Here is a 67,520-nt window from a genome sequence, read left to right as displayed (position 1 = left end):
GCCCGGCCCCATCCTCACCTCCTTCCCACAGAACACCGCCGTGGGATCCTCCACCTCCGCTGCTGTTGGCAGCATCCTCAGCTCTCAGGGAGTGCCCATCAACTCCGGGGGCTTTGGCCTCTCTGGCTTGGGCAGTGGCTTCTGTGGCACGAGGAGGTGTTTCCCCTGCTAAAGCTGCTGGTGATGGCCCTGGGGAAGGCCCCCAGGGAGCCACAAGATGGTACCAGACTGAGGATGGAGCACTGGGGTGTTGGTTTCAGAGGGGCTGAGCAACCTCAACATGTCTTGCAAAATGACGGGGCCAGCCTGGGCTCTCAGAACGCATGGCCCATGCTGCCTTTCTCCTCTCCCAGTGTTTCCCGTTCCTCTTGTGTCCTTGTTCTCTTGTGCTCTCCTAGGCTGTGAGCCCCACAAAGCCAGCGTAGGGAGGACCTGCTGGCCCTGCTCCCTCTGTGGGACAGGCAGATGGACACCTGGCTGGATCTGCACCACAGCTACAGGGAGCAGACTCTCATCTCCTCTGGTGCTCCTTTCACCAGGATCTCCACTCAGAGCAACCTTGTTTCCATCTTTTCACTCTGTTAAAATTCTTCTGCATCACAGCTCAAGCCTCTGTGTCATCCTTTTCCCTGCAGACACTATCCCAAGATGCCTGAGAAGAGAAGTGTTCCTCACGGTGATTCTGGGAAGGGGTCCTTGGCATTTGTTGGGTAGTGGCTGTTAACAAAACGATGGTTAAATGAACAACTGTGGCCAGTCTTTTCAAAGGAGCCCTTCTTCCGAGGCTGGTGAGGCATCACAGAATCACAGATTGTCAGGGATTGGAAGGGACCTTGAAAGCTCATCCAGTTCAATCCCCCCACCGGAGCAGGAACACCTAGATGAGGTTACACAGGAAGGTGTCCAGGCGGGTTGGAATGTCTGCAGAGAAGGAGACTCCGCAACCTCCCTGGGCAGCCTGGGCCAGGCTCTGGCACCCTCACTGGGAAGAAGTTTCTTCTCAAATTTAAATGGAACCTCCTGTGTTCCAGTTTATACCCATTGCCCCTTGTCTTATCATTGGTTGTCACAGAGAAGAGCCTGGCTCCATCCTCCTGACACTCCCCCTTTCCATATTGATCCCCATGAATGAGTCACCCCTCAGTCTCCTCTTCTTCAAGCTCAAGAGCCCCAGCTCCTCAGCCTTTCCTCACACGGGAGATGCTCCACTCCCTTCAGCATCTTCGTGGCTGCGCTGGACTCTCTCCAGCAGTTCCCTGTCCTTCTGGAACTGAGAGGCCCAGAACTGGACACAATATTCCAGATGCGGCCTCACCAGGGCAGAGTAGAGAGGAAGGAGAACCTCTCTCAACCTACTAACCACCCCGCTTCTGATCCCTCCCAGGGGAGGGCCCAGTGCTGGCTCATGGTCACCCTGCTGTCCCCCAGGACCCCCAGGTCCCTTTCCCCTACACTACTCTCCAACAGCTTATTCCCCAACTTATACTGGTACCTGGCGTTGTTCCTGCCCAGATGCAAGACTCTACACTTGCCCTTGTTATATTTCATTAAATTTTTCCCCGCCCAGCTCTCCAGCCTGTCCAGGTCTCTTTGGATGGCAGCACAGCCTTCTGGTGTGTCAGCCACTCCTCCCAGTTTGGTGCCATCAGCAAACTTGCTGACAGTGCATTCTTTTCCCTCATCCAAGTCGTTGAATATATTGAATAATACTGGTCCCAGTACCGACCCTTGAGGGACTCCACTAGATACAGGCCTCTAACTTGACTCTGTCCCATTGACCATGACTCTCTGGCTTCTTTCCTTCAGCCAGTTCCCAGTCCACCTCACTACTTGATCATCCAGTCCACACTTCTTCAGTTTAGCAGCGAGGATGCTGTGGGAGACTGTGTCAAATGCTTTACTGAAATCAAGATAGACCACATCCACCTCTTTGCCATCATCTAGCCACCTGGTTATGAGGTTGGTCAGGCACTACTTCCCCTTGGTGAAGCCATACTGACTGCCCCTGATGACACTCTTATCCTTGATATGCCTTGAGATGGCACCGAGGATAGGTTGTTCCATCACCTTCCCAGGGATGGAGGTGAGGCTGACCAGTCTATAGTTACCCAGGTCCTCCTTCTCACCTGTTTTGAAGATTGGGGTGACATTTGCTTTCCTCCAGTCCTCAGGCACCTCTCCCATTTCCCACGACTTACCAAAGATGATGGGTATTGGCCTAGCAATGACTTCAGCCTGCTCCCTCAGCACCCGCGGGTGCACCCCATCTGGACCCATGAATTTATGGATGTCCAGATTGCTTAATTACTCCCTAACCCAGTCCTCGTCAACCAAGGCAGACTCCTCCGTTGTCCTGCCTTCATCTGGGGCATCAGGGGTAAGGGGCACCTCATGACAGCCTCCGGCAGAGTAGACAGAGACAAAGAAGGCATTCAGTAACTCTGCCTTCTCTGTATCTTCTGTCACCAGGGCACCCACCTCATTCATCAGTGGGCCTACGTTGCCTCTGGTGTTAGTTTTATCTGCCATCTATTTGAAGAAACTCTTTCTGTTGTCCTTGACCCCTCTCGCAAGATTTAATTCTAAGGAGGCCTTAGCTTTCCTAGTTGCCACCCTACATCCTCTGACAAGAGCCTTATATTCTTCCCAAGTGGCCAGCCCTTCCTTCCATGATCTGTAGACTCTCCTTTTCCACTTGAGCTTGCCCAGCAGTTCCCTGTTTAACCACGCAGGTCTCCTGGCTCCCTTCCTTGACTTCCTATGTGTCAGGATGCTCTGATCTCGAGCATGGAAGAAGCAGTCCCTGAATGCTAACCAACTATCTTGGGCCCCTTTACCTTCAAGCAGCCTTGCCCACGGGATTTCCCCCAGCGATTGTTTGAAAAGGCCAAAGCTGGCCCTACTGAAGTCCAGGATTGCAATTCTGCTTGGTATTCTGATCCTGCCACACAAGATCCTGAACTCCACCATCTCATGGTCGCTGCAACCAAGGCAGCCCTCAACCTTTACTGCTTCAACCAGACCATCCTTGTTAGTGAGGATGAGATCCAGCAGTGCTCCTCTCCTGGTTGGCTCATCCACCATTTGCATGAGGAAGTTCTCATCAATGCACTGGAGGAACCTCCTGGACTCTGGCTGGCTGGCTGAGTAGTCCTTCCAGCAAACATCAACATAGTTGAAATCCCCCACAACAACCAGGGCCTGTGACTGTGAGGCCGCTCTCAGCTGCCTGTAGAGGCCTCATCAACTTCCTCATCCTGATCTGGTGGCCTGTAATAGACACCCACAACAGTATGACCCCTGCCAGCCTGCCCCTGAATTCTCACCCATAGACTCTCAACTCACTCCTCATCCACCTCTGGACAGTACTCTATACATTGTAGTTGCTCTCTCACATAAAGAGCAACTCCACCACCTCGCGTTACTGGCCTGTCTTTCCTGAAAAGGACATAGCCATCCATGACCACATTCCAGTCATGTGAGCTGGCCCACCATGTCTCTGTAATTGCCACTGATCATGATCTGCTGACCGAACACAGGTTTCTAACTCCTGCTTATTCCCCGTGCTGCGTACGTTGGTGTACGAGCATTTCAGGGAGCGAGCTGAGTACACTGATTTCACCCTAGGGAGGTGGGAGGCCTCCCAGTCTTTATCAATTCTAGAGTGCTGCCCCACTGGTGCAAGCCCAGCTACAATCCCATCCCCCTTCAAAGCTAGTTTAAAGCCCTGCAAATGAGCCCTGATAATTCCTGTCCCAGCATCCTTTTGCCCCTGTGAGATAAAACTTTCCCACGTATCACTGTCCAGACTGGTGACTTATAAAAACAGCCATTATCAAAGAATCCAAAGCCCTGCTTGTAGCACCAGTCCTGTAGCCAATCATTTATGGACTGAATTTTTCTATTCCATCCCACGTTGTCACCTGAAAATGGAAGGAGGGAAGAGAAAATAACTTGCTCCCCAGACTCTTTCACCAACCGTCCCAAGGCCTTGAAATCTTTCTTCATTCTCCTCAGACTACGGGATGCAGCTTCCTCCCCATCTGTCTGGAAGATCAGCAGTGGGTAGTAGTCCATTGGGTGCACCAGGTTGGGAAACGCCCTGGTGATATCCCTGATCCGGGCTCCCGGTAGACTACATACTTCCCTATGATGGGAGTCAACTCTGCATGTTGGGCCCTCTGTCCCTCTCAGAAGGGAATCGCCTACTACAATTACCCTTCTTTCTTTCTTATTGGAGGCAGTCTTGAGGTGACCTATGTGACCTTGTAGGCGGCCCTTGCACCACATCCTCACCTACCTCTCCTTCAAGATCCAGGGCCTCCTACCTATTACGGAGGGGCACCTGGGGAAGAAAAGCAGGTAGAGAGGGGGGTTGGCTGTGACACCGAACTGGAACTCGCTTCCAGCCCTCGTTATCTTTTTGGTCCCCTGCCTCTGCCCGACTGTGACAGGGCAGGGGCTGTCTCAGGTCTCCTCCCTCTGCCTGACAGAGCGCGGGGTCCATCACCTTTTGGAGGGTATCTCCCTGGGACCTTTGTGACTGGCACGCCAGGGAGTTACTCCACCAGTCGATCTCCTTTTCACACTCCCTGATGGTCCTCAGTCTCTCAACCTCCTCCTTAAGTTTCACCACCATGCTGAGCAGATCCCCCACCTGCTCACACCTCACGCAGGTGGAATGCCGGCCTCCCTCCCCCGGCAGCAGCAGGCTCTGGCACTCCCTGCAGCCGGAGACTGAACAGCCACGGTTCGGGGCAGGTTCTCCATCTGGGTCGCCACAGTCTTTTTGTGACAAGCTCTCTGTCTGCAGGAGACCATAGTCAGATGCAGTCTGGGACACTGCCAATAGGTGAGATAGTCTAACAAGCAAGGACTGACAACCTCTGCGCCCTGCTGCATGAGCTACCCCACCCGCTGCTGCAGCACGCTGTGGGTGGCACTCAGTCGCTTCACAATCTGGTTGCCTCTCCCAGCCGCTGGTGGAAAGCGATGCGTTGCTGCCCTCTCTGAGACTTTTACAAAGCGAGGGGCGGAGGTGTAATCGCTGTCACTGTGGTAACGCCCACGCCACATCAGCTGCTCTCGCAAGGGCTGCCGGGGGCTTCCAGGTTGCAAAATCAAACCCCAAAAACCGCTCTGTACCCACGTGATCTGCCGATCTGCAGCTCCAGCTGAGCTGGCTCCGATCAGCTGACCTCGGGGACTGATCTGCTGGTGAGAGGTGGTGGGTGATTGTGTTTGCATCACTTGTTATTTCTGTTTTTTTTCCCTTTTTTTGCCTTCCCCTGTTAGAGTGTCTTAATCTTGACCCAAGGATATTTTGCTCTCTTCCTCTTCCAATTCTCCCCCCATACCATTGGGACATTGCATTGAGAGAACAGCTGCTAGGTGCTTAGTTCTGACTGGGTTCCACACACCGCACAGACCAACAGGCTGATGCCAAAAATCAGAAATTAGTAATAAAGTTAATAAGAATAAGGTTCATAGATGTTAGGCACTTAATAAGAATAATGTTCACAGATGTTACTTGTTAGGCACTTATTAGGTGTTAGGTTACAAGAATGGTATTAGTTAAGATAAGCAAGAGAAGGCTAGGAGACCATGGGCTTGCTCTTAGAAGATAAGGAGATGAGACCAGAGCAGGAAACGGTTCAGACTGTCTTTGCAGTTATAAGATGAAAAACAAAGGAACCGTGCTCGCCCAAGACCTCAGTTCAACCCAGGACAGCGTGACAAAGGCTACTTTCTTCCTCCCAAGACCCTCAGAGACCCCGACTCATTGAAGTGTGCTTGCGCAGAGGACGTTTACATATGCTAAGTGGTTCCAAGAAATGTAATGCATATGTAAAGCTTTTCCTGGTAGTATAATGAATATGTATGATCTGTGTGGTTATAACCTTTGTCTGGAACTGTTTTGGAGCCCTCACTAGGTGGGGGTCCCTGTGAGTGCCTGGCACCAATAAATAATGCTGCTTGTAAAATCTTAAACTCTGGTTTTAGAAGTTTCTTCATTTTGCTGATTTTATGGTATTGAGGCAGTGCATGTGTGTTGGCAGTTGCACTTTCCTCCCCCACACGTCCTGAGAACTGATGTGGCAGTTGCACCGGTAGCTGCCCATCCCCCTCTCAGAACTGGGGCCTTCAATGGGGCAGCTAATGGCTCTTTGTGGAGACCCAGAGTCGGTGGGCAGGCTCATCAGCAGAGGAGGGGCCAAGAGCGCCCACAGCCCAGAGAAGCTGAGAAGCTTCTCAAAGGCCCACACTTGGGGGGCGGGGTGTAGAGAAGCCGAGAAGCTTCTGGAATGCCCACAGCCCAATCTGAGCAGACTATAAATGGGGTTCCCGCCGGTGACTCCCCTTTGTGTGGTCTCCTCGGAGCTGCGGGCCTGCCATGCTGCCGGAGTCCCTCCCCTTAGATGGAGAAGCCATCTAAGGTAACCTCCCGGGATTGAGAGCGCCTCACCTCTGCATGTGGATGAGTGATAAATTACTGAATATATACTTTAATAAGTCCTTGCCTGGTAGGCAAGTGTACCTTCCTCATCTGGGACAGACGATTGTACCTTCCTCGTCTGGGGCAGACAAGTGTAAGTCCTGGCCGCAGTAGGCTAGTGTTTATCTTTTATGGGCAAAACGGGTCAGAGAGGGCTCTGGTTTGTTTTTCTTGTGAGTGTGTATATGCACGCTGTGGATCCTCATTCTTATTTCGCTGCACCCCAGATAATTTCCTAACCTAATATCCGAACCTTTATCTTATGTTATTGGAGTGCTAGTCCGCCTAAACTTATATTTGGGATGCCTCCATGACAGCATGTCATCGTCATCTTGCACCTTCCCTGTCTGTGCCCAGAGCTTCCTGGGAACGTTTCTGGAGGGAGGGAGCAGGGAGAGGCATTGGCAGGAAGAGAGGCAGCAGGTGCAGGATGAGTGTCTCCAAGGGCTGTCCAGAATGTCTCCAAAGCAGTGGGGTGAGCAGGAGCAAACGCTGCAGAGAGGCTTGCAGATGAGGAAGGGGAGCTGCTGAACTGCTGTAGGACACAGCTGGGCAAGATGACGCATGTCCAGATAGAGCCAGTACTGTTTTCCCATGAATCCCTCCAGAACTGTTCCTGGGAACCAAGGACATTCATCAGCATCCTGGCCAAGGTGAGCAGAACCTCAGATAGGAGACACAGGGTAGTGACTATCCCACTCTGCTCGGCACTCACCTAAAAGAACCTACAACACTGCTGTAATGCAAGAAACACCTTGGCCAAGTGGAGTGTGTTCAGCAGAAGGTGTTCCAGGATGGTGAGGAGCTGGAGCACTTGTGAGGGGAGCAGTGGCTGAGGGCACGGGGCTTGCTGAGCATGAAGACAACACTTTGGTGGGAGAATGAAGAGCAGCTTTGGAGTCGCAATGGTGAGGTCCCGCAGAAGACCAAAGTGATGGTAGTGACTGAACTACCTTGTGTTGTTCTACCCCAGTATACCCCACATAGGCAGAGATGTTTAGAAACCAGAAGCTACACCCATGTCTTGCGTAAGTATAGTCAATACTAAACTACTTGACAATCACTGCACAAGCTTCCCCAACAACCCCATCCCAGAACGTGAGCAACATCTCTCTCCCTGGACATCTTGGGAGAGCATCTGCAGGGGAAAGGATGAGAGAAAGGCATGGGCTGGGATGCAGAAGAACTTTAATGAGTCAAAAAGAATACAAGGTGGCTCTGAGGGGAAGCTCCAGTACCCAGAGCACCAGTGGCAGACAGGAGTCTGTGACCCATGGCTGTGGTGGAGACCCTGCCAGGTGTCCATCTGCCAGCCCCATAGAGGGAGCAGGGCCAGCAGGTCCTCCCTAGGCCGGCTTTGTGGGGCTCACAGCCCAGGGGAGCAGAAAAGAATAAGGACACAGGAGGGAGAGGAGACACCGGAAGAGGGCAAAGGCAGCATGGGCCACACTTTCTGAGAGCCCAGGCTGGTCCGGTATTTTTGCAAAGGGTGGTGGGGTTGCTCAGCCCCTCTGACACCAACAGCTTGATGCTCTGTCCCCAGTCCGGCCTTATCTGGTGGGTTCCTGGATTCCTTCCCCAGGGCCATCACCAGCAGCTTTAGCAGGGGAAACACCTCCTCGTGCCGCAGATGCCGCTGCCCAAGCCAGAGAGGCCAAAGCCCCCGGAGTTGATGGGCACTCCCTGAGAGCTGAGGATGCTGCCAACAGCAGCGGAGGTGGAAGATCCCACGGCGGTGTTCTGCGGGAAGGAGGTGAGGATGGGGCCGGGCAGGGTCACCACCACAGCTGGGGGCTCGATGACAACTCTGGAGTCCTGGCACTGCTGGACACAGGGCTCATTGCAGCTGTTGGCCAGTGGGGTCGGGCCACAGGGCTGGCAGGGCAGGCACGGGTTGTAGCAGGACATGTCTTGTGGCTGGAGCTGCACCTGGGAGAGAGGACAGGGGGATGCAGAGCATGAGGGGTTGCATAGTATCGGCCTTTCTCCCAATCATGAAAGAGCCAAGGAACGAACTGGAGATGAGAGCTGGAGGCTGTGTAGGTGACCCACAGGATTTTCCCTCAGAAGAGCCCAGCAAAGAGTGACCCGGGAGATCCCCACCTAGCCAATAGCTCAGGAGACACTTCAGCCAGACCCCAGAGTCTCTCCATGTCACATGTTCTGCCCCCTTCCCTCTCCCAGGAAAAGCAGCCTCAAGACCCTGCATGGGACTTAGAGGCAGTTACACCCTGATAAATCCCAGAGGAGGAGGAAGAGAAGGAGAATGGGTATCTGACTCACCTCAGTCCCAAGGAGATCGAGGTGAGAGGAGTGGATGAGAGAGTGACGGGGAGGACCCACTTTTATACTGCTCCTGCACTGCCCCAGGCCCACAGTCACTGCACACAGGCAGTAATTTTCCAACAGACTCACTTCCAAAGCAAAATATCTTAATTAACGCCATAGGTTGTGTTTTCGTTTCTGTCAACGCTCTCATTTCATTTCCTCATTTCTGCCATGCCCTCTAGGCCACGGACGCTCATTTCAAGTACCATATGAGAAGCTCAAGGATTTCCTGTGCAAGAAAACATCAGTGCTTTTCCTGCCAACCTACCTGGAAGAAGACCATCTTCCTGACCTCCATGTGCTGTGCCTGACTCAGCACCAGGTGATTTGTGGCTTTCCTGACCCCAACCCTGCATTCTCAGCCTGGAAAATGTTCTCCCCACAGCAAAGGTCTTAGAATCATAGAGTCATTTTGGTTGGAAGAGACCCTGAGGATCATTGAGTCCAACCATAACCTAACTCAAGCATTAAGCCATGTCCCAAGAACTTCTTCTATATGCCTTTTAATCACCTCCAGCGATGGCGACTCTACCACTTCCCTGGGCAGCCTGTTCCAATGCCTGACAACCATTTCCATTAAGAACTTTTTCCTAATATCCAATCTAAACCTCCCCTGGTGCAACTTGAGGCCGTTTCCTCTCGTCCTATCACTTGCTACTTGGGAGAAGAGACCAACACCCTCCATGTTGCAACCTCCTTTCAGGTAGTTGTAGACAGTGATAAGGTCTCCTCTCAGCCTCCTTTCCTCCAGGCTAAACAGCCCCAGTTCCCTCAACCGGCCCTTATCACACTTGTGCTCCAGGCCCCTTCACCAGCTTCGCTGCCTCCTCTGCACTCTCTCTAGTACCTCAAGGTCTTTCTTATGATGAGGGACACAAAACTGAACACAGGACTCAAGGTGGGGCCTCACCAGCGCTGAGTACAGTGGCACAATCACTTCTCTAGTCCTGCTGGCCACACTATTCCTGATACAAGCCAGGATGCTGTTGGCCTTTTTGGCCACCTGGGCACATGCTGGCTCGTGTTCAGCTGCTGTCACCAACACCCCCAGATCCCTCTCTGCCAGGCACTTTCCACCCGCTCTTCCCCGAGCCCGGAGCGTTCATGGGGTTGTTGTGACCCAAGTGCAGGACCCGGCACTTGCCCTTGTTAAATCTCAGACAATTGGCCTCAGCCCAACAATCCAGCTGGTCCAGATCCCTCTGCATGACCTTCCTACCCTCCAGTAGACCAACACTCCCACCCAACTTGGTGTCATCTGCAAACTTACTGAGGGTACACTCAGTACCCTCATCCTGACAATTGGTAAAGAGGTTAAACAGAGCTGGCCCAAATACTGAGCCCTGCGGAACACCACTCCAGACTGGCCACCAACTAGATTTGATTCCGTTTGCCACAACTTATTTGGCCTGGCCAGCCAGCCAGCTCACTAATCAGCGAAGAGTAGACCCACCCAAGCCATGAGCAGCCACTCTTTCCAGGAGAATGCTGTGGGATATGGTGTCAAAGGCTTTACTGAAGTCTAAGTACACAACATCTACAGCCTTTCCCTCATCTAACAGGTGGATCACCTTGTCGTAGAAGGGGATCAGGTTGGTCAAACAGGACCTGCCTTTCATCAAGTGGTCATCAAGAGCAAGACAGCTGAAACCACTGGCACAGCCCAGCTGACCAGGGTGAGTGAACTCTGAAGCGAGCTGAGAGAGGGAGGAGAGAGAAGCACATGGCACATCTTTAAAAAGAGGAGTCTGTGGGTGCTCTGTGAACATGTGCAGCGCAGGGCAGAACTGGGCCTATTCCTGCAAATGGAGTTGCAAAAAGATCACACTTCACTGCCCCGACCATGGGGATGTCTGTCCCACCAGAACCTGGGGCTCATCTTCTGGCCAAAATGAAATGATTCTGATTAGGATATCCTTTTGCATCTCATCCCAGCACATGAAAGAAGCCTGCATGGCAGAGGAGGTGTGTCAGAAATGAGGAAATGAAATACCAGCATTGATGGGTGCCAAAATAGAACGTTGATGATACTTTACTTTGGAAGTGAGTCTGCTGGAAAATTACTGCTTGCTTGCAGTGACTGTGGGCCTGGGACAGTGCAGGAGCAGTATAAAAGCGGGTCATTCTCCTCACTCTCTCATCCACTCCTCTTGCCTCCATCTCCTTGGGATCAAGGTGAGTAGGAAGCCCTATCTCCACCTCCTTCTCTTTCTCCTCCTCCTTTAAGATTTCTCATTGCATTCCTGCACCTTAGTCCCATGCAGAGTCTTGAGGATGTTTGTAATGTGAGAGGAAATTGGTCAGAAAGTGTGACATGGTGGTGTCTTGTTTGAGGTGTCTCCTTGAGCTGTGGGCGAGGTGGGGAACCTCCTGGGCTTCATCGCTCATGGCAGGGCTTGCCTGAGGGGAAGGAGAAGTTTGTGTGTCCCCTACACATTGTCCAGCTCTGGTCTCCAGGCCATACCTTGTCTTGCTCATGCTGGAGTGACATGCTGCTCTTCACCCATCTCCCCTGCTTTGCTTCCCCCTGTCCTCTCTCCCAGGTGCAGCTCCAGCCACAAAACATGTCCTGCTACAACCCGTGCCTGCCCTGCCAGCCCTGCGGCCCAACCCCGCTGGCCAACAGCTGCAATGAGCCCTGTGTCCAGCAGTGCCAGGACTCCAGAGTTGTCATCGAGCCCCCAGCTGTGGTGGTGACCCTGCCCGGCCCCATCCTCACCTCCTTCCCGCAGAACACCGCCGTGGGATCCTCCACCTCCGCTGCTGTTGGCAGCATCCTCAGCTCTCAGGGAGTGCCCATCAACTCCGGGGGCTTTGGCCTCTCTGGCTTGGGCAGCGGCATCTGCGGCACGAGGAGGTGTTTCCCCTGCTAAAGCTGCTGGTGATGGCCCTGGGGGAGGAATCCAGGGACCCACAAGATGGTACCGGACTGGAGACAGAGCATCGGATTGTTGCTTCCAGAGGGGCTGAGCAACCACAGCACCCCTTGCAAAAGGACGTGGCCAGCCTGGGCTCTCAGAAAGCACGGCCCATGCCGCCTTTCCCCTCCTCCAGTGTTACCTGTTCGTCTTGTGTCCTTGTTCTCTTGTGCTGACCTGAGCTTCGAGCCCCGCAAAGCCAGCGTAGGGAGGACCTGCTGGCCCTGCTCCCTCTGTGGGGCTGGCAGATTGACACCTGGTTGAATCTCTTCCACAGCCATGAGTCGCAGACTCCTGTCTGCCCCTGGTGCTTCCTGCTCCCGGATCTCCACTCAGATTGACCTCTTTGCCTCTTTTGCCTCATTAAAGTTCTTCTGCACCTGAGCTCATGTCTCTGTGTCATCTTTTCCTCTGCAGATGCTTTCCCAAGGCGCCCAGGGAGAAGGATGGTCTTTAAGAATTATTCCGGGAAGGCTGTCTTCAGGATGGTGGTGCGATGTTTTTTGGCACAATTGTGTTGAGTCTGACTGGGATGGAATTCCCTTTCCCCATAGCAGCCTTCAGAGTGCTGTGCTTTGCAGTTGTAACCAGAACAGTTCTGATGACAGCACATCTATGTTTTGGCTTTTGCTGAGCAGTGCTCGCACAGCAGCAAGGCTGTCTCTCCAGCCACACTCCCAAAGGCCAGTAGGCTGGGGTTAGGCAAGAGCCTGGGAGGGGACATAGGCATGGACATCTGCAGGACAGCTGGCTCAGAGTGACCAAAGGGACATTCCATACCATATGACATTGTGCTCAGCAAGAAATGTAAGACAAATAAGGAGGAGGTGGAGGGGCTATTCGATATTTATCCATTAATTTTCCAAAGCAACCACTACACATACCTTCTGGTCCTGCTTTGCAGGAATTGGCTGAAAATCACCTCCTGATGGAAAGCAGAGAAGAAATCTTTTTGCTTTGCTTTGCTCCTGCACATGGCCTCTGCATTTCTTCCTTAAACTGCATGTATCTCAACCTAGAGCTCTGTAATCTTCTTTTCTCCCTGTCTTGCTCAAGGAGGTGGAAGTGATAGAGCATCTTGTTGGGTATCTTTGTGGACATCTGGTGACCAGACAAAGTTACCTTGCGCCAGTCTTTTTGATGTTTCATGTGGGGTTTGAGACAGCAGCAGTTTTGATTTGAGCAGGTTTTAGCTGTAGCAGTTACGAGTTGACGGGCCTCTGTGCAGCAAAGGCAGTTTGCTCGCTGCACTGCTTATCTCTTGATTTTGCGAAGGTTGGGAACATGTTAATAGAACCAAATGCTCTGCACTTTGTCCTGGCGTTGGGGCCTTTACAGTGCTGGGGGAGCTGTCTAGTGGAGAGGATGAGGGAATTCACCTCCCTCTTCCCAGAGAAACTGATGTGGGGGTGTTTTCTTGTGTATACACCCGAGGTCCTTCCTCATCCTTAAGTGAGTTGTTTACTGCTATTAATTAAAACCATTGGCTTAATGTGAGGTTTATGGAGTCTGGTATAATGCTGGAGATAACTCCAAATTCTTCTGCATTCCAGCCCAAGCCTCTGTGTCATCCTTTTCCCTGCAGACACTATCCCAAGATGCCCATGGAGAGAAATGTTCCTCACAGTGATTCTGGGAAGGGGTTCGTGGGGATGGTTGGGCAATGGTTGTCAACACAAAGATTTTTAAGTGAATGACTGCAGCCAGTCTTTTCGAAGTACTTGTTCTTCAGAGGCCAGTCAGGCATCGATCTGCTTCTGCGAGGTGGTGAGTGGTTGCGTTTGCATCACTTGTTATTTCTGAGGTTTTTTTCCCATTTTTTCCCTTCCCCTCTAGGAGTGTCCTTATCTTGACCCAAAGTTATTTTGCTCTCCTTTTCTTCCAAATCTCCTCCCATACTATTGGGACAGTAGATAAGGAGAACAGATGGTAGGTGCTTAATGCTGACTGGGTTCCACACACCACACAGACCAAGAAGCAGTACATGTCATCTTTATCCTGGTCCCTCCCTGTCTGTGCCCAGAGCTTCCTGGGGTTGTGTCTGGAGGGAGGGAGCAGGGAGAGGCATTGGCAGGAAGAGAGGCAGCAAGTGCAGGCTGAGTGTCTCCAAGGGCTGTCCAGAATGTCTCCAAAGCAGCGTGGTGAGCAGCAGCAAACGCTGCAGAGAGGCTTGCAGATGAGGAAGGGGAGCTGCTGAACTGCTGTAGGACACAGCTGGGCAAGATGACACATGTCCAGATAGAGCCAGCCCTGTTTCCCCATGAATCCCTCATCTCCTGAGAAGTAGCAGCCCAGCAGCAGGGCTGGGGAAAGGTGCTTTGGCAGTAATGCCAGCAAATCAGGTACAACTCCAGCACTCTTCTTGGGCACCAAGGCCATTCATCAGCATCCTGGCCAAGGTGAGCAGAACCTCAGATAGGAGATATAGGGTAGTGACTATCCCACTCTGCTCAGCACTCACCTGAAAGCACCTACAACACTGCTGTAATGCAAGAAAGATGTGATGCAAGAAACACTTTGACCAAGTGGAGTGAGTTCAGCAGAAGATGTTCCAGGATGGTGAGGAGCTGGAGCACTTGTGAGGGGAGCAGTGGCTGAGGGCACGGGGCTTGCTGAGCATGAAGACAATATTTGGTGGGAGAGAGAAGAGCAGCTTTGGAGTCGCAATGGTGAGATCCCGCAGAAGACAGATCCAGGCTCAACACTGTGGCAGAGCGTGTTGGAGGACTAGAGACAATGGGCTCACGTTCAAACATGAGAGGTTTGTACCTGGTAGGAAGAAAATGGTTTTCAGCAAAAGGGGGGTCAAGCAGTGAAAGAGGTTTGCTGGGGACATTGTCCAGTCATCCTCCTTGGAAATTGTCACTGTTTCCTGCAGGGTGACAAAAAACTGTGGCAGATGGTCTCTGTTAGCCCCCCTGCCCTCCCCACTAAGGAAAGGTAATAGGAGGAAAAGAGAGAGAGACTTGCAAGTTGGAAAAGTTAAAAAATGCTTTACTAATGCTACTAATATATAGAGAAAATAATACAAAATATGCAAAAGCAATCTTGAATTTCCCAGGGTAACACAGCGGTGCCGTGGAGCTGATGTCACTCCACCAGCTTCAGGGCAGGCACCCGGAAGTCCTGGGCTGGACTCTGCAGTAAACCAGAACTGGATTCAGGAATGCAGGGTCTGGAACCAGGCCTTGGATCGCAGGCACACCAGGCAGAGTCCTCATCAGATGCCGGCCATGGTCGAAGAGAACGAGGCCCTTGTGATCTCTGACTTTTGATGTGTATGATGTGTATAGGGTGGAATACTCAGTCAATTTTAGTCACCTGTTCTCTCTGCCCCTCCTTGCAAATACACCCCTCTCACTATTGAGACGTGCAAAATTTATCAGTAACCTTGGCTGCCATAGCAGTAAGTCCAAACCTAGGCCTCTTCTGCATATCATTGCTACTATTATCAGCTCCAGAGTAAAGAGTGTCTGAAAAAACATGCAGCCAAATTCAGAAAAGTGCAGTTACTTAGAAGAACTTAGCTGAAAGGAAAATTCACTAAAAGAGAAACTGGTCTTGCTTTAAACAAAACCAGGACAGACACTCATGGCTTGATCCCAAAGAGCTCTGGAGGTCCTTTCCAACTTGGTTATGCCCTTATCCTATGGTCCCAGGACAGCCTTTTTGTGCCTTGGCCCACTGGATACAAGTCCAGCAATGACGATGATGAGCTCAGGTTCCCAGGCAAGGAGACAGGCAGTGTGCAGGAGCTGTCCTGAGTAAGGAAAGAAAGGATTGCAGAAGGCATCTCCGCACCAACTAGGAGATCATCCTATCTGTGCACTCCAACTCTTGGGACAAGTTTTCCCAAAGATGCTGTGGCAGTGTTTTCCCTTCCTGTTCTCCAGTTTTTCTTTTCCACCTGGTCATTCCCTCACGCCACAACTCTACGTCTCAAGGCTGGGGTTAAGACAGGTTCTTCAGGGCTTTCCTGGGACAGTATTGCCTCTGCCTTGTCAATACCACATTCATCCCTCCTTCTCCTGACTACTTGCTTCACAATGTTGAACTTCCCAAGGAAAAAGAGAAGGTGTATTCAACAAAGTGATGGTAGTGACTGAACTACCTTGTGTTGTTCTACCCCAGTATACCCCACATAGGCAGAGATGTTTAGAAACCGGAAGCTACACCCAAGTCTTGAGTAATTATAGTCAATACTAAACTACTTGACAATCACTGCACAAGCTTCCCCAACAACCCCATCCCAGAACCAGGCCTGAGCAACATCTCTCTCCCTGGACATCTTGGGAGAGCATCTGCAGGGGAAAGGATGAGAGAAAGGCATGGGCTGGGATGCAGAAGAACTTTAATGAGTCAAAAAGAATACAAGGTGGCTCTGAGTGGTGGCCCCAATACAGGGAGAACCAGTGGCAGACAGAAGTCTGCTCCCTGTGGCTGTGGTGCAGATCCAGCCAGCTGTCCATCTGCCAGCCCCATAGAGGGAGCAGGGCCAGCAGGTCCTCCCTAGGCCGGCTTTGTGGAGCTCACAGCCCAGGGGAGCACAAGAGAACAAGGACACAGGAGGGAAAGAAGACACTGGAAAAGAGGAAAGGCAGCATGGGCCGTGCTTTCTGAGAGCCCAGGCTGGTCCGGTCTTTTTGCAAAGGGTGGTGGGGTTGCTCAGCCCCTCTGAAGCCAACAATCTGATGCTCTGTCCCCAGTGCGGTACCATCCTGTGTGTCCCTGGGGGCCTTCTCTAAGGCCATCACCAGCAGCTTTAGCAGGGGAAACACCTCCTTGTGCCACAGAAGCCGCTGCCCAAGCCAGGGAGGCCAAAGCCCCCAGAGTTGATGGGCACTCCCTGAGAGCTGAGGATGCTGCCAACAGCAGCGGAGGTGGAGGATCCCACGACGGTGTTCTGTGGGAAGGAGCTGAGGATGGGGCCGGGCAGGGTCACCACCACAGCTGGGGGCTCGATGACAACTCTGGAGTCCTGGCACTGCTGGACACAGGGCTCATTGCAGCTGTTGGCCAGCGGGGTTGGGCCACAGGGCTGGCAGGGCAGGCACGGGTTGTAGCAGGACATGTCTTGTGGCTGGAGCTGCACCTGGGAGAGAGGACAGGGGGAAGCAGAGCATGAGGGGTTGCAGAGGAGTGGCTTTCTCCCAACCACGAGAGCCAAGGAACGAACTGGAGACAAGAGTTGGAGGTTGTGTAGGTGACCCGAAGGCATCTCCCTCAGAAGAGCCCAGCAAAGAGTGACCCGGGAGATCCCCACCTAGCCCATAGCTCAGGAGACACTTCAGCCAATCCCCAGTGTCTCTCCATGTCACAGGTTCTGCTCCCTTCCCGCTCCCACGACAAGCAGCCTCAAGACCCTTGATGGGACAAAGGGGCAGTTACACCCTGATACATCCCAGAGGAGGAGGAGGAAGAGGAAGAGAAGGGGTGTCCGACTCACCTTTTTCCCACGGAGATGGAGGCGACAGAAGTATATGGGAGAGTGAGGTGAAGGATCCGCTTTTATACTGCTCCTGCACTGCCCCAGGCCCACAGTCACTGCACACAGGCAGTAATTTTCCAACAGACTCACTTCCAAAGCAAAATATCCTAATTAACGACATAGGTTGTGTTTTCGTTTCTGTCAACGCTCTCATTTCATTTCCTCATTTCTGCCATGCCCTCTAGGCCACGGACGCTCATTTCAAGTACCATATGGGAAGCACAAGGATTTCCTGTGCAAGAAAACATCAGTACCTGCCAAAAATATGCTCTATGTGGAGCCCCGTGGAACATTTTTTTTCCTCACAAATGAGGGCTGTTTTGGGGCTCAGGACAATGTCTTATTCCTCCCACTCTCCTCACACCACCACGCACTTTGGCTGCACACTTTGGACATGACAAGCAAGGGTCACAATGGCCTGGCCACTTTTCCAAACACTCTGACCACCCTGTTAGCTCCTTGAGCTGTGGGAGTGCCGCCAAGAAGGTCATGCTGAGACCAAAGGCCATTAGGGCTTCCAGAAGCTGTGTACTCGGGTCCAGCCCAGTGCTCAGAGCTGGTTTTCCTGGGGCTGGGATGGAGCTGCCCTGGCCTCAGGGGAATTATCCCTGTGTGGGACACGGGCCTGCAGAGAGCACGCACTCCTGGCTCGGACTCACACCAAAAGTCTGACACACGGCTAATCCAAAATTAGAGTGTGACTCTCCATGGGTCGGGAGAGTCTATCCCAGGAAGCTTGCCTGCTGAAGGCGCTCCCTTGGTCTGCTGGGATGTGTCCCAGCTGCCTCCATGTCTGCAGGGCAGGGAAGTGCATCACCTCTGAAGTTGTCTGAGAGTTGTTTTTATAGCCAGGGCCCTTCTGATCCTGTCTCCTCCCTGAGCATCCCCTGGCACATGGCATTGCAGGATCCTGACAGCACTCACTGCTTGGGTAGTTTGAGGAAGTTTCTTTGCCTCTCCAATGGTACTGGTTTGTGGTCCAGCAAGAGGAGGTCTTCGGGCAATGGAGGGGAGGCCTGCTGATACCTTAATGCCAGGAGATGTTTTTCCTGGGACCCAGGGATGAGTCCCAGGTGGAGTGGAGATTTCTGCGACGCTTTTGTGCCTTCTTTTCACTGACAATTCAGGAGAGCTCCTCAGCAGCGCCCAGTCTGCTTGGCCAGGAAGATGACGTTTGTGTGTCTGTTCTCTTCCACCCTTCAAGTCTCTCCCTAATGCTGACCCCTGGCCCTTTGGGCAAAGCTACCCAGAGGAGATCTGTTTTCTGAGACCACCGACGTATTTCTTGAACAATCCCCTTATTTAGCATGAAGGACGAGCAGAGGGAGGAGATGAGCCGCTCACTCTTATCTTGGATGTGAATGGACTGAAGCATAAAAACTCCTCACTCGAGACACCTTTGTGCAGTGTGCTGCGTGGCATTAATGAAGTTTCATCGCACCCACCACCAAGACATCTATAGAGACCGTCGGACCGACAAATGGAGAAACCTTTTCTTCCTTCTGATATTCTAATCTCTTTCTCTTTCTTTCTCTTTCTCTTTCTCTTTCTCTTTCTCTTTCTCTTTCTCTTTCTCGTTCTCGTTCTCGTTCTCGTTCTCGTTCTCTTTCTCGTTCTCTTTCTCTTTCTCTTTCTCTTTCTCTTTCTCTTTTTCTCTCCTTGTATCTTTATTCTGGACACTTAAAGGTAACATTGTTTTGACTTTTGTTATTGAAGTCTTGTGAAGTTTTATGATATAGTTACAAACTTCTGCCAAGCCACTTTTGCTGTAATTCAGCTCAGATTTTTAGTAAATTTGTGACTTAATTTGACCTCTTGGCTGTTTGTCATTACTCCGGATTAATGCACAGAGCATTCAAAAGATAACTCTGCCCTCATGTCTTAGAGTGGGACGGGACAATCCCCCACTTCAGGACTTTGCATAATGAGGTTTTTGCATTTCCCTTGGCTGAACCTCATGACATTTGTGTCTCCCCATGTCTCCACCCTCTTGACATCCCTCTGTACAGCAGCACAGCTATCTGCTTTATCAATGTCAACCTCCCCCAGCTGTTGTGGCATCTGCAGACTTGCTGAGTGTGTGATCCTTCCAAGACTGCAGGTCATTTGAAAAAGGGTTAAAAAATGCTGACCCCAGTCTGGACCCCTGCAGTGCACCAGGACTGACTGACCTCCACCTGGACTTTGTGCCACTGGTCACAACCCTTGCAGACCAGCAGCCATGCCAGATTTCCATGCCCTGCACTGCCCTCTTCCCCAGCCTGAATTTCATCAGTTGGTCTGTAAGGATTGTTACAGTAGACAGCGTCAAAAGCCTTGGTTAGATGAGATTTGCAACATTTGCTGTATTTCCTTCACCCACTAGAGCCAGGCAAGTCATCAAAGAAGGCCGTGAGGTTTGTCAGGCCTGCTTTCCCTCCATAAATCCTTGCTGACCACTCACAATCACTGTCTCAGCCTCTCGTCTTGGGAAAGGGCTTCCAGGATGATTTGCTCCATCAGCTTTGCAAGGTTTGAGGTGAGGCTGACTGGCCTGTCACTCCCCAGCTCCTCCTTCGTTCCCTTCCTGGGGACAAGCATTGGCTTTCTTCCACTTCTCACATGCATTCCCTGACCACCAGGACTTTCATACATTATTGAGAGTGGTCTTGTAGTGACACCATGTCAGTCCAATCTGTGTAAATGTTCACACACTTGATCTTTCTCTACTGCGAATGCGTCTTCCCTGCTCCAGATGTTCCAAGGAATGTCAGGAGCCCCCAGTTCTTGACAGCAAATCCTGCCAGTAAAGACCAAGGCAGGGAACCCTTGGAGCACCTCCACCTTTCCTGTAAGCCCTGTTCTCAGGGGAGCTGCCCTGTTAACACTGGGGTGGCCTTTACCCAAGCCTTGCTTTTCCTGCCAACCTACCTGGAAGAAGACCATCTTCCTGACCTCCATGTGCTGTGCCTGACTCAGCACCAGGTGATTTGTGGCTTTCCTGACCCCAACCCTGCATTCTCAGCCTGGAAAATGTTCTCCCCACGGCAAAGGTCTTAGAATCATAGAGTCATTTTGGTTGGAAGAGACCCTGAGGATCATTGAGTCCAACCATAACCTAACTCAAGCATTAAGCCATGTCCCAAGAACTTCTTCTATATGCCTTTTAATCACCTCCAGCGATGGCGACTCTACCACTTCCCTGGGCAGCCTGTTCCAATGCCTGACAACCATTTCCATTAAGAACTTTTTCCTAATATCCAATCTAAACCTCCCCTGGTGCAACTTGAGGCCGTTTCCTCTCGTCCTATCACTTGCTACTTGGGAGAAGAGACCAACACCCTCCATGTTGCAACCTCCTTTCAGGTAGTTGTAGACAGTGATAAGGTCTCCCCTCAGCCTCCTTTCCTCCAGGCTAAACAGCCCCAGTTCCCTCAACCGGCCCTTATCACACTTGTGCTCCAGGCCCCTTCACCAGCTTCGCTGCCTCCTCTGCACTCTCTCTAGTACCTCAAGGTCTTTCTTATGATGAGGGACACAAAACTGAACACAGGACTCAAGGTGGGGCCTCACCAGCGCTGAGTACAGTGGCACAATCACTTCTCTAGTCCTGCTGGCCACACTATTCCTGATACAAGCCAGGATGCTGTTGGCCTTTTTGGCCACCTGGGCACATGCTGGCTCGTGTTCAGCCGCTGTCACCAACACCCCCAGATCCCTCTCTGCCAGGCACTTTCCACCCGCTCTTCCCCGAGCCCGGAGCGTTCATGGGGTTGTTGTGACCCAAGTGCAGGACCCGGCACTTGCCCTTGTTAAATCTCAGACAATTGGCCTCAGCCCAACAATCCAGCTGGTCCAGATCCCTCTGCATGACCTTCCTACCCTCCAGTAGACCAACACTCCCACCCAACTTGGTGTCATCTGCAAACTTACTGAGGGTACACTCAGTACCCTCATCCTGACAATTGGTAAAGAGGTTAAACAGAGCTGGCCCCAATACTGAGCCCTGCGGAACACCACTCCAGACTGGCCACCAACTAGGTTTGATTCCGTTTGCCACAACTTATTTGGCCTGGCCAGCCAGCCAGCTCACTAATCAGCGAAGAGTAGACCCACCCAAGCCATGAGCAGCCACTCTTTCCAGGAGAATGCTGTGGGATATGGTGTCAAAGGCTTTACTGAAGTCTAAGTACACAACATCTACAGCCTTTCCCTCATCTAACAGGTGGATCACCTTGTCGTAGAAGGGGATCAGGTTGGTCAAACAGCCCAGCTGACCAGGGATTCAATGGAGTGAACTCTGAAGCGAGCTGAGAGAGGGAGGAGAGAGAAGCACATGGCACATCTTTAAAAAGAGGAGTCTGTGGGTGCTCTGTGAACATGTGCAGCGCAGGGCAGAACTGGGCCTATTCCTGCAAATGGAGTTGCAAAAAGATCACACTTCACTGCCCCGACCATGGGGATGTCTGTCCCACCAGAACCTGGGGCTCATCTTCTGGCCAAAATGAAATGATTCTGATTAGGATATCCTTTTGCATCTCATCCCAGCACATGAAAGAAGCCTGCATGGCAGAGGAGGTGTGTCAGAAATGAGGAAATGAAATACCAGCATTGATGGGTGCCAAAATAGAACGTTGATGATACTTTACTTTGGAAGTGAGTCTGCTGGAAAATTACTGCTTGCTTGCAGTGACTGTGGGCCTGGGGCAGTGCAGGAGCAGTATAAAAGCGGGTCATTCTCCTCACTCTCTCATCCACTCCTCTTGCCTCCATCTCCTTGGGATCAAGGTGAGTAGGAAGCCCTATCTCCACCTCCTTCTCTTTCTCCTCCTCCTTTAAGATTTCTCATTGCATTCCTGCACCTTAGTCCCATGCAGAGTCTTGAGGATGTTTGTAATGTGAGAGGAAATTGGTCAGAAAGTGTGACATGGTGGTGTCTTGTTTGAGGTGTCTCCTTGAGCTGTGGGCGAGGTGGGGAACCTCCTGGGCTTCATCGCTCATGGCAGGGCTTGCCTGAGGGGAAGGAGAAGTTTGTGTGTCCCCTACACATTGTCCAGCTCTGGTCTTCAGGCCATACCTTGTCTTGCTCATGCTGGAGTGACATGCTGCTCTTCACCCATCTCCCCTGCTTTGCTTCCCCCTGTCCTCTCTCCCAGGTGCAGCTCCAGCCACAAAACATGTCCTGCTACAACCCGTGCCTGCCCTGCCAGCCCTGCGGCCCAACCCCGCTGGCCAACAGCTGCAATGAGCCCTGTGTCCAGCAGTGCCAGGACTCCAGAGTTGTCATCGAGCCCCCAGCTGTGGTGGTGACCCTGCCCGGCCCCATCCTCAGCTCCTTCCCGCAGAACACCGCCGTGGGATCCTCCACCTCCGCTGCTGTTGGCAGCATCCTCAGCTCTCAGGGAGTGCCCATCAACTCCGGGGGCTTTGGCCTCTCTGGCTTGGGCAGCGGCATCTGCGGCACGAGGAGGTGTTTCCCCTGCTAAAGCTGCTGGTGATGGCCCTGGGGGAGGAATCCAGGGACCCACAAGATGGTACCGGACTGGAGACAGAGCATCGGATTGTTGCTTCCAGAGGGGCTGAGCAACCACAGCACCCCTTGCAAAAGGACGTGGCCAGCCTGGGCTCTCAGAAAGCACGGCCCATGCCGCCTTTCCCCTCCTCCAGTGTTACCTGTTCGTCTTGTGTCCTTGTTCTCTTGTGCTGACCTGAGCTTCGAGCCCCGCAAAGCCAGCGTAGGGAGGACCTGCTGGCCCTGCTCCCTCTGTGGGGCTGGCAGATTGACACCTGGTTGAATCTCTTCCACAGCCATGAGTCGCAGACTCCTGTCTGCCCCTGGTGCTTCCTGCTCCCGGATCTCCACTCAGATTGACCTCTTTGCCTCTTTTGCCTCATTAAAGTTCTTCTGCACCTGAGCTCATGTCTCTGTGTCATCTTTTCCTCTGCAGATGCTTTCCCAAGGCGCCCAGGGAGAAGGATGGTCTTTAAGAATTATTCCGGGAAGGCTGTCTTCAGGATGGTGGTGCGATGTTTTTTGGCACAATTGTGTTGAGTCTGACTGGGATGGAATTCCCTTTCCCCATAGCAGCCTTCAGAGTGCTGTGCTTTGCAGTTGTAACCAGAACAGTTCTGATGACAGCACATCTATGTTTTGGCTTTTGCTGAGCAGTGCTCGCACAGCAGCAAGGCTGTCTCTCCAGCCACACTCCCAAAGGCCAGTAGGCTGGGGTTAGGCAAGAGCCTGGGAGGGGACATAGGCATGGACATCTGCAGGACAGCTGGCTCAGAGTGACCAAAGGGACATTCCATACCATATGACATTGTGCTCAGCAAGAAATGTAAGACAAATAAGGAGGAGGTGGAGGGGCTATTCGATATTTATCCATTAATTTTCCAAAGCAACCACTACACATACCTTCTGGTCCTGCTTTGCAGGAATTGGCTGAAAATCACCTCCTGATGGAAAGCAGAGAAGAAATCTTTTTGCTTTGCTTTGCTCCTGCACATGGCCTCTGCATTTCTTCCTTAAACTGCATGTATCTCAACCTAGAGCTCTGTAATCTTCTTTTCTCCCTGTCTTGCTCAAGGAGGTGGAAGTGATAGAGCATCTTGTTGGGTATCTTTGTGGACATCTGGTGACCAGACAAAGTTACCTTGCGCCAGTCTTTTTGATGTTTCATGTGGGGTTTGAGACAGCAGCAGTTTTGATTTGAGCAGGTTTTAGCTGTAGCAGTTACGAGTTGACGGGCCTCTGTGCAGCAAAGGCAGTTTGCTCGCTGCACTGCTTATCTCTTGATTTTGCGAAGGTTGGGAACATGTTAATAGAACCAAATGCTCTGCACTTTGTCCTGGCGTTGGGGCCTTTACAGTGCTGGGGGAGCTGTCTAGTGGAGAGGATGAGGGAATTCACCTCCCTCTTCCCAGAGAAACTGATGTGGGGGTGTTTTCTTGTGTATACACCCGAGGTCCTTCCTCATCCTTAAGTGAGTTGTTTACTGCTATTAATTAAAACCATTGGCTTAATGTGAGGTTTATGGAGTCTGGTATAATGCTGGAGATAACTCCAAATTCTTCTGCATTCCAGCCCAAGCCTCTGTGTCATCCTTTTCCCTGCAGACACTATCCCAAGATGCCCATGGAGAGAAATGTTCCTCACAGTGATTCTGGGAAGGGGTTCGTGGGGATGGTTGGGCAATGGTTGTCAACACAAAGATTTTTAAGTGAATGACTGCAGCCAGTCTTTTCGAAGTACTTGTTCTTCAGAGGCCAGTCAGGCATCGATCTGCTTCTGCGAGGTGGTGAGTGGTTGCGTTTGCATCACTTGTTATTTCTGAGGTTTTTTTCCCATTTTTTCCCTTCCCCTCTAGGAGTGTCCTTATCTTGACCCAAAGTTATTTTGCTCTCCTTTTCTTCCAAATCTCCTCCCATACTATTGGGACAGTAGATAAGGAGAACAGATGGTAGGTGCTTAATGCTGACTGGGTTCCACACACCACACAGACCAAGAAGCAGTACATGTCATCTTTATCCTGGTCCCTCCCTGTCTGTGCCCAGAGCTTCCTGGGGTTGTGTCTGGAGGGAGGGAGCAGGGAGAGGCATTGGCAGGAAGAGAGGCAGCAAGTGCAGGCTGAGTGTCTCCAAGGGCTGTCCAGAATGTCTCCAAAGCAGCGTGGTGAGCAGCAGCAAACGCTGCAGAGAGGCTTGCAGATGAGGAAGGGGAGCTGCTGAACTGCTGTAGGACACAGCTGGGCAAGATGACACATGTCCAGATAGAGCCAGCCCTGTTTCCCCATGAATCCCTCATCTCCTGAGAAGTAGCAGCCCAGCAGCAGGGCTGGGGAAAGGTGCTTTGGCAGTAATGCCAGCAAATCAGGTACAACTCCAGCACTCTTCTTGGGCACCAAGGCCATTCATCAGCATCCTGGCCAAGGTGAGCAGAACCTCAGATAGGAGATATAGGGTAGTGACTATCCCACTCTGCTCAGCACTCACCTGAAAGCACCTACAACACTGCTGTAATGCAAGAAAGATGTGATGCAAGAAACACTTTGACCAAGTGGAGTGAGTTCAGCAGAAGATGTTCCAGGATGGTGAGGAGCTGGAGCACTTGTGAGGGGAGCAGTGGCTGAGGGCACGGGGCTTGCTGAGCATGAAGACAATATTTGGTGGGAGAGAGAAGAGCAGCTTTGGAGTCGCAATGGTGAGATCCCGCAGAAGACAGATCCAGGCTCAACACTGTGGCAGAGCGTGTTGGAGGACTAGAGACAATGGGCTCACGTTCAAACATGAGAGGTTTGTACCTGGTAGGAAGAAAATGGTTTTCAGCAAAAGGGGGGTCAAGCAGTGAAAGAGGTTTGCTGGGGACATTGTCCAGTCATCCTCCTTGGAAATTGTCACTGTTTCCTGCAGGGTGACAAAAAACTGTGGCAGATGGTCTCTGTTAGCCCCCCTGCCCTCCCCACTAAGGAAAGGTAATAGGAGGAAAAGAGAGAGAGACTTGCAAGTTGGAAAAGTTAAAAAATGCTTTACTAATGCTACTAATATATAGAGAAAATAATACAAAATATGCAAAAGCAATCTTGAATTTCCCAGGGTAACACAGCGGTGCCGTGGAGCTGATGTCACTCCACCAGCTTCAGGGCAGGCACCCGGAAGTCCTGGGCTGGACTCTGCAGTAAACCAGAACTGGATTCAGGAATGCAGGGTCTGGAACCAGGCCTTGGATCGCAGGCACACCAGGCAGAGTCCTCATCAGATGCCGGCCATGGTCGAAGAGAACGAGGCCCTTGTGATCTCTGACTTTTGATGTGTATGATGTGTATAGGGTGGAATACTCAGTCAATTTTAGTCACCTGTTCTCTCTGCCCCTCCTTGCAAATACACCCCTCTCACTATTGAGACGTGCAAAATTTATCAGTAACCTTGGCTGCCATAGCAGTAAGTCCAAACCTAGGCCTCTTCTGCATATCATTGCTACTATTATCAGCTCCAGAGTAAAGAGTGTCTGAAAAAACATGCAGCCAAATTCAGAAAAGTGCAGTTACTTAGAAGAACTTAGCTGAAAGGAAAATTCACTAAAAGAGAAACTGGTCTTGCTTTAAACAAAACCAGGACAGACACTCATGGCTTGATCCCAAAGAGCTCTGGAGGTCCTTTCCAACTTGGTTATGCCCTTATCCTATGGTCCCAGGACAGCCTTTTTGTGCCTTGGCCCACTGGATACAAGTCCAGCAATGACGATGATGAGCTCAGGTTCCCAGGCAAGGAGACAGGCAGTGTGCAGGAGCTGTCCTGAGTAAGGAAAGAAAGGATTGCAGAAGGCATCTCCGCACCAACTAGGAGATCATCCTATCTGTGCACTCCAACTCTTGGGACAAGTTTTCCCAAAGATGCTGTGGCAGTGTTTTCCCTTCCTGTTCTCCAGTTTTTCTTTTCCACCTGGTCATTCCCTCACGCCACAACTCTACGTCTCAAGGCTGGGGTTAAGACAGGTTCTTCAGGGCTTTCCTGGGACAGTATTGCCTCTGCCTTGTCAATACCACATTCATCCCTCCTTCTCCTGACTACTTGCTTCACAATGTTGAACTTCCCAAGGAAAAAGAGAAGGTGTATTCAACAAAGTGATGGTAGTGACTGAACTACCTTGTGTTGTTCTACCCCAGTATACCCCACATAGGCAGAGATGTTTAGAAACCGGAAGCTACACCCAAGTCTTGAGTAATTATAGTCAATACTAAACTACTTGACAATCACTGCACAAGCTTCCCCAACAACCCCATCCCAGAACCAGGCCTGAGCAACATCTCTCTCCCTGGACATCTTGGGAGAGCATCTGCAGGGGAAAGGATGAGAGAAAGGCATGGGCTGGGATGCAGAAGAACTTTAATGAGTCAAAAAGAATACAAGGTGGCTCTGAGTGGTGGCCCCAATACAGGGAGAACCAGTGGCAGACAGAAGTCTGCTCCCTGTGGCTGTGGTGCAGATCCAGCCAGCTGTCCATCTGCCAGCCCCATAGAGGGAGCAGGGCCAGCAGGTCCTCCCTAGGCCGGCTTTGTGGAGCTCACAGCCCAGGGGAGCACAAGAGAACAAGGACACAGGAGGGAAAGAAGACACTGGAAAAGAGGAAAGGCAGCATGGGCCGTGCTTTCTGAGAGCCCAGGCTGGTCCGGTCTTTTTGCAAAGGGTGGTGGGGTTGCTCAGCCCCTCTGAAGCCAACAATCTGATGCTCTGTCCCCAGTGCGGTACCATCCTGTGTGTCCCTGGGGGCCTTCTCTAAGGCCATCACCAGCAGCTTTAGCAGGGGAAACACCTCCTTGTGCCACAGAAGCCGCTGCCCAAGCCAGGGAGGCCAAAGCCCCCAGAGTTGATGGGCACTCCCTGAGAGCTGAGGATGCTGCCAACAGCAGCGGAGGTGGAGGATCCCACGGCGGTGTTCTGTGGGAAGGAGCTGAGGATGGGGCCGGGCAGGGTCACCACCACAGCTGGGGGCTCGATGACAACTCTGGAGTCCTGGCACTGCTGGACACAGGGCTCATTGCAGCTGTTGGCCAGCGGGGTTGGGCCACAGGGCTGGCAGGGCAGGCACGGGTTGTAGCAGGACATGTCTTGTGGCTGGAGCTGCACCTGGGAGAGAGGACAGGGGGAAGCAGAGCATGAGGGGTTGCAGAGGAGTGGCTTTCTCCCAACCACGAGAGCCAAGGAACGAACTGGAGACAAGAGTTGGAGGTTGTGTAGGTGACCCGAAGGCATCTCCCTCAGAAGAGCCCAGCAAAGAGTGACCCGGGAGATCCCCACCTAGCCCATAGCTCAGGAGACACTTCAGCCAATCCCCAGTGTCTCTCCATGTCACAGGTTCTGCTCCCTTCCCGCTCCCACGACAAGCAGCCTCAAGACCCTTGATGGGACAAAGGGGCAGTTACACCCTGATACATCCCAGAGGAGGAGGAGGAAGAGGAAGAGAAGGGGTGTCCGACTCACCTTTTTCCCACGGAGATGGAGGCGACAGAAGTATATGGGAGAGTGAGGTGAAGGATCCGCTTTTATACTGCTCCTGCACTGCCCCAGGCCCACAGTCACTGCACACAGGCAGTAATTTTCCAACAGACTCACTTCCAAAGCAAAATATCTTAATTAACGCCATAGGTTGTGTTTTCGTTTCTGTCAACGCTCTCATTTCATTTCCTCATTTCTGCCATGCCCTCTAGGCCACGGACGCTCATTTCAAGTACCATATGGGAAGCACAAGGATTTCCTGTGCAAGAAAACATCAGTACCTGCCAAAAATATGCTCTATGTGGAGCCCCGTGGAACATTTTTTTTCCTCACAAATGAGGGCTGTTTTGGGGCTCAGGACAATGTCTTATTCCTCCCACTCTCCTCACACCACCACGCACTTTGGCTGCACACTTTGGACATGACAAGCAAGGGTCACAATGGCCTGGCCACTTTTCCAAACACTCTGACCACCCTGTTAGCTCCTTGAGCTGTGGGAGTGCCGCCAAGAAGGTCATGCTGAGACCAAAGGCCATTAGGGCTTCCAGAAGCTGTGTACTCGGGTCCAGCCCAGTGCTCAGAGCTGGTTTTCCTGGGGCTGGGATGGAGCTGCCCTGGCCTCAGGGGAATTATCCCTGTGTGGGACACGGGCCTGCAGAGAGCACGCACTCCTGGCTCGGACTCACACCAAAAGTCTGACACACGGCTAATCCAAAATTAGAGTGTGACTCTCCATGGGTCGGGAGAGTCTATCCCAGGAAGCTTGCCTGCTGAAGGCGCTCCCTTGGTCTGCTGGGATGTGTCCCAGCTGCCTCCATGTCTGCAGGGCAGGGAAGTGCATCACCTCTGAAGTTGTCTGAGAGTTGTTTTTATAGCCAGGGCCCTTCTGATCCTGTCTCCTCCCTGAGCATCCCCTGGCACATGGCATTGCAGGATCCTGACAGCACTCACTGCTTGGGTAGTTTGAGGAAGTTTCTTTGCCTCTCCAATGGTACTGGTTTGTGGTCCAGCAAGAGGAGGTCTTCGGGCAATGGAGGGGAGGCCTGCTGATACCTTAATGCCAGGAGATGTTTTTCCTGGGACCCAGGGATGAGTCCCAGGTGGAGTGGAGATTTCTGCGACGCTTTTGTGCCTTCTTTTCACTGACAATTCAGGAGAGCTCCTCAGCAGCGCCCAGTCTGCTTGGCCAGGAAGATGACGTTTGTGTGTCTGTTCTCTTCCACCCTTCAAGTCTCTCCCTAATGCTGACCCCTGGCCCTTTGGGCAAAGCTACCCAGAGGAGATCTGTTTTCTGAGACCACCGACGTATTTCTTGAACAATCCCCTTATTTAGCATGAAGGACGAGCAGAGGGAGGAGATGAGCCGCTCACTCTTATCTTGGATGTGAATGGACTGAAGCATAAAAACTCCTCACTCGAGACACCTTTGTGCAGTGTGCTGCGTGGCATTAATGAAGTTTCATCGCACCCACCACCAAGACATCTATAGAGACCGTCGGACCGACAAATGGAGAAACCTTTTCTTCCTTCTGATATTCTAATCTCTTTCTCTTTCTTTCTCTTTCTCTTTCTCTTTCTCTTTCTCTTTCTCGTTCTCGTTCTCGTTCTCGTTCTCGTTCTCTTTCTCGTTCTCTTTCTCTTTCTCTTTCTCTTTCTCTTTCTCTTTTTCTCTCCTTGTATCTTTATTCTGGACACTTAAAGGTAACATTGTTTTGACTTTTGTTATTGAAGTCTTGTGAAGTTTTATGATATAGTTACAAACTTCTGCCAAGCCACTTTTGCTGTAATTCAGCTCAGATTTTTAGTAAATTTGTGACTTAATTTGACCTCTTGGCTGTTTGTCATTACTCCGGATTAATGCACAGAGCATTCAAAAGATAACTCTGCCCTCATGTCTTAGAGTGGGACGGGACAATCCCCCACTTCAGGACTTTGCATAATGAGGTTTTTGCATTTCCCTTGGCTGAACCTCATGACATTTGTGTCTCCCCATGTCTCCACCCTCTTGACATCCCTCTGTACAGCAGCACAGCTATCTGCTTTATCAATGTCAACCTCCCCCAGCTGTTGTGGCATCTGCAGACTTGCTGAGTGTGTGATCCTTCCAAGACTGCAGGTCATTTGAAAAAGGGTTAAAAAATGCTGACCCCAGTCTGGACCCCTGCAGTGCACCAGGACTGACTGACCTCCACCTGGACTTTGTGCCACTGGTCACAACCCTTGCAGACCAGCAGCCATGCCAGATTTCCATGCCCTGCACTGCCCTCTTCCCCAGCCTGAATTTCATCAGTTGGTCTGTAAGGATTGTTACAGTAGACAGCGTCAAAAGCCTTGGTTAGATGAGATTTGCAACATTTGCTGTATTTCCTTCACCCACTAGAGCCAGGCAAGTCATCAAAGAAGGCCGTGAGGTTTGTCAGGCCTGCTTTCCCTCCATAAATCCTTGCTGACCACTCACAATCACTGTCTCAGCCTCTCGTCTTGGGAAAGGGCTTCCAGGATGATTTGCTCCATCAGCTTTGCAAGGTTTGAGGTGAGGCTGACTGGCCTGTCACTCCCCAGCTCCTCCTTCGTTCCCTTCCTGGGGACAAGCATTGGCTTTCTTCCACTTCTCACATGCATTCCCTGACCACCAGGACTTTCATACATTATTGAGAGTGGTCTTGTAGTGACACCATGTCAGTCCAATCTGTGTAAATGTTCACACACTTGATCTTTCTCTACTGCGAATGCGTCTTCCCTGCTCCAGATGTTCCAAGGAATGTCAGGAGCCCCCAGTTCTTGACAGCAAATCCTGCCAGTAAAGACCAAGGCAGGGAACCCTTGGAGCACCTCCACCTTTCCTGTAAGCCCTGTTCTCAGGGGAGCTGCCCTGTTAACACTGGGGTGGCCTTTACCCAAGCCTTGCTTTTCCTGCCAACCTACCTGGAAGAAGACCATCTTCCTGACCTCCATGTGCTGTGCCTGACTCAGCACCAGGTGATTTGTGGCTTTCCTGACCCCAACCCTGCATTCTCAGCCTGGAAAATGTTCTCCCCACGGCAAAGGTCTTAGAATCATAGAGTCATTTTGGTTGGAAGAGACCCTGAGGATCATTGAGTCCAACCATAACCTAACTCAAGCATTAAGCCATGTCCCAAGAACTTCTTCTATATGCCTTTTAATCACCTCCAGCGATGGCGACTCTACCACTTCCCTGGGCAGCCTGTTCCAATGCCTGACAACCATTTCCATTAAGAACTTTTTCCTAATATCCAATCTAAACCTCCCCTGGTGCAACTTGAGGCCGTTTCCTCTCGTCCTATCACTTGCTACTTGGGAGAAGAGACCAACACCCTCCATGTTGCAACCTCCTTTCAGGTAGTTGTAGACAGTGATAAGGTCTCCCCTCAGCCTCCTTTCCTCCAGGCTAAACAGCCCCAGTTCCCTCAACCGGCCCTTATCACACTTGTGCTCCAGGCCCCTTCACCAGCTTCGCTGCCTCCTCTGCACTCTCTCTAGTACCTCAAGGTCTTTCTTATGATGAGGGACACAAAACTGAACACAGGACTCAAGGTGGGGCCTCACCAGCGCTGAGTACAGTGGCACAATCACTTCTCTAGTCCTGCTGGCCACACTATTCCTGATACAAGCCAGGATGCTGTTGGCCTTTTTGGCCACCTGGGCACATGCTGGCTCGTGTTCAGCCGCTGTCACCAACACCCCCAGATCCCTCTCTGCCAGGCACTTTCCACCCGCTCTTCCCCGAGCCCGGAGCGTTCATGGGGTTGTTGTGACCCAAGTGCAGGACCCGGCACTTGCCCTTGTTAAATCTCAGACAATTGGCCTCAGCCCAACAATCCAGCTGGTCCAGATCCCTCTGCATGACCTTCCTACCCTCCAGTAGACCAACACTCCCACCCAACTTGGTGTCATCTGCAAACTTACTGAGGGTACACTCAGTACCCTCATCCTGACAATTGGTAAAGAGGTTAAACAGAGCTGGCCCCAATACTGAGCCCTGCGGAACACCACTCCAGACTGGCCACCAACTAGGTTTGATTCCGTTTGCCACAACTTATTTGGCCTGGCCAGCCAGCCAGCTCACTAATCAGCGAAGAGTAGACCCACCCAAGCCATGAGCAGCCACTCTTTCCAGGAGAATGCTGTGGGATATGGTGTCAAAGGCTTTACTGAAGTCTAAGTACACAACATCTACAGCCTTTCCCTCATCTAACAGGTGGATCACCTTGTCGTAGAAGGGGATCAGGTTGGTCAAACAGCCCAGCTGACCAGGGATTCAATGGAGTGAACTCTGAAGCGAGCTGAGAGAGGGAGGAGAGAGAAGCACATGGCACATCTTTAAAAAGAGGAGTCTGTGGGTGCTCTGTGAACATGTGCAGCGCAGGGCAGAACTGGGCCTATTCCTGCAAATGGAGTTGCAAAAAGATCACACTTCACTGCCCCGACCATGGGGATGTCTGTCCCACCAGAACCTGGGGCTCATCTTCTGGCCAAAATGAAATGATTCTGATTAGGATATCCTTTTGCATCTCATCCCAGCACATGAAAGAAGCCTGCATGGCAGAGGAGGTGTGTCAGAAATGAGGAAATGAAATACCAGCATTGATGGGTGCCAAAATAGAACGTTGATGATACTTTACTTTGGAAGTGAGTCTGCTGGAAAATTACTGCTTGCTTGCAGTGACTGTGGGCCCGGGGCAGTGCAGGAGCAGTATAAAAGCGGGTCATTCTCCTCACTCTCTCATCCACTCCTCTTGCCTCCATCTCCTTGGGATCAAGGTGAGTAGGAAGCCCTATCTCCACCTCCTTCTCTTTCTCCTCCTCCTTTAAGATTTCTCATTGCATTCCTGCACCTTAGTCCCATGCAGAGTCTTGAGGATGTTTGTAATGTGAGAGGAAATTGGTCAGAAAGTGTGACATGGTGGTGTCTTGTTTGAGGTGTCTCCTTGAGCTGTGGGCGAGGTGGGGAACCTCCTGGGCTTCATCGCTCATGGCAGGGCTTGCCTGAGGGGAAGGAGAAGTTTGTGTGTCCCCTACACATTGTCCAGCTCTGGTCTCCAGGCCATACCTTGTCTTGCTCATGCTGGAGTGACATGCTGCTCTTCACCCATCTCCCCTGCTTTGCTTCCCCCTGTCCTCTCTCCCAGGTGCAGCTCCAGCCACAAAACATGTCCTGCTACAACCCGTGCCTGCCCTGCCAGCCCTGCGGCCCAACCCCGCTGGCCAACAGCTGCAATGAGCCCTGTGTCCAGCAGTGCCAGGACTCCAGAGTTGTCATCGAGCCCCCAGCTGTGGTGGTGACCCTGCCCGGCCCCATCCTCACCTCCTTCCCGCAGAACACCGCCGTGGGATCCTCCACCTCCGCTGCTGTTGGCAGCATCCTCAGCTCTCAGGGAGTGCCCATCAACTCCGGGGGCTTTGGCCTCTCTGGCTTGGGCAGCGGCATCTGCGGCACGAGGAGGTGTTTCCCCTGCTAAAGCTGCTGGTGATGGCCCTGGGGGAGGAATCCAGGGACCCACAAGATGGTACCGGACTGGAGACAGAGCATCGGATTGTTGCTTCCAGAGGGGCTGAGCAACCACAGCACCCCTTGCAAAAGGACGTGGCCAGCCTGGGCTCTCAGAAAGCACGGCCCATGCCGCCTTTCCCCTCCTCCAGTGTTACCTGTTCGTCTTGTGTCCTTGTTCTCTTGTGCTGACCTGAGCTTCGAGCCCCGCAAAGCCAGCGTAGGGAGGACCTGCTGGCCCTGCTCCCTCTGTGGGGCTGGCAGATTGACACCTGGTTGAATCTCTTCCACAGCCATGAGTCGCAGACTCCTGTCTGCCCCTGGTGCTTCCTGCTCCCGGATCTCCACTCAGATTGACCTCTTTGCCTCTTTTGCCTCATTAAAGTTCTTCTGCACCTGAGCTCATGTCTCTGTGTCATCTTTTCCTCTGCAGATGCTTTCCCAAGGCGCCCAGGGAGAAGGATGGTCTTTAAGAATTATTCCGGGAAGGCTGTCTTCAGGATGGTGGTGCGATGTTTTTTGGCACAATTGTGTTGAGTCTGACTGGGATGGAATTCCCTTTCCCCATAGCAGCCTTCAGAGTGCTGTGCTTTGCAGTTGTAACCAGAACAGTTCTGATGACAGCACATCTATGTTTTGGCTTTTGCTGAGCAGTGCTCGCACAGCAGCAAGGCTGTCTCTCCAGCCACACTCCCAAAGGCCAGTAGGCTGGGGTTAGGCAAGAGCCTGGGAGGGGACATAGGCATGGACATCTGCAGGACAGCTGGCTCAGAGTGACCAAAGGGACATTCCATACCATATGACATTGTGCTCAGCAAGAAATGTAAGACAAATAAGGAGGAGGTGGAGGGGCTATTCGATATTTATCCATTAATTTTCCAAAGCAACCACTACACATACCTTCTGGTCCTGCTTTGCAGGAATTGGCTGAAAATCACCTCCTGATGGAAAGCAGAGAAGAAATCTTTTTGCTTTGCTTTGCTCCTGCACATGGCCTCTGCATTTCTTCCTTAAACTGCATGTATCTCAACCTAGAGCTCTGTAATCTTCTTTTCTCCCTGTCTTGCTCAAGGAGGTGGAAGTGATAGAGCATCTTGTTGGGTATCTTTGTGGACATCTGGTGACCAGACAAAGTTACCTTGCGCCAGTCTTTTTGATGTTTCATGTGGGGTTTGAGACAGCAGCAGTTTTGATTTGAGCAGGTTTTAGCTGTAGCAGTTACGAGTTGACGGGCCTCTGTGCAGCAAAGGCAGTTTGCTCGCTGCACTGCTTATCTCTTGATTTTGCGAAGGTTGGGAACATGTTAATAGAACCAAATGCTCTGCACTTTGTCCTGGCGTTGGGGCCTTTACAGTGCTGGGGGAGCTGTCTAGTGGAGAGGATGAGGGAATTCACCTCCCTCTTCCCAGAGAAACTGATGTGGGGGTGTTTTCTTGTGTATACACCCGAGGTCCTTCCTCATCCTTAAGTGAGTTGTTTACTGCTATTAATTAAAACCATTGGCTTAATGTGAGGTTTATGGAGTCTGGTATAATGCTGGAGATAACTCCAAATTCTTCTGCATTCCAGCCCAAGCCTCTGTGTCATCCTTTTCCCTGCAGACACTATCCCAAGATGCCCATGGAGAGAAATGTTCCTCACAGTGATTCTGGGAAGGGGTTCGTGGGGATGGTTGGGCAATGGTTGTCAACACAAAGATTTTTAAGTGAATGACTGCAGCCAGTCTTTTCGAAGTACTTGTTCTTCAGAGGCCAGTCAGGCATCGATCTGCTTCTGCGAGGTGGTGAGTGGTTGCGTTTGCATCACTTGTTATTTCTGAGGTTTTTTTCCCATTTTTTCCCTTCCCCTCTAGGAGTGTCCTTATCTTGACCCAAAGTTATTTTGCTCTCCTTTTCTTCCAAATCTCCTCCCATACTATTGGGACAGTAGATAAGGAGAACAGATGGTAGGTGCTTAATGCTGACTGGGTTCCACACACCACACAGACCAAGAAGCAGTACATGTCATCTTTATCCTGGTCCCTCCCTGTCTGTGCCCAGAGCTTCCTGGGGTTGTGTCTGGAGGGAGGGAGCAGGGAGAGGCATTGGCAGGAAGAGAGGCAGCAAGTGCAGGCTGAGTGTCTCCAAGGGCTGTCCAGAATGTCTCCAAAGCAGCGTGGTGAGCAGCAGCAAACGCTGCAGAGAGGCTTGCAGATGAGGAAGGGGAGCTGCTGAACTGCTGTAGGACACAGCTGGGCAAGATGACACATGTCCAGATAGAGCCAGCCCTGTTTCCCCATGAATCCCTCATCTCCTGAGAAGTAGCAGCCCAGCAGCAGGGCTGGGGAAAGGTGCTTTGGCAGTAATGCCAGCAAATCAGGTACAACTCCAGCACTCTTCTTGGGCACCAAGGCCATTCATCAGCATCCTGGCCAAGGTGAGCAGAACCTCAGATAGGAGATATAGGGTAGTGACTATCCCACTCTGCTCAGCACTCACCTGAAAGCACCTACAACACTGCTGTAATGCAAGAAAGATGTGATGCAAGAAACACTTTGACCAAGTGGAGTGAGTTCAGCAGAAGATGTTCCAGGATGGTGAGGAGCTGGAGCACTTGTGAGGGGAGCAGTGGCTGAGGGCACGGGGCTTGCTGAGCATGAAGACAATATTTGGTGGGAGAGAGAAGAGCAGCTTTGGAGTCGCAATGGTGAGATCCCGCAGAAGACAGATCCAGGCTCAACACTGTGGCAGAGCGTGTTGGAGGACTAGAGACAATGGGCTCACGTTCAAACATGAGAGGTTTGTACCTGGTAGGAAGAAAATGGTTTTCAGCAAAAGGGGGGTCAAGCAGTGAAAGAGGTTTGCTGGGGACATTGTCCAGTCATCCTCCTTGGAAATTGTCACTGTTTCCTGCAGGGTGACAAAAAACTGTGGCAGATGGTCTCTGTTAGCCCCCCTGCCCTCCCCACTAAGGAAAGGTAATAGGAGGAAAAGAGAGAGAGACTTGCAAGTTGGAAAAGTTAAAAAATGCTTTACTAATGCTACTAATATATAGAGAAAATAATACAAAATATGCAAAAGCAATCTTGAATTTCCCAGGGTAACACAGCGGTGCCGTGGAGCTGATGTCACTCCACCAGCTTCAGGGCAGGCACCCGGAAGTCCTGGGCTGGACTCTGCAGTAAACCAGAACTGGATTCAGGAATGCAGGGTCTGGAACCAGGCCTTGGATCGCAGGCACACCAGGCAGAGTCCTCATCAGATGCCGGCCATGGTCGAAGAGAACGAGGCCCTTGTGATCTCTGACTTTTGATGTGTATGATGTGTATAGGGTGGAATACTCAGTCAATTTTAGTCACCTGTTCTCTCTGCCCCTCCTTGCAAATACACCCCTCTCACTATTGAGACGTGCAAAATTTATCAGTAACCTTGGCTGCCATAGCAGTAAGTCCAAACCTAGGCCTCTTCTGCATATCATTGCTACTATTATCAGCTCCAGAGTAAAGAGTGTCTGAAAAAACATGCAGCCAAATTCAGAAAAGTGCAGTTACTTAGAAGAACTTAGCTGAAAGGAAAATTCACTAAAAGAGAAACTGGTCTTGCTTTAAACAAAACCAGGACAGACACTCATGGCTTGATCCCAAAGAGCTCTGGAGGTCCTTTCCAACTTGGTTATGCCCTTATCCTATGGTCCCAGGACAGCCTTTTTGTGCCTTGGCCCACTGGATACAAGTCCAGCAATGACGATGATGAGCTCAGGTTCCCAGGCAAGGAGACAGGCAGTGTGCAGGAGCTGTCCTGAGTAAGGAAAGAAAGGATTGCAGAAGGCATCTCCGCACCAACTAGGAGATCATCCTATCTGTGCACTCCAACTCTTGGGACAAGTTTTCCCAAAGATGCTGTGGCAGTGTTTTCCCTTCCTGTTCTCCAGTTTTTCTTTTCCACCTGGTCATTCCCTCACGCCACAACTCTACGTCTCAAGGCTGGGGTTAAGACAGGTTCTTCAGGGCTTTCCTGGGACAGTATTGCCTCTGCCTTGTCAATACCACATTCATCCCTCCTTCTCCTGACTACTTGCTTCACAATGTTGAACTTCCCAAGGAAAAAGAGAAGGTGTATTCAACAAAGTGATGGTAGTGACTGAACTACCTTGTGTTGTTCTACCCCAGTATACCCCACATAGGCAGAGATGTTTAGAAACCGGAAGCTACACCCAAGTCTTGAGTAATTATAGTCAATACTAAACTACTTGACAATCACTGCACAAGCTTCCCCAACAACCCCATCCCAGAACCAGGCCTGAGCAACATCTCTCTCCCTGGACATCTTGGGAGAGCATCTGCAGGGGAAAGGATGAGAGAAAGGCATGGGCTGGGATGCAGAAGAACTTTAATGAGTCAAAAAGAATACAAGGTGGCTCTGAGTGGTGGCCCCAATACAGGGAGAACCAGTGGCAGACAGAAGTCTGCTCCCTGTGGCTGTGGTGCAGATCCAGCCAGCTGTCCATCTGCCAGCCCCATAGAGGGAGCAGGGCCAGCAGGTCCTCCCTAGGCCGGCTTTGTGGAGCTCACAGCCCAGGGGAGCACAAGAGAACAAGGACACAGGAGGGAAAGAAGACACTGGAAAAGAGGAAAGGCAGCATGGGCCGTGCTTTCTGAGAGCCCAGGCTGGTCCGGTCTTTTTGCAAAGGGTGGTGGGGTTGCTCAGCCCCTCTGAAGCCAACAATCTGATGCTCTGTCCCCAGTGCGGTACCATCCTGTGTGTCCCTGGGGGCCTTCTCTAAGGCCATCACCAGCAGCTTTAGCAGGGGAAACACCTCCTTGTGCCACAGAAGCCGCTGCCCAAGCCAGGGAGGCCAAAGCCCCCAGAGTTGATGGGCACTCCCTGAGAGCTGAGGATGCTGCCAACAGCAGCGGAGGTGGAGGATCCCACGGCGGTGTTCTGTGGGAAGGAGCTGAGGATGGGGCCGGGCAGGGTCACCACCACAGCTGGGGGCTCGATGACAACTCTGGAGTCCTGGCACTGCTGGACACAGGGCTCATTGCAGCTGTTGGCCAGCGGGGTTGGGCCACAGGGCTGGCAGGGCAGGCACGGGTTGTAGCAGGACATGTCTTGTGGCTGGAGCTGCACCTGGGAGAGAGGACAGGGGGAAGCAGAGCATGAGGGGTTGCAGAGGAGTGGCTTTCTCCCAACCACGAGAGCCAAGGAACGAACTGGAGACAAGAGTTGGAGGTTGTGTAGGTGACCCGAAGGCATCTCCCTCAGAAGAGCCCAGCAAAGAGTGACCCGGGAGATCCCCACCTAGCCCATAGCTCAGGAGACACTTCAGCCAATCCCCAGTGTCTCTCCATGTCACAGGTTCTGCTCCCTTCCCGCTCCCACGACAAGCAGCCTCAAGACCCTTGATGGGACAAAGGGGCAGTTACACCCTGATACATCCCAGAGGAGGAGGAGGAAGAGGAAGAGAAGGGGTGTCCGACTCACCTTTTTCCCACGGAGATGGAGGCGACAGAAGTATATGGGAGAGTGAGGTGAAGGATCCGCTTTTATACTGCTCCTGCACTGCCCCAGGCCCACAGTCACTGCACACAGGCAGTAATTTTCCAACAGACTCACTTCCAAAGCAAAATATCCTAATTAACGACATAGGTTGTGTTTTCGTTTCTGTCAACGCTCTCATTTCATTTCCTCATTTCTGCCATGCCCTCTAGGCCACGGACGCTCATTTCAAGTACCATATGGGAAGCACAAGGATTTCCTGTGCAAGAAAACATCAGTACCTGCCAAAAATATGCTCTATGTGGAGCCCCGTGGAACATTTTTTTTCCTCACAAATGAGGGCTGTTTTGGGGCTCAGGACAATGTCTTATTCCTCCCACTCTCCTCACACCACCACGCACTTTGGCTGCACACTTTGGACATGACAAGCAAGGGTCACAATGGCCTGGCCACTTTTCCAAACACTCTGACCACCCTGTTAGCTCCTTGAGCTGTGGGAGTGCCGCCAAGAAGGTCATGCTGAGACCAAAGGCCATTAGGGCTTCCAGAAGCTGTGTACTCGGGTCCAGCCCAGTGCTCAGAGCTGGTTTTCCTGGGGCTGGGGTGGAGCTGCCCTGGCCTCAGGGGAATTATCCCTGTGTGGGACACGGGCCTGCAGAGAGCACGCACTCCTGGCTCGGACTCACACCAAAAGTCTGACACACGGCTAATCCAAAATTAGAGTGTGACTCTCCATGGGTCGGGAGAGTCTATCCCAGGAAGCTTGCCTGCTGAAGGCGCTCCCTTGGTCTGCTGGGATGTGTCCCAGCTGCCTCCATGTCTGCAGGGCAGGGAAGTGCATCACCTCTGAAGTTGTCTGAGAGTTGTTTTTATAGCCAGGGCCCTTCTGATCCTGTCTCCTCCCTGAGCATCCCCTGGCACATGGCATTGCAGGGCCCTCACAGCCCTCGCTTACTGGGGAGTTGTGGGAAGCTTCATGCCTCTCCAATGGTATTGGGGTGTGCTCCTAGCTGAAGAGACCTTTGAGGCATAGGAAAGGAGACATGCAGAAGCCCAGGACAAGATATATAGTGTAAGACCCAGGGATGAATCCCAGCTGGTGGGGACATCCATTCTGCAACCCTTTCTTTCCCTCCATGGAGCATTCAGGAGAGCCTCCTACCACGGCCTTGTCTCTGGCCATGAAGATGAGACCTTTGTTTCCGTTCCCTTCCACTGTTGAGTCTCTTCTCAGGGATGATCAAGACCCAAATGCACATCTAACCAGAGGAGGTTTGAGGGGTCTGAGATCATAGTTCAGTCCCCAGACCATACCGATGCAAGACACTCTTATTCTTTAGATGCAGGACTTGCTTTTTGTCCTGCTTGAATGCCAGCAGCCTCTTGTGGCCCTGTCCCCTAGATGGTTTAGATCAGGGGTGTCATATTCATTTTCACCAGGGGCCACAACAGCCTTGCAGTTGCCTTTGAAGGACTGGATGGAATTTTAGGACTATATAAATGTAACTACTGTTACCAAGAGGCTCTTGGTGCCCCTTGCAAGACTCAAAGCAGGCTGAACTTTGGCTTTTCTAGCAGCAGCCCAACATACCTAGGAATTATTTCCACATTCCTCCTTAGCAGCTTTTCCCTCCTTCCACCTCTGGGATTTTGCTTTTTCATGGTGGTGCACCACCTTGACTACCTGTCATGGTTTATCCTGAGGTTCAACACAACCACGATAGCCGCTCACTATCTCCCCTCCCACTAGCCCTCCCTCTTCCCCCCAATGGGGGAAAAAATCAAAAGAGAAGAGAAGAGAAGAGAAGAGAAGAGAAGAGAAGAGAAGAGAAGAGAAGAGAAGAGAAGAGAAGAGAAGAGAAGAGAAGAGAAGAGAAGAGAAGAGAAGAGAAGAGGAAGAGAAGAGAAGAGAAGAGAAGAGAAGAGAAGAGAAGAGAAGAGAAGAGAAGAGAAGAACTTGGATTGAGATAAACACAATTTAATAAAATTATGAAATACTAATATGCTACTAGTAAATTTATATATAAAATAGAAAGAAAAGATACTCAAGGCAATTCCTCAATGAATTCTGTGCACACTGAGCAGCCAGTCCCAGGAAGCAACTCGGTCCCAACAGCTGATCCCAAAGAGAGAAGAAAGAGGAAAAAGCCAGAAAGGCTCAGAGGCCTCTGCAAAACAGCAAAAGGCCAAACTAAACTTCCCGAACAAAACTGGCCCAGCTGCGCTCCAGGGTAAGCAAGAGAGAGAGAGAAACCAGAAGGCCCTATCTCCCTGAGTATGAAGCCTGATGCTAATGGGCTGGAATACTCTTATTGTACAGTCTGGATGTCAGTCAAGCTCTGCCCCATCCATCCCCCCTTCCTTGATGCCTTAAACCCATGGGCAGAGAGCTCAGAACATCCTTGGCTCTCAGAGCAGAGCAATTAGAAACATTAACTCTGTGCTGGGATGTTATCTCTTTTTCTGAAACCAAGTCCAAATAATGACTGTGCTAGCTATGAAAAAGAAAGTTTTCTAACTGCATGAAGAAAATTAACTCATTTTCAGTCAAACCAGCACACTACCCCACTTAGCCAAAGCCAGTCTGCTGAGATGTCTGCTTTTTTTCCTGAGTAAGTGGCTGGACACGTCTTGCTCTTGGAACATGAGGTCCCTAAGGTGCTGCCAGCCTTTCTGAGCTCTTCTGCACTTCACAGCTGCCACCATGGCATCCTCCCTACCAGCTGCCTAACTAGGCTGAAGTCAGCATGCCTGAAGTCCACTATACAGTCCAGTTCTGCTACTTGCTTTCCTCCCTGCCATCAAGTTGTGAACCCCAGTGTTTCCGCACTCTGAAAATCAAGGCTTCCCTTGATTCCAATGTTCCTGATCACTCCTTCCCTCTTAGGGGCAGCTGTGCCTCACCCATCCTTTCCCCATGACAGAATCACAGGATCCTTGACATTAGAAAGGACCTCAGGAGATCGCCTAGTCCAGCCAGCCCTGCTCAAAGCACCGTCAGCCTTTGGAGGTTGCTCAGGGCCAAGTCCTGTCAAGCTCTGAATATCTACAAGGATGCAGAAGCCACAACCTGTCTGTGGGAACCCCAGACAGCGCTTGACCAGCCTCACACTAACAAAGTATTTTCTGATGTTTCTGTGGAATTTCCTGTATTACAAGAGGTGCCCATGACCTCTTATCCATCCACTGGATATGACTCAGGAGTGTCTGGCCCTATGTTCTTGACTCAGTCCCATCAGCTCTTTTACCCATTGCTAGGAAGCGTGTCCCGGGGACTTCTCTCTTCCAGGGTGAACAACACCACCTCTCACAGCTACTCCTGCCTTGGGGGCTCCAGTGACTTCATGGGCTCTGTGGCTCCTTGCTGGACTCTCAGCAGTATGGCTGTGCATGTCTCATATTGGGGAGCCATGAACCAGACAATTGTCATGGCAGCTGTGGTCTCAGCAGTGCTGAAGCATGAAAAGGGATCAACTTTGGAAGCTTGACAAGTGGGTCCATGTGAAACTCATGAGATTCAATAAGGCCCAGTGCAAGGTCCTGCAAATGGAGTGGGCCAGCCCCTGGTATCGATACTGGCTGGGGGATGAAGGGATTCAGTGTTGCCCTGCAAAGAAGGACTTCGGGGTACTAGTGGATGAAAGCATGGGACATGAGCAAGGAATCTGCTGGCAGCCCAGAAAGTCAGTTGTATCTTGGGCTGCAAAAAAAGAAGTGTGGCCAGAGGGAGGTGATTCTGCCCTTCTCTGCTTCTCTTAGGATCCTTGCACTGACCTCAGACAGGCCTGTCTTTTGTTTAGCTGTAGATATTTTTTACAGTCTGTAGCTACTTCATGCCAGCCTTGAAGGCATTATTTTGCCTGAATAAATTTGGTTCTTCCCAGTAAAGTGTAAAATGGGCCTTTTCTTGCAGGTGTCCATGATGTTCTGTAGCTGTTTTTGTTTTCATTAAGTAGATACAGGAGCAGCGTGTGTGCAAAGACTCTCCTCCTTAGACTGGCTGCCTAAGGAACATTCCTTGGGGACTGAGACACCTTGCCAAACTGGTAAGCAATCTGGGTACTCTTGAGAGTCCTCACTTTCAAAAAGAGTTTTGGGATCTGACATGCCTGAGTCGCAGTTCGCTGTGTAGTAATCAATTCCTAACTGGTATTCAAAGCAGTTTTATGATGATGTGATAGTGCTGACAAATGTTGGATAAACCCCGTTTGTTGTTGTTTTTTTGCAAACAGTTCTGGTTAGAATAAAGTCTGTTTGGAGCTTATTGCCTGACTAAACTGATTTTTGGGGTGCCGTGGGCAGGGATATCTGTCAGCACATCATGTTACTCAAAGTTCCTGAAAAAAACCTAAGCTCCCAATCTGCTTAGCACTCATCAGATGGCATCTACAGAACTTCTTTCATGCAAGAAAGACCTTGACCAAGTGGTACAAGCTAGGGAGCCAGCATGGTGTAAGAGCTGGAGCAATTGTCTGAGGAGGAGAGGCTGAGGGCACAAGGCTCACTGAGTGTGGAGTAGAGAATGCTTGGGTGGTAGGTATAAAATCATCCTAGAGAAGCAATGGTCATTAAACTCTATTATAGAATTCTATCAAACCCCAGATGGACAGTGAAGTTTAGAAAGCAGAGGTTCACCCCAAGTATAGCTAATCACACTCAAAGCAAGCCCGTGTCAACAGTCACTACAAAACCATCCTCAACAATCCCTTCCGAGAACCACACCTGAGGACCAGGTCTGACCCTGGGCATCTCGTGAGAGCATCTGCAGGTGAAAGAAATACACACAGGCATGAGCTGGGATGCAGCAGAAATTTAATGGGGAAAAAGTGGAAAATCAGGTTGATCCAAGTGGAGACCCCAGTGCAAGGAGCACCAGGGGCAGACAGGAGTCTGTGACCCATGGCTGTGGTGGAGACCCTACCAGATACTAATTTGTCTGCCCCACAGAGGGAGCAGGGCCAGCAGGTCCTCCCTAGGCTGGCTTTGTGCGGCTCACAGCCCAGGGGAGCACAAGAGAACAAGGACACTATAGGAACAGGAGACACTGGAAGAGGGGAAAGGGGGCACAGGCTGTGCTTTCTGAGAGCCCAGGCTGGCCCTGTCCTTTTGCAAGGGGCTCTGTGATTGCTCAGCCCCTCTGGAAGCAACAACCTGATGCTCCATCCCCAGTGTAGTATTATGTCGTGAGTCCCTGGGGAGCCTCCCCAGGGCCATCACCAGCAGCTTTAGCAGGGGAAACACCTCCTCGTGCCACAGATGCCGCTGCCCAGGCCAGAGAGGCCAAAGCCCCCGGAGTTGATGGGCACTCCCTGAGAGCTGAGGATGCTGCCAACAGCAGCGGAGGTGGAGGATCCCACGGCGGTGTTCTGCGGGAAGGAGCTGAGGATGGGGCCGGGCAGGGTCACCACCACGGGGGAGGGTTGAATGTATACGTGGGAGTCCTGGCACTGCAGGACACAGGGCTCATTGCAGCTGTTGGCCAGCGGGGTTGGGCCGCAGGGCTGGCAGGGCAGGCACTGGTTGTAGCAGGACATGTCTTGTTTCCGGAGCTGTACCTGGGAGAGAGGGAAGGGAAAAATAAGCAGAAGGGATGGTGAGGAGCAGCTTGTCACCCAAAAACATTGGAAACCACAAGCTGAAGAATAGATCTGGAGGCTGTGTAGGGAGGTCTATGAGATTCACCTTCCTTCTTAGGCCAAAAGAACCCTGTCAATAGTGACCAAGCCCAGGGAGATCCCCTCCTAGCCCACAGCTCAGGAGACACCGAAACAAGCATAGCCTCTGTCTATGTCACACCTTCTGTGCCCTGCCCTATCCCATGATAATTGGACCCAGTGTAGGACAAAGGGACACGTGAGCTTGAGATGGGAGGCAGAAGCATTGCAGAGGTGAGACCCACAGTCTTCACATTCCTCTCAATCCAAAAGATCTCTTCTAAGGGCAGTCAAGCCCAGGAAGGTCACCACATTGATGATGGGTAAGCTCGGCCAAACCCCATTCTCTTGCTGTATTCCGTCTTCTGTCCCTTTCCCTCTCCTGTGGTAAGTAGCTCCGTGACACAGCACAAGACAGAGAGTGTGCATTGAAATCCTGGAAGGAAGATAAGGAGGAGAAGAAAGAGCTTCAGACTCACCTTGTTCCCAAGGAGATGGAGGTGAGAGGAGTGGATGAGACAGTGAGGAGAAGGATCCGCTTTTATACTGCTCCTGCACCGCCCCAGGCCCACAGTCACTGCACGTGGCAGTAATTTTCCAACAGACTCACCTCCAAAGCGAAACATCCTACCTAATCGAACTGGTTGCGTTTGGGTTTCCAGCAATGCTGCCATTTAATTTCCTCATTTCTGACGTGCTTATTCTACCACGCAAGCTCCTTTCTTGTGGTGGGATTGCACGTCAAAGTATATCCTGGGCAGTGTCTTGTCAGTGCAGGAGGAGATGCCTGCTAAGTTCTGCAGGGGTCCATTACAGGCAGGGGATGTTGTCTTGGGTGGTGGTGAATTGTTTGCAACTCCCTTTGCAGGAAGAGACCCAGCTCTGGCCTGTGCTGCACATGTCTGCAGAGGACCCAACAACTCCACTTCACTAAGGACATTCCACTTGCTTCTCCCTCCTCCCTCTGTGCTTGCTCCAACGGTCAGTGGCCATTGCATCTGCCGGTGGCCAGGCTGTGCCAGTGATTTCTTCTGTCTTCCCCTTGATGCCCTTTGCTCTGGGGACAACACTTACCAGGTTGTCGGAGTATGCAGGGGTGGGGTTAGACAAGAAAAAGCCCATGTGGCATTGAACCAGGCAAATCTTGTGGAGGGCAAGAAGAAGGTCTTCTTCCAGGTATTCAGCAGCAAAAGGGAGGCTTGTGCAAAGGCTGAATGGAGCACCTTCAGTGGGGACAGGGGTTATAGGAAAGGCAGAGGTACTCCAAGGGTTCTTGGCATTGGTATTTACTTACAGGATTTGTGGTCTAAAGGTCCAGCTCTTGAACACAGATCCAGACTCTCCTAAGTCCCGTTCAGTGAAAGAAAAAGTGGTAATAGGCACCTATTGCAATATGGGAAATTCCACAGAAACACCAGAAAATACTTTGCTAGTGTGAGGGTGGTCATGCACGGCCTGGTGTTGTCACAAACAGGTTATGGCTGCTCCATCCTTGTAGGTATCCAGAGCTTGACAGGACTTGGCCCTGAGTATCCTCCAAAGGCTGACAGTGCTTTCAGCAGGGCTGGTTGGACTAGAAGATCTCCTGAAGTCCCCTCCAACCTCAAGGATCCCATGATTCTGTCATGGGGAAAGGATGGGTGATGCACAGCTGCCCCTAAGAGGGAAGAACTGGTTGGGAACATTGGAATCAAGGACAGCCATAGCTATCACACTGGAAGAACTGAGTGTTCAAGACCTGATGACAGGCAGGAAAATGCATAGCAGAGTAGAGTCCCTGGATTTCAGGTTCACTGGCTTCAGCCTAGTGCGTCAGATGGTGGGGAGGATGCCATGGGGGCAGCTGTGAAGTGCAAAAGGGCTCAGAAAATGTGGCCTTCTCCTGGGCATTAGGGCTTATGTGCACATCCTTTCCCATAGCCCAAATGCCTCCTCGGGCTGGAGAAAAACTCAGCACCATCAAAGAGGCAAGGAAACTTCCTTAATTTCCCCAACATAGTAGAACTGTCAGGATCCTGCAGTGCCATGTCCCTGAGGATGGCTAGGGAGGGGTTGTGCTCAGAAGTGCCCAGGGTACAAAACCAGCTCTCAGACCACATTGAACAGGCGATTCACTTCCCTGCCCTGCAGACATGGAGGCAGCTGGGACGCATCCCAGGAGGCCAAGGGAGTGAGTTCAGGAGGCAAGCTTCCTGGGATAGACTCTCCCTACCCATGGCGAGTCACACGCTAATTTTGGATTGGCCGTGTGTCAGGATTTTGGTGTGAGGCCAAGCCAGGAGTGTGTCCTGTCTGTTCACCCATGTCCCATGCAGGGCTGAGTTCCCTGCCCGGGCAGCTCCATCCCTGACCTAGGAAAATCATCTCCAAGCTCTGGGCTGTACATCAGTGCACAGCTGCAGGCAGCACCAATGGCCATCGCCTTGAGCATGACCTCCTCGCTGGCACTGCCACAGTTCAGGGGGCTCACAGCAGAGTCAGCGTGCTCTGGAAAAGTGTCTCCTGCTGGTCAGTGTCTAGAGCGTGTGGCCAAAGTGCACCATGACGCAAGGAGAATGGGAGGAACAAGGTGCTCTCCCAAGCCCCAACACACCCCTCATGTAGTAAGGTGGTATGCGACTCCGTGGGGATTGTTGAGGAAACATGGGGAGCGCAATGTTCTCCTTCCATAAGCCTGCTGATGCCATTGGTTGAGAACCCCCAGAGATTACCTTGAGAGGGGACAACTTTGCCAAACAAATTGACACAAGCAGGAGAGGACTATACTGGTGAGAGCTTCTGTGCACCTTGGTGCAAATGAATCAAGATTTCCCTAGACCCATGCCCTCTGCCTGCACAGAACGCTCCAGCACTCAGGGAGTGGTCCTGCTAGGGAAACCCTCAGGCTTTTCATCTTGATACTTGAAAGGAGCCACTGAGACCTAGTGGTCATGCCAGAAATGAGGAAATGAAATGGCAGCATTGCTGGAAACAAACCCGAACCTGTGCCATTAGGTAGGATATTTTGCTTTGGAGGTGAGTCTGTTGGAAAATTACTGCCCTGTTCAGGGACTGTGAGCCTGGGGCGGTGCTGGAGCAGTATAAAAGTGGGTCCTTCTCGCTCTCTCATTCACTCCTCTCGCCTCCATCTCCTTGGGAACAAGGTGAGTCTGAAGCTCTTTCTTCTCTCCCTCGTCCTCCTCTTCTGCCTCTAGTTTTCTCAGCCCATTCCTGCTCCTTTGTCTTATGCTGGTCCATGGCATTCTTCTCCGGGGTGACAAAAGGGGTCAGAAGATAGGCTGGGACTTTGGTGAAGTAAGCGATGGGCTATGCAAGGATTGCCCTGGGCTTCATTTCTCTCGGCAGGGAGTTCTGGGCTGAAGGGAGGGAGAAACCTGTGGGTCTCCCTACACAGCCTCCAGCTCTCACCTCTATCTTGCCTTGGCTTGTCTCCCTTGCAGTGCAGACACAGGCTGCTCCTCACCCACCTCTTCTGTTCTGCTTCCCCCTGCCCTCTCTCCCAGGCGCAGCTCCAGCCACAAGACATGTCCTGCTACAACCCGTGCCTGCCCTGCCAGCCCTGTGGCCCAACCCCGCTGGCCAACAGCTGCAATGAGCCCTGTGTCCAGCAGTGCCAGGACTCCCACGTTTACATTCAACCCTCCCCCGTGGTGGTGACCCTGCCCGGCCCCATCCTCAGCTCCTTCCCGCAGAACACCGCCGTGGGATCCTCCACCTCCGCTGCTGTTGGCAGCATCCTCAGCTCTCAGGGAGTGCCCATCAACTCCGGGGGCTTTGGCCTCTCTGGCCTGGGCAGCGGCATCTGTGGCACGAGGAGGTGTTTCCCCTGCTAAAGCTGCTGGTGATGGCCCTGGGGAACCCCTGAGCAACCCCAGCACCCCTTGCAAAAGGACGGGGCCAGCCTGGGCTCTCAGAAAGCACAGCCCTTGCCGCCTTTCCCCTCTTCCAGTGTCTCCTGTTCCTCTTGTGTCCTTGTTCTCTTGTGCTCCCCTGGGCTGTGAGCTCCACAAACCCCCGTGGGGAGGACCTGCTGGCCCTGCTCCCTCTGTGGGTCCTGCAAATAGACCCCTGGTGGGGTGTCCACCACAGCCATGAGGCATAGACTCTCATCTGCCCCTGGTTCTCTCTCCACTTGGATCAACACAATTTTCCTCTTTTGCACTATTAAAGTTCTCCTGCATCTGAGCCTATGTCTCTGTGTTGTTCCTTTCCCTGCAGATGCTCTCCACAGGTGTCCAGGAGATGCATATTTCTTGGGATTTGGCGGAGGGTTGTTGGGGATGGTTTTGCTTTGACTGTTAACAGAACTTTCCTTTGGGTATGCTTAGTCATGCTTTAGGTTGTCCTCTGCTTTATAAAGTTCACTGCCTATCTTTGGCTAGATGGAATTATCCAATGCAGTTCATTGACTCCAGAGATGTATTTAGCTCTCCTATAAAAACCTTCCTTAATCCACCCTCAGAAAGCCATGTTTCCTCAACCTCTCCTCCCAAACCACGTAAACTAGACCCTCCTCCGTCCTGGTCCCCCTCTGTTGAATTTAGTCCTCTTGGTCAAGTTCTTTCATTGAATCACTAGGTTGGAAAAGGCCTTGAAAATCATTGAGTCGAACTGTTAGCCTGGCCCTGCAAAGTTGCGCTAAACCATGTCCCTAAGCACCACAGCTACACGTCTTATAAACACCTCCAGGGATGGTTACTCAACCACTTCCCTGGGCAGCCTGTTCCAATGCTTGATAACCTGCCCTGTGAATAAATTTTTCCTAATATCCAATCTAAACCTCACCTGGGGAAACTTGAGGCCATATCTTCTTGTCCTATTACTTGCTGCTTAGGAGAAGAGAGCAACAACCTCCATGCTACAATCTTCTTTCAGGCAGTTGCAGAGATCAGAAGGTCTCCCCTCAGCTCCTGTTCTCCAGCTGAACCCCCAGCTCCCTCAGCCGCTCCCATCACACTTGTGCTCCAGCCCCTTCTCCAGCTCCGTTCCCTTCTCCCAACTCACTCCAGAACCTCAAGGCCTTTCTTGGCGTGAGGGCCCCAAACTCACCCCAGGATTTGAGATGCGGCCTCACCAGTGCCGAGTACAGGTGGAACGTGACTGCCCTGGCCCTGCTGGCCACACCAGTGCTGATACAAGCCAGGATGCATTAGAGCCCTAAACTCCACAAAGTGTTCTAGATGTCATCAGTTGAGCATCAGCAGAGTGGGATCATCTCTCCCACTGATCTCCTGGCTACGGTCCTGCACATAAAGTCCAGGGAGTCTTGGCCTCACACTTGACAGGACACATCTCCAGAGACTACAATTATAGAATCACAGAACCAAAGAATGCTTGGGGTTGGAAGGGACCTCTGGAGATCCTCTAGTCTAACCCACCTGGAGATCCTCTAGTCTAACCCACCTGCTAAAGCAGGTACACCGAGACCAGATTGCACAGGAATGTGTCCAAGTGGGTTTTGAATGTCTCCAGGGAAGGAGACTCCACAACCTTTCTGGGCAGCCTGTTCCAGGGCTCTGTCACCCTCAAAGTAAAGAAGTTTCTCCTCATATTCAGGTGAAACCTTCTGTGCTTCAGCCTGTGCCCATTGCCCCTCATCCTATCACTGGGCATCACTGAAAGGAGTCTGGTCCCATCCTCTCGATATCCATCCTTGAGATATTTACAAACATTGATGAGATCCCCTCTCAGCTTCTCTTTTCCAGGCTGACGAGACCCAGCTCTCTCAGTCTTTCTTCATAAGAAAAGTGCTCTAGGCACCTAATCATCTTTGTAGGTGGCCGCTGGACTCCCTCCAGTAATTCTTTATCCTTCTTGAACTGGGGAGCCCAGAACTGGACACAGACTCAAGATGCAGCCGCACTAGGGCAGAGCAGAGGCAGAGGATTCACCTCCCTTGGCTTCCAGGTCACACTCTTCTTAACGCACGCCAGGATATCTTTGGTGTTCTTCGCTGTTGTTGACCAAATCCTTCTCTGCAGAGCTGCTTTCCAGTAGGTCCGCCCCAACCCGTACTGGTGCCTGGGGTTATTCCTTGTGTGTCTCAGGGAGGTCAGGGCTTGATCCCAGCAGTCTATGTCTCTCTCTGCCTCCCTGATACTTTGCAGCCTTTCTCCCTCCTCTTTTAGCTCCACCACCACGCTGAGCAGGTCATCTGCCTGCTCGCACCTCACACAGCTGTTCTCTCTCTTACCATTCCATGCCAGTGAGAGACTCTGGCATTCCTTGCAGCTGGAGGTCTGGACAGCTGCATGTTTCCTTGGCAGCACTGTCTGTGTTGCTGCCTCCTTCATGGCAGATGCAGGGGACTTAGCTTTCTTCTGAGTGGCTACCATAGTTAGGATCCACCTGTGAGGCTGATAACTAGTAACTGCACTAATGTCTGGAGCTGACAGAGCTTCCTCGCCCTTTCCACTCGCCCTTCCGCTCAAACTGCTGCTCTAACTGCCTCACCCCTGTTTGCTGGCCCTGTTCACTGTGCTCCTGGTCACCCATGCTCCCTAGGGGCTGTTTAAATATCCTGCTTCTGCTTCAGGTTTCGCAGTGTTTACATCTCCCACTGTTGCACTGGAAACGCGCCTTCCGCGTCAGCCTGGCTCCGAGAGACAGAATGCCAGAACAGCCTCTTCCTCAGATTTCCCTGTCTCCAATTCTGCTGTATATTCCCCGGTCCTTAGCAAAGGATCTCAGCTGTTGGCCTTCCTTACCTTCCAGTTCCTGACTGTTGGCCCTGCCCTCCTTGCAGGCTTCCCGGCTTCCTGATTGGACTCTTCCTCCTCCTCACTCAGGAATCGACAACTGACGTGCGGAAAAACTTTACAATCTGTAAGGCTATAAAACTTTACAACCTGCGAGGTTATAAAGAAGGTGTGTTTATCCAGCGCCAGGCACAAGAAGGATCTTTCCTTTAATCTCGCGCAATTGATCTCGGCATGAAGCGTGCTTAAATGTAGCAAGGTGTTACATATTCCTGGTAACCCCAGGAACGCCTATACATATACCAAACCTTGCCCCGAAAAGGCGGTTCTTATTAAAATGAGTTCCAGGAAATCATTTCCATAGTCTCCTCCTCCGGCTCCTCCCTGTTGCACCTGCACAATGCCTCCTGGTGGTCGTGGGCTGGGGCCTGGGGATGAAGGCTGCTCATGAGCTTTCTAACCTTTGACCTAGTATGCTGAGTTGGCCGGAGCTCGAACTGCTGGACTGGTTTTAACTGGATCGTCGTCCTCCCTGTGCTGAAGACTCTAGTTATCTCGTCCACTCAAGGATGCTGCTGGGTGCTGCAAAACTTCTTATCTTTGCAGAGTTTGCTTTTTTCAATGAGGCTCTGTTTCTTAACATAATAGGTTACACAAAGCTCTAAGCTAGACACTTGCTATGTGGTTAACCCTTTAAGTGTTAGTTCCCTCTATCATGATAAGGACACGTTCACCTCCTTGTCCACTAATTCTTTTCCAATACTGTGGTGATTACCGTAAATGCTGCTTGAGTCTCTATCTGAACAATGGTGTCTGCACATGTGGTTTTGGTCTCTGCCTCAACTATCATGTTCTCAGATGTAGTTTGGTTACCTGACTCAAACATGCATCCTCTGATGTGATTTGGGTCCCTGTCTTAACTCTGGTCTTCTAATAGTACTGAATCATGGCTAAAACCACACAAGGACCTTGGGGGAGTACAGAACAAAACACGCCACATCAGTCTCTCTGGGAAGGGGGAGGTGAATTCCCTCATCCTCTCCACTAGACAGCTCCCCCAGCACTGTAAAGGCCCCAATGCCAGGACAAAGCGCAGAGCATTTGGTTCTATTAACATGTTCCCAACCTTGGCAAAATCAAGAGATAAGCAGTGCAGCGAGCCAACTGCCTTTGTTGCCCAGAGGCCTGTAAATTAGTAACTGCTAAAGCTAAAGTCTGCTCAACTCAAAACTGCCATTGTCTCAAGTCACAGGTTAAGCACCAAAAAGACTGAGGTGAGGTGACCTTGTCTGGTCACCAGATGTCCACCAAGATGCTCCGTCAGTTCCACCTCCTCAGCACGACAGGGAGAAAAGAAGATTACAGAGTTGTAGGTCGAGATACATGCAATTTAAGCAAGAAATGCAGAGGCCATGTGCAGAAGCAAAGCAACGCAAAAAGATTTCTTCTCTGCTTTCCATCAGGAGGTGATTTTCAGCCAATTCCTGCAAAGCAGGACCAGCGTATGTGTAGTGGTTGCTTTGGAAAATGAATGCATAAATATTGAACGGCCCGTACACCTCCTTGATGTTTCTCTTACATTTCTTGCTGAGCACAATGTCGTGTGGTGTGGAATGTCCCTTTGGTCACTCTGAGTCAGCTGTCCTGCAGATGTCCTGCCTATGTCCCCTCCCAGGCTCTTGCCTAACTCCAGCCTACTGGCCTTTGGGAGTGTGGCTGGAGAGACAGCCTTGCTGCTGTGCAAGCACTGCTCAGCAAAAGCCAAAACACAGATGTGCTGTCATCAGAACCATTCTAGCTACAACTGCAAAGCACAGCACTCTGAAGGCTGCTATGGGGAAAGGGAATTCCACCCCAGTCACACTCAACACAATTGTGCCAAAAAACACTGCACCACCATCCTGAAGACAACCTTCCAGGAATAATGCCTAGAGTATACTCCTTGTATCTGGGCACCATGGGAAAGCATTTTCAGGGAAAACAATGACACAGAGGCATGGGTTATGATGCAGCGCAAGTTTAATGAGGCAAAAGAAGGAAACAGGTTGCTCTGAGATCCCAGAGCAGGGAGCACCGGGGGAGACAGGAGTCTGCGACTCATGGCTGAGGAATAGATTCAACCAGGTGTCGATCTGCCAGCCCCACAGAGGGAGCAGGGCCAGCAGGTCCTCCCTAGGCTGGCTTTGTGGGGCTCACAGCTCAGGGAAGCACAAGAGAACAAGGACACTATAGGAACAGGAGACACTGGAAGAGGGGAAAGGCGGCATGGGCTGTGCTTTCTGAGAGCCCAGGCTGGCCCTGTCCTTTTGCAAGGGGCTCTGTGATTGCTCAGCCCCTCTGGAAGCAACAACCTGATGCTCCATCCCCAGTGTAGTATTATGTCGTGAGTCCCTGGGGAGCCTCCACAGGGCCATCACCAGCAGCTTTAGCAGGGGAAACACCTCCTCGTGCCACAGATGCCGCTGCCCAGGCCAGAGAGGCCAAAGCCCCCGGAGTTGATGGGCACTCCCTGAGAGCTGAGGATGCTGCCAACAGCAGCGGAGGTGGAGGATCCCACGGCGGTGTTCTGCGGGAAGGAGCTGAGGATGGGGCCGGGCAGGGTCACCACCACGGGGGAGGGTTGAATGTAAACGTGGGAGTCCTGGCACTGCTGGACACAGGGCTCATTGCAGCTGTTGGCCAGCGGGGTTGGGCCACAGGGCTGGCAGGGCAGGCACTGGTTGTAGCAGGACATGTCTTGTTTCTGGAGCTGCACCTGGGAGAGAGGGAAGGGAAAAATAAGCAGAAGGGATGGTGAGGAGCAGCTTGTCACCCAAAAACATTGGAAACCACAAGCTGAAGAATAGATCTGGAGGCTGTGTAGGGAGGTCTATGAGATTCACCTTCCTTCTTAGGCCAAAAGAACCCTGTCAATAGTGACCAAGCCCAGGGAGATCCCCTCCTAGCCCACAGCTCAGGAGACACCGAAACAAGCATAGCCTCTGTCTATGTCACACCTTCTGTGCCCTGCCCTATCCCATGATAATTGGACCCAGTGTAGGACAAAGGGACACGTGAGCTTGAGATGGGAGGCAGAAGCATTGCAGAGGTGAGACCCACAGTCTTCACATTCCTCTCAATCCAAAAGATCTCTTCTAAGGGCAGTCAAGCCCAGGAAGGTCACCACATTGATGATGGGTAAGCTCGGCCAAACCCCATTCTCTTGCTGTATTCCGTCTTCTGTCCCTTTCCCTCTCCTGTGGTAAGTAGCTCCGTGACACAGCACAAGACAGAGAGTGTGCATTGAAATCCTGGAAGGAAGATAAGGAGGAGAAGAAAGAGCTTCAGACTCACCTTGTTCCCAAGGAGATGGAGGTGAGAGGAGTGGATGAGACAGTGAGGAGAAGGATCCGCTTTTATACTGCTCCTGCACCGCCCCAGGCCCACAGTCACTGCACGTGGCAGTAATTTTCCAACAGACTCACCTCCAAAGCGAAACATCCTACCTAATCGAACTGGTTGCGTTTGGGTTTCCAGCAATGCTGCCATTTAATTTCCTCATTTCTGACGTGCTTATTCTACCACGCAAGCTCCTTTCTTGTGGTGGGATTGCACGTCAAAGTATATCCTGGGCAGTGTCTTGTCAGTGCAGGAGGAGATGCCTGCTAAGTTCTGCAGGGGTCCATTACAGGCAGGGGATGTTGTCTTGGGTGGTGGTGAATTGTTTGCAACTCCCTTTGCAGGAAGAGACCCAGCTCTGGCCTGTGCTGCACATGTCTGCAGAGGACCCAACAACTCCACTTCACTAAGGACATTCCACTTGCTTCTCCCTCCTCCCTCTGTGCTTGCTCCAACGGTCAGTGGCCATTGCATCTGCTGGTGGCCAGGCTGTGCCAGTGATTTCTTCTGTCTTCCCCTTGATGCCCTTTGCTCTGGGGACAACACTTACCAGGTTGTCGGAGTATGCAGGGGTGGGGTTAGACAAGAAAAAGCCCATGTGGCATTGAACCAGGCAAATCTTGTGGAGGGCAAGAAGAAGGTCTTCTTCCAGGTATTCAGCAGCAAAAGGGAGGCTTGTGCAAAGGCTGAATGGAGCACCTTCAGTGGGGACAGGGGTTATAGGAAAGGCAGAGGTACTCCAAGGGTTCTTGGCATTGGTATTTACTTACAGGATTTGTGGTCTAAAGGTCCAGCTCTTGAACACAGATCCAGACTCTCCTAAGTCCCGTTCAGTGAAAGAAAAAGTGGTAATAGGCACCTATTGCAATATGGGAAATTCCACAGAAACACCAGAAAATACTTTGCTAGTGTGAGGGTGGTCATGCACGGCCTGGTGTTGTCACAAACAGGTTATGGCTGCTCCATCCTTGTAGGTATCCAGAGCTTGACAGGACTTGGCCCTGAGTATCCTCCAAAGGCTGACAGTGCTTTCAGCAGGGCTGGTTGGACTAGAAGATCTCCTGAAGTCCCCTCCAACCTCAAGGATCCCGTGATTCTGTCATGGGGAAAGGATGGGTGATGCACAGCTGCCCCTAAGAGGGAAGAACTGGTTGGGAACATTGGAATCAAGGACAGCCATAGCTATCACACTGGAAGAACTGAGTGTTCAAGACCTGATGACAGGCAGGAAAATGCATAGCAGAGTCGAGTCCCTGGATTTCAGGTTCACTGGCTTCAGCCTAGTGCGTCAGATGGTGGGGAGGATGCCATGGGGGCAGCTGTGAAATGCAAAAGGGCTCAGAAAATGTGGCCTTCTCCTGGGCATTAGGGTTTACATGCACATCCTTTTCCATAGCCCAAATGCCTCCTCGGGCTGGAGAAAAACTCAGCACCATCAAAGAGGCAAGGAAACTTCCTTAATTTCCCCAACATAGTAGAACTGTCAGGATCCTGCAGTGCCATGTCCCTGAGGATGGCTAGGGAGGGGTTGTGCCCAGAAGTGCCCAGGGTACAAAACCAGCTCTCAGACCACATCGAACAGGCGATTCACTTCCCTGCCCTGCAGACATGGAGGCAACTGGGACGCATCCCAGGAGGCCAAGGGAGTGAGTTCAGGAGGCAAGCTTCCTGGGATAGACTCTCCCTACCCATGGCGAGTCACACGCTAATTTTGGATTGGCCGTGTGTCAGGATTTTGGTGTGAGGCCAAGCCAGGAGTGTGTCCTGTCTGTTCACCCATGTCCCATGCAGGGCTGAGTTCCCTGCCCGGGCAGCTCCATCCCTGACCTAGGAAAATCATCTCCAAGCTCTGGGCTGTACATCAGTGCACAGCTGCAGGCAGCACCAATGGCCATCGCCTTGAGCATGACCTCCTCGCTGGCACTGCCACAGTTCAGGGGGCTCACAGCAGAGTCAGCGTGCTCTGGAAAAGTGTCTCCTGCTGGTCAGTGTCTAGAGCGTGTGGCCAAAGTGCACCATGACGCAAGGAGAATGGGAGGAACAAGGTGCTCTCCCAAGCCCCAACACACCCCTCATGTAGTAAGGTGGTATGCGACTCCGTGGGGATTGTTGAGGAAACATGGGGAGCGCAATGTTCTCCTTCCATAAGCCTGCTGATGCCATTGGTTGAGAACCCCCAGAGATTACCTTGAGAGGGGACAACTTTGCCAAACAAATTGACACAAGCAGGAGAGGACTATATTGGTGAGAGCTTCTGTGCACCTTGGTGCAAATGAATCAAGATTTCCCTAGACCCATGCCCTCTGCCTGCACAGAACGCTCCAGCACTCAGGGAGTGGTCCTGCTAGGGAAACCCTCAGGCTTTTCATCTTGATACTTGAAAGGAGCCACTGAGACCTAGTGGTCATGCCAGAAATGAGGAAATGAAATGGCAGCATTGCTGGAAACAAACCCGAACCTGTGCCATTAGGTAGGATATTTTGCTTTGGAGGTGAGTCTGTTGGAAAATTACTGCCCTGTTCAGGGACTGTGAGCCTGGGGCGGTGCTGGAGCAGTATAAAAGTGGGTCCTTCTCGCTCTCTCATTCACTCCTCTCGCCTCCATCTCCTTGGGAACAAGGTGAGTCTGAAGCTCTTTCTTCTCTCCCTCGTCCTCCTCTTCTGCCTCTAGTTTTCTCAGCCCATTCCTGCTCCTTTGTCTTATGCTGGTCCATGGCATTCTTCTCCGGGGTGACAAAAGGGGTCAGAAGATAGGCTGGGACTTTGGTGAAGTAAGCGATGGGCTATGCAAGGATTGCCCTGGGCTTCATTTCTCTCGGCAGGGAGTTCTGGGCTGAAGGGAGGGAGAAACCTGTGGGTCTCCCTACACAGCCTCCAGCTCTCACCTCTGTCTTGCCTTGGCTTGTCTCCCTTGCAGTGCAGACACAGGCTGCTCCTCACCCACCTCTTCTGTTCTGCTTCCCCCTGCCCTCTCTCCCAGGCGCAGCTCCAGCCACAAGACATGTCCTGCTACAACCCGTGCCTGCCCTGCCAGCCCTGTGGCCCAACCCCGCTGGCCAACAGCTGCAATGAGCCCTGTGTCCAGCAGTGCCAGGACTCCCACGTTTACATTCAACCCTCCCCCGTGGTGGTGACCCTGCCCGGCCCCATCCTCAGCTCCTTCCCGCAGAACACCGCCGTGGGATCCTCCACCTCCGCTGCTGTTGGCAGCATCCTCAGCTCTCAGGGAGTGCCCATCAACTCCGGGGGCTTTGGCCTCTCTGGCCTGGGCAGCGGCATCTGTGGCACGAGGAGGTGTTTCCCCTGCTAAAGCTGCTGGTGATGGCCCTGGGGAACCCCTGAGCAACCCCAGCACCCCTTGCAGAAGGACGGGGCCAGCCTGGGCTCTCAGAAAGCACAGCCCTTGCCACCTCCCCCTCTTCCAGTGTCTCCTGTTCCTCTTGTGTCCTTGTTCTCTTGTGCTCCCCTGGGCTGTGAGCTCCACAAAGCCCCCGTGGGGAGGACCTGCTGGCCCTGCTCCCTCTGTGGGTCCTGCAAATAGACCCCTGGTGGGGTGTCCACCACAGCCATGAGGCATAGACTCTCATCTGCCCCTGGTTCTCTCTCCACTTGGATCAACACAATTTTCCTCTTTTGCACTATTAAAGTTCTCCTGCATCTGAGCCTATGTCTCTGTGTTGTTCCTTTCCCTGCAGATGCTCTCCACAGGTGTCCAGGAGATGCATATTTCTTGGGATTTGGCGGAGGGTTGTTGGGGATGGTTTTGCTTTGACTGTTAACAGAACTTTCCTTTGGGTATGCTTAGTCATGCTTTAGGTTGTCCTCTGCTTTATAAAGTTCACTGCCTATCTTTGGCTAGATGGAATTATCCAATGCAGTTCATTGACTCCAGAGATGTATTTAGCTCTCCTATAAAAACCTTCCTTAATCCACCCTCAGAAAGCCATGTTTCCTCAACCTCTCCTCCCAAACCACGTAAACTAGACCCTCCTCCGTCCTGGTCCCCCTCTGTTGAATTTAGTCCTCTTGGTCAAGTTCTTTCATTGAATCACTAGGTTGGAAAAGGCCTTGAAAATCATTGAGTCGAACTGTTAGCCTGGCCCTGCAAAGTTGCGCTAAACCGTGTCCCTAAGCACCACAGCTACACGTCTTATAAACACCTCCAGGGATGGTTACTCAACCACTTCCCTGGGCAGCCTGTTCCAATGCTTGATAACCTGCCCTGTGAATAAATTTTTCCTAATATCCAATCTAAACCTCACCTGGGGAAACTTGAGGCCATATCTTCTTGTCCTATTACTTGCTGCTTAGGAGAAGAGAGCAACAACCTCCATGCTACAATCTTCTTTCAGGCAGTTGCAGAGATCAGAAGGTCTCCCCTCAGCTCCTGTTCTCCAGCTGAACCCCCAGCTCCCTCAGCCGCTCCCATCACACTTGTGCTCCAGCCCCTTCTCCAGCTCCGTTCCCTTCTCTCAACTCACTCCAGAACCTCAAGGCCTTTCTTGGCGTGAGGGCCCCAAACTCACCCCAGGATTTGAGATGCGGCCTCACCAGTGCCGAGTACAGGTGGAACGTGACTGCCCTGGCCCTGCTGGCCACACCAGTGCTGATACAAGCCAGGATGCATTAGAGCCCTAAACTCCACAAAGTGTTCTAGATGTCATCAGTTGAGCATCAGCAGAGTGGGATCATCTCTCCCACTGATCTCCTGGCTACGGTCCTGCACATAAAGTCCAGGGAGTCTTGGCCTCACACTTGACAGGACACATCTCCAGAGACTACAATTATAGAATCACAGAACCAAAGAATGCTTGGGGTTGGAAGGGACCTCTGGAGATCCTCTAGTCTAACCCACCTGGAGATCCTCTAGTCTAACCCACCTGCTAAAGCAGGTACACCGAGACCAGATTGCACAGGAATGTGTCCAAGTGGGTTTTGAATGTCTCCAGGGAAGGAGACTCCACAACCTTTCTGGGCAGCCTGTTCCAGGGCTCTGTCACCCTCAAAGTAAAGAAGTTTCTCCTCATATTCAGGTGAAACCTTCTGTGCTTCAGCCTGTGCCCATTGCCCCTCATCCTATCACTGGGCATCACTGAAAGGAGTCTGGTCCCATCCTCTCGATATCCATCCTTGAGATATTTACAAACATTGATGAGATCCCCTCTCAGCTTCTCTTTTCCAGGCTGACGAGACCCAGCTCTCTCAGTCTTTCTTCATAAGAAAAGTGCTCTAGGCACCTAATCATCTCTGTAGGTGGCCGCTGGACTCCCTCCAGTAATTCTTTATCCTTCTTGAACTGGGGAGCCCAGAACTGGACACAGACTCAAGATGCAGCCGCACTAGGGCAGAGCAGAGGCAGAGGATTCACCTCCTTTGGCTTCCAGGTCACACTCTTCTTAACGCACGCCAGGATATCTTTGGTGTTCTTCGCTGTTGTTGACCAAATCCTTCTCTGCAGAGCTGCTTTCCAGTAGGTCCGCCCCAACCCGTACTGGTGCCTGGGGTTATTCCTTGTGTGTCTCAGGGAGGTCAGGGCTTGATCCCAGCAGTCTATGTCTCTCTCTGCCTCCCTGATACTTTGCAGCCTTTCTCCCTCCTCTTTTAGCTCCACCACCATGCTGAGCAGGTCATCTGCCTGCTCGCACCTCACACAGCTGTTCTCTCTCTTACCATTCCATGCCAGCGAGAGACTCTGGCATTCCTTGCAGCTGGAGGTCTGGACAGCTGCATGTTTCCTTGGCAGCACTGTCTGTGTTGCTGCCTCCTTCATGGCAGATGCAGGGGACTTAGCTTTCTTCTGAGTGGCTACCATAGTTAGGATCCACCTGTGAGGCTGATAACTAGTAACTGCACTAATGTCTGGAGCTGACAGAGCTTCCTCGCCCTTTCCACTTGCCCTTCCGCTCAAACTGCTGCTCTAACTGCCTCACCCCTGTTTGCTGGCCCTGTTCACTGTGCTCCTGGTCACCCATGCTCCCTAGGGGCTGTTTAAATATCCTGCTACTGCTTCAGGTTTCGCAGTGTTTACATCTCCCACTGTTGCACTGGAAACGCGCCTTCCGCGTCAGCCTGGCTCCGAGAGACAGAATGCCAGAACAGCCTCTTCCTCAGATTTCCCTGTCTCCAATTCTACTGTATATTCCCCGGTCCTTAGCAAAGGATCTCAGCTGTTGGCCTTCCTTACCTTCCAGTTCCTGACTGTTGGCCCTGCCCTCCCTGCAGGCTTCCCGGCTTCCTGATTGGACTCTTCCTCCTCCTCACTCAGGAATCGACGACTGACGTGCGGAAAAACTTTACAATCTGTAAGGCTATAAAACTTTACAACCTGCGAGGTTATAAAGAAGGTGTGTTTATCCAGCGCCAGGCACAAGAAGGATCTTTCCTTTAATCTCGCGCAATTGATCTCGGCATGAAGCGTGCTTAAATGTAGCAAGGTGTTACATATTCCTGGTAACCCCAGGAACGCCTATACATATACCAAACCTTGCCCCGAAAAGGCGGTTCTTATTAAAATGAGTTCCAGGAAATCATTTCCATAGTCTCCTCCTCCGGCTCCTCCCTGTTGCACCTGCACAATGCCTCCTGGTGGTCGTGGGCTGGGGCCTGGGGATGAAGGCTGCTCATGAGCTTTCTAACCTTTGACCTAGTATGCTGAGTTGGCCGGAGCTCGAACTGCTGGACTGGTTTTAACTGGATCGTCGTCCTCCCTGTGCTGAAGACTCTAGTTATCTCGTCCACTCAAGGATGCTGCTGGGTGCTGCAAAACTTCTTATCTTTGCAGAGTTTGCTTTTTTCAATGAGGCTCTGTTTCTTAACATAATAGGTTACACAAAGCTCTAAGCTAGACACTTGCTATGTGGTTAACCCTTTAAGTGTTAGTTCCCTCTATCATGATAAGGACACGTTCACCTCCTTGTCCACTAATTCTTTTCCAATACTGTGGTGATTACCGTAAATGCTGCTTGAGTCTCTATCTGAACAATGGTGTCTGCACATGTGGTTTTGGTCTCTGCCTCAACTATCATGTTCTCAGATGTAGTTTGGTTACCTGACTCAAACGTGCATCCTCTGATGTGATTTGGGTCCCTGTCTTAACTCTGGTCTTCTAATAGTACTGAATCATGGCTAAAACCACACAAGGACCTTGGGGGAGTACAGAACAAAACACGCCACATCAGTCTCTCTGGGAAGGGGGAGGTGAATTCCCTCATCCTCTCCACTAGACAGCTCCCCCAGCACTGTAAAGGCCCCAATGCCAGGACAAAGCGCAGAGCATTTGGTTCTATTAACATGTTCCCAACCTTGGCAAAATCAAGAGATAAGCAGTGCAGCGAGCCAACTGCCTTTGTTGCCCAGAGGCCTGTAAATTAGTAACTGCTAAAGCTAAAGTCTGCTCAACTCAAAACTGCCATTGTCTCAAGTCACAGGTTAAGCACCAAAAAGACTGAGGTGAGGTGACCTTGTCTGGTCACCAGATGTCCACCAAGATGCTCCGTCAGTTCCACCTCCTCAGCACGACAGGGAGAAAAGAAGATTACAGAGTTGTAGGTCGAGATACATGCAATTTAAGCAAGAAATGCAGAGGCCATGTGCAGAAGCAAAGCAACGCAAAAAGATTTCTTCTCTGCTTTCCATCAGGAGGTGATTTTCAGCCAATTCCTGCAAAGCAGGACCAGCGTATGTGTAGTGGTTGCTTTGGAAAATGAATGCATAAATATTGAACGGCCCGTACACCTCCTTGATGTTTCTCTTACATTTCTTGCTGAGCACAATGTCGTGTGGTGTGGAATGTCCCTTTGGTCACTCTGAGTCAGCTGTCCTGCAGATGTCCTGCCTATGTCCCCTCCCAGGCTCTTGCCTAACTCCAGCCTACTGGACTTTGGGAGTGTGGCTGGAGAGACAGCCCTGCTGCTGTGCGAGCACTGCTCAGCAAAAGCCAAAACACAGATGTGCTGTCATCAGAACCATTCTAGCTACAACTGCAAAGCACAGCACTCTGAAGGCTGCTATGGGGAAAGGGAATTCCACCCCAGTCACACTCAACACAATTGTGCCAAAAAACACTGCACCACCATCCTGAAGACAACCTTCCAGGAATAATGCCTAGAGTATACTCCTTGTATCTGGGCACCATGGGAAAGCATTTTCAGGGAAAACAATGACACAGAGGCATGGGTTATGATGCAGCGCAAGTTTAATGAGGCAAAAGAAGGAAACAGGTTGCTCTGAGATCCCAGAGCAGGGAGCACCGGGGGAGACAGGAGTCTGCGACTCATGGCTGAGGAATAGATTCAACCAGGTGTCGATCTGCCAGCCCCACAGAGGGAGCAGGGCCAGCAGGTCCTCCCTAGGCTGGCTTTGTGGGGCTCACAGCTCAGGGAAGCACAAGAGAACAAGGACACTATAGGAACAGGAGACACTGGAAGAGGGGAAAGGCGGCATGGGCTGTGCTTTCTGAGAGCCCAGGCTGGCCCTGTCCTTTTGCAAGGGGCTCTGTGATTGCTCAGCCCCTCTGGAAGCAACAACCTGATGCTCCATCCCCAGTGTAGTATTATGTCGTGAGTCCCTGGGGAGCCTCCACAGGGCCATCACCAGCAGCTTTAGCAGGGGAAACACCTCCTCGTGCCACAGATGCCGCTGCCCAGGCCAGAGAGGCCAAAGCCCCCGGAGTTGATGGGCACTCCCTGAGAGCTGAGGATGCTGCCAACAGCAGCGGAGGTGGAGGATCCCACGGCGGTGTTCTGCGGGAAGGAGCTGAGGATGGGGCCGGGCAGGGTCACCACCACGGGGGAGGGTTGAATGTAAACATGGGAGTCCTGGCACTGCAGGACACAGGGCTCATTGCAGCTGTTGGCCAGCGGGGTTGGGCCGCAGGGCTGGCAGGGCAGGCACGGGTTGTAGCAGGACATGTCTTGTTTCTGGAGCTGCACCTGGGAGAGAGGGAAGGGAAAAATAAGCAGAAGGGATGGTGAGGAGCAGCTTGTCACCCAAAAACATTGGAAACCACAAGCTGAAGAATAGATCTGGAGGCTGTGTAGGGAGGTCTATGAGATTCACCTTCCTTCTTAGGCCAAAAGAACCCTGTCAATAGTGACCAAGCCCAGGGAGATCCCCTCCTAGCCCACAGCTCAGGAGACACCGAAACAAGCATAGCCTCTGTCTATGTCACACCTTCTGTGCCCTGCCCTATCCCATGATAATTGGACCCAGTGTAGGACAAAGGGACACGTGAGCTTGAGATGGGAGGCAGAAGCATTGCAGAGGTGAGACCCACAGTCTTCACATTCCTCTCAATCCAAAAGATCTCTTCTAAGGGCAGTCAAGCCCAGGAAGGTCACCACATTGATGATGGGTAAGCTCGGCCAAACCCCATTCTCTTGCTGTATTCCGTCTTCTGTCCCTTTCCCTCTCCTGTGGTAAGTAGCTCCGTGACACAGCACAAGACAGAGAGTGTGCATTGAAATCCTGGAAGGAAGATAAGGAGGAGAAGAAAGAGCTTCAGACTCACCTTGTTCCCAAGGAGATGGAGGTGAGAGGAGTGGATGAGACAGTGAGGAGAAGGATCCGCTTTTATACTGCTCCTGCACCGCCCCAGGCCCACAGTCACTGCACGTGGCAGTAATTTTCCAACAGACTCACCTCCAAAGCGAAACATCCTACCTAATCGAACTGGTTGCGTTTGGGTTTCCAGCAATGCTGCCATTTAATTTCCTCATTTCTGACGTGCTTATTCTACCACGCAAGCTCCTTTCTTGTGGTGGGATTGCACGTCAAAGTATATCCTGGGCAGTGTCTTGTCAGTGCAGGAGGAGATGCCTGCTAAGTTCTGCAGGGGTCCATTACAGGCAGGGGATGTTGTCTTGGGTGGTGGTGAATTGTTTGCAACTCCCTTTGCAGGAAGAGACCCAGCTCTGGCCTGTGCTGCACATGTCTGCAGAGGACCCAACAACTCCACTTCACTAAGGACATTCCACTTGCTTCTCCCTCCTCCCTCTGTGCTTGCTCCAACGGTCAGTGGCCATTGCATCTGCTGGTGGCCAGGCTGTGCCAGTGATTTCTTCTGTCTTCCCCTTGATGCCCTTTGCTCTGGGGACAACACTTACCAGGTTGTCGGAGTATGCAGGGGTGGGGTTAGACAAGAAAAAGCCCATGTGGCATTGAACCAGGCAAATCTTGTGGAGGGCAAGAAGAAGGTCTTCTTCCAGGTATTCAGCAGCAAAAGGGAGGCTTGTGCAAAGGCTGAATGGAGCACCTTCAGTGGGGACAGGGGTTATAGGAAAGGCAGAGGTACTCCAAGGGTTCTTGGCATTGGTATTTACTTACAGGATTTGTGGTCTAAAGGTCCAGCTCTTGAACACAGATCCAGACTCTCCTAAGTCCCGTTCAGTGAAAGAAAAAGTGGTAATAGGCACCTATTGCAATATGGGAAATTCCACAGAAACACCAGAAAATACTTTGCTAGTGTGAGGGTGGTCATGCACGGCCTGGTGTTGTCACAAACAGGTTATGGCTGCTCCATCCTTGTAGGTATCCAGAGCTTGACAGGACTTGGCCCTGAGTATCCTCCAAAGGCTGACAGTGCTTTCAGCAGGGCTGGTTGGACTAGAAGATCTCCTGAAGTCCCCTCCAACCTCAAGGATCCCGTGATTCTGTCATGGGGAAAGGATGGGTGATGCACAGCTGCCCCTAAGAGGGAAGAACTGGTTGGGAACATTGGAATCAAGGACAGCCATAGCTATCACACTGGAAGAACTGAGTGTTCAAGACCTGATGACAGGCAGGAAAATGCATAGCAGAGTCGAGTCCCTGGATTTCAGGTTCACTGGCTTCAGCCTAGTGCGTCAGATGGTGGGGAGGATGCCATGGGGGCAGCTGTGAAATGCAAAAGGGCTCAGAAAATGTGGCCTTCTCCTGGGCATTAGGGTTTACATGCACATCCTTTTCCATAGCCCAAATGCCTCCTCGGGCTGGAGAAAAACTCAGCACCATCAAAGAGGCAAGGAAACTTCCTTAATTTCCCCAACATAGTAGAACTGTCAGGATCCTGCAGTGCCATGTCCCTGAGGATGGCTAGGGAGGGGTTGTGCCCAGAAGTGCCCAGGGTACAAAACCAGCTCTCAGACCACATCGAACAGGCGATTCACTTCCCTGCCCTGCAGACATGGAGGCAACTGGGACGCATCCCAGGAGGCCAAGGGAGTGAGTTCAGGAGGCAAGCTTCCTGGGATAGACTCTCCCTACCCATGGCGAGTCACACGCTAATTTTGGATTGGCCGTGTGTCAGGATTTTGGTGTGAGGCCAAGCCAGGAGTGTGTCCTGTCTGTTCACCCATGTCCCATGCAGGGCTGAATTCCCTGCCCGGGCAGCTCCATCCCTGACCTAGGAAAATCATCTCCAAGCACTGGGCTGTACATCAGTGCACAGCTGCAGGCAGCACCAATGGCCATCGCCTTGAGCATGACCTCCTCGCTGGCACTGCCACAGTTCAGGGGGCTCACAGCAGAGTCAGCGTGCTCTGGAAAAGTGTCTCCTGCTGGTCAGTGTCTAGAGCGTGTGGCCAAAGTGCACCATGACGCAAGGAGAATGGGAGGAACAAGGTGCTCTCCCAAGCCCCAACACACCCCTCATGTAGTAAGGTGGTATGCGACTCCGTGGGGATTGTTGAGGAAACATGGGGAGCGCAATGTTCTCCTTCCATAAGCCTGCTGATGCCATTGGTTGAGAACCCCCAGAGATTACCTTGAGAGGGGACAACTTTGCCAAACAAATTGACACAAGCAGGAGAGGACTATATTGGTGAGAGCTTCTGTGCACCTTGGTGCAAATGAATCAAGATTTCCCTAGACCCATGCCCTCTGCCTGCACAGAACGCTCCAGCACTCAGGGAGTGGTCCTGCTAGGGAAACCCTCAGGCTTTTCATCTTGATACTTGAAAGGAGCCACTGAGACCTAGTGGTCATGCCAGAAATGAGGAAATGAAATGGCAGCATTGACGGAAACAAACCCGAACCTGTGCCATTAGGTAGGATATTTTGCTTTGGAGGTGAGTCTGTTGGAAAATTACTGCCCTGTTCAGGGACTGTGAGCCTGGGGCGGTGCTGGAGCAGTATAAAAGTGGGTCCTTCTCGCTCTCTCATTCACTCCTCTCGCCTCCATCTCCTTGGGAACAAGGTGAGTCTGAAGCTCTTTCTTCTCTCCCTCGTCCTCCTCTTCTGCCTCTAGTTTTCTCAGCCCATTCCTGCTCCTTTGTCTTATGCTGGTCCATGGCATTCTTCTCCGGGGTGACAAAAGGGGTCAGAAGATAGGCTGGGACTTTGGTGAAGTAAGCGATGGGCTATGCAAGGATTGCCCTGGGCTTCATTTCTCTCGGCAGGGAGTTCTGGGCTGAAGGGAGGGAGAAACCTGTGGGTCTCCCTACACAGCCTCCAGCTCTCACCTCTGTCTTGCCTTGGCTTGTCTCCCTTGCAGTGCAGACACAGGCTGCTCCTCACCCACCTCTTCTGTTCTGCTTCCCCCTGCCCTCTCTCCCAGGCGCAGCTCCAGCCACAAGACATGTCCTGCTACAACCCGTGCCTGCCCTGCCAGCCCTGTGGCCCAACCCCG

General features: G+C 51.7%; 12 protein-coding genes across 12 annotated transcripts in view; 6 read left to right on the top strand and 6 right to left on the bottom strand.

Moving 5' to 3' along the window:
* Positions 1–172, top strand: part of LOC135998305 (feather keratin 1-like) — a 309-nt gene extending 137 nt beyond the window's left edge. Inside the window, exon 1 of the mRNA XM_065651461.1 lies at positions 1–172. This exon is cut by the window's left edge and continues 137 nt beyond it. Coding sequence (XP_065507533.1) covers positions 1–172 — 172 coding nt within the window.
* A 16,332-nt stretch (positions 173–16,504) lies between these two features.
* LOC135998304 (feather keratin 1-like) lies at positions 16,505–16,813 on the bottom strand. The gene has a single exon (XM_065651460.1). The coding sequence runs from the start codon at positions 16,811–16,813 to the stop codon at positions 16,505–16,507; it is 309 nt and encodes a 102-aa protein (XP_065507532.1).
* A 4,962-nt stretch (positions 16,814–21,775) lies between these two features.
* LOC135998303 (feather keratin 1-like) lies at positions 21,776–22,695 on the top strand. The gene is made up of 2 exons (XM_065651459.1): positions 21,776–21,787; positions 22,366–22,695. Exons 1-2 carry the CDS (start codon positions 21,776–21,778, stop codon positions 22,693–22,695), a joined length of 342 nt encoding a protein of 113 aa, XP_065507531.1.
* Positions 22,696–27,502: 4,807 nt separating this feature from the next.
* LOC135998302 (feather keratin 1-like) lies at positions 27,503–27,811 on the bottom strand. The gene has a single exon (XM_065651458.1). The coding sequence runs from the start codon at positions 27,809–27,811 to the stop codon at positions 27,503–27,505; it is 309 nt and encodes a 102-aa protein (XP_065507530.1).
* Positions 27,812–32,761: 4,950 nt separating this feature from the next.
* LOC135998301 (feather keratin 1-like) lies at positions 32,762–33,681 on the top strand. The gene is made up of 2 exons (XM_065651457.1): positions 32,762–32,773; positions 33,352–33,681. Exons 1-2 carry the CDS (start codon positions 32,762–32,764, stop codon positions 33,679–33,681), a joined length of 342 nt encoding a protein of 113 aa, XP_065507529.1.
* A 4,807-nt stretch (positions 33,682–38,488) lies between these two features.
* LOC135998300 (feather keratin 1-like) lies at positions 38,489–43,936 on the bottom strand. The gene is made up of 2 exons (XM_065651456.1): positions 43,910–43,936; positions 38,489–38,818 (listed from the first exon to the last, which is right to left on the bottom strand). The coding sequence occupies exons 1-2, from the start codon at positions 43,934–43,936 to the stop codon at positions 38,489–38,491; spliced, it is 357 nt and encodes a 118-aa protein (XP_065507528.1).
* A 476-nt stretch (positions 43,937–44,412) lies between these two features.
* Positions 44,413–45,963, bottom strand: LOC135998299 (feather keratin 1-like). Its single transcript, XM_065651454.1, has 2 exons — positions 45,916–45,963; positions 44,413–44,742 (listed from the first exon to the last, which is right to left on the bottom strand). Exons 1-2 carry the CDS (start codon positions 45,961–45,963, stop codon positions 44,413–44,415), a joined length of 378 nt encoding a protein of 125 aa, XP_065507526.1.
* A 2,402-nt stretch (positions 45,964–48,365) lies between these two features.
* On the top strand, positions 48,366–48,674 carry LOC135998172 (feather keratin 1-like). The gene has a single exon (XM_065651304.1). The coding sequence runs from the start codon at positions 48,366–48,368 to the stop codon at positions 48,672–48,674; it is 309 nt and encodes a 102-aa protein (XP_065507376.1).
* A 5,290-nt stretch (positions 48,675–53,964) lies between these two features.
* LOC135998122 (feather keratin 1-like) lies at positions 53,965–54,945 on the bottom strand. Its single transcript, XM_065651232.1, has 2 exons — positions 54,873–54,945; positions 53,965–54,275 (listed from the first exon to the last, which is right to left on the bottom strand). The coding sequence occupies exon 2, from the start codon at positions 54,271–54,273 to the stop codon at positions 53,965–53,967; it is 309 nt and encodes a 102-aa protein (XP_065507304.1). The 5' UTR covers positions 54,274–54,275; positions 54,873–54,945.
* Positions 54,946–57,917: 2,972 nt separating this feature from the next.
* LOC135998171 (feather keratin 1-like) lies at positions 57,918–58,226 on the top strand. The gene has a single exon (XM_065651303.1). The coding sequence runs from the start codon at positions 57,918–57,920 to the stop codon at positions 58,224–58,226; it is 309 nt and encodes a 102-aa protein (XP_065507375.1).
* Positions 58,227–63,516: 5,290 nt separating this feature from the next.
* LOC135998164 (feather keratin 1-like) lies at positions 63,517–63,825 on the bottom strand. The gene has a single exon (XM_065651291.1). It carries the CDS (start codon positions 63,823–63,825, stop codon positions 63,517–63,519), a length of 309 nt encoding a protein of 102 aa, XP_065507363.1.
* A 3,644-nt stretch (positions 63,826–67,469) lies between these two features.
* LOC135998173 (feather keratin 1-like) overlaps positions 67,470–67,520 on the top strand; it is a 309-nt gene continuing 258 nt past the window's right edge. The window contains exon 1 of the mRNA XM_065651306.1: positions 67,470–67,520. This exon is cut by the window's right edge and continues 258 nt beyond it. Within this exon, the coding sequence (XP_065507378.1) occupies positions 67,470–67,520 (51 nt within the window).

The sequence above is a fragment of the Caloenas nicobarica genome, chromosome 24 (assembly GCF_036013445.1).
Source record: "Caloenas nicobarica isolate bCalNic1 chromosome 24, bCalNic1.hap1, whole genome shotgun sequence".
NCBI lineage: Eukaryota > Metazoa > Chordata > Aves > Columbiformes > Columbidae > Caloenas > Caloenas nicobarica.
The sequence above is the reverse complement of the archived record's forward strand: the minus strand, read 5'-3'. Positions and strand labels throughout refer to the sequence as shown.

Coding starts and splice junctions, on each gene's coding strand:
- LOC135998304 (XM_065651460.1), bottom strand. CDS start 16,813: ATGTCCTGCTACAACCCGTGCCTGCCCTGCCAGCCCTGTGGCCCAACC.
- LOC135998171 (XM_065651303.1), top strand. CDS start 57,918: ATGTCCTGCTACAACCCGTGCCTGCCCTGCCAGCCCTGTGGCCCAACC.
- LOC135998302 (XM_065651458.1), bottom strand. CDS start 27,811: ATGTCCTGCTACAACCCGTGCCTGCCCTGCCAGCCCTGTGGCCCAACC.
- LOC135998164 (XM_065651291.1), bottom strand. CDS start 63,825: ATGTCCTGCTACAACCCGTGCCTGCCCTGCCAGCCCTGCGGCCCAACC.
- LOC135998122 (XM_065651232.1), bottom strand. CDS start 54,273: ATGTCCTGCTACAACCAGTGCCTGCCCTGCCAGCCCTGTGGCCCAACC.
- LOC135998300 (XM_065651456.1), bottom strand. CDS start 43,936: ATGCCCAGGGTCAGACCTGGTCCTCAG. Junction 38,819..43,909: donor GGGTCAGACCTGGTCCTCAG/GTGTGGTTCTCG, acceptor CCTCTCTCCCAG/GTGCAGCTCCAGCCACAAGA.
- LOC135998299 (XM_065651454.1), bottom strand. CDS start 45,963: ATGGGCTTTTTCTTGTCTAACCCCACCCCTGCATACTCCGACAACCTG. Junction 44,743..45,915: donor CTGCATACTCCGACAACCTG/GTAAGTGTTGTC, acceptor CCTCTCTCCCAG/GTACAGCTCCGGAAACAAGA.
- LOC135998172 (XM_065651304.1), top strand. CDS start 48,366: ATGTCCTGCTACAACCCGTGCCTGCCCTGCCAGCCCTGTGGCCCAACC.